This window comes from Quercus lobata, chromosome 4 (genome assembly GCF_001633185.2).
Source record: "Quercus lobata isolate SW786 chromosome 4, ValleyOak3.0 Primary Assembly, whole genome shotgun sequence".
Lineage (NCBI taxonomy): Eukaryota > Viridiplantae > Streptophyta > Magnoliopsida > Fagales > Fagaceae > Quercus > Quercus lobata.
Genome location: NC_044907.1, coordinates 18,463,422 through 18,524,474, shown reverse-complemented (window position 1 = coordinate 18,524,474; position 61,053 = coordinate 18,463,422). Strand labels below are relative to the sequence as shown.

General features: G+C 35.9%; 1 protein-coding gene and 1 pseudogene across 1 annotated transcript; one reads left to right on the top strand and one right to left on the bottom strand.

Annotated features, from left to right (window-relative positions):
* The first annotated feature begins 8,998 nt into the window (after nucleotides 1-8,998).
* LOC115987064 (putative F-box protein At1g49610) lies at nucleotides 8,999-20,154 on the top strand. The gene is made up of 3 exons (XM_031110511.1): nucleotides 8,999-10,094; nucleotides 11,475-11,651; nucleotides 19,642-20,154. Exons 1-3 carry the CDS (start codon nucleotides 9,018-9,020, stop codon nucleotides 19,960-19,962), a joined length of 1,575 nt encoding a protein of 524 aa, XP_030966371.1. The 5' UTR covers nucleotides 8,999-9,017; the 3' UTR covers nucleotides 19,963-20,154.
* Nucleotides 20,155-29,900: 9,746 nt separating this feature from the next.
* LOC115987612 lies at nucleotides 29,901-41,151 on the bottom strand (annotated as a pseudogene).
* Nucleotides 41,152-61,053: the final 19,902 nt, after the last annotated feature.

The following is a 61,053-nucleotide window of genomic DNA, read 5'->3' as shown; positions in this document are numbered from 1 at the left end:
GTGTTGGTTTTTTTCTTTTTTGAAAAGGAAAAGAAAAGAAGAAGGAGGAGGAGGAGGAAGAGGAGGAGGAGGAGGATGATGTTACTTGGTTTAGAATTAATAGATATTGTGGGGCCCAAATAATTTATGGGTCGGGCCTGTTTACCCGTGAAGGGGGCCAGAGGCCCAAGCCAAGGAAAGGCTGTGGCCCAAGTTCGGCGGGATAGCCTTGAGATTCAGCCAAGGACAGTTCTGTCCTCGGCAAACCCAAAACCCCACCAAAGAGAGGGGCAAAAACGGCATAGGACTAAGCTTGAAAGGAAATCTAAAATATCCGGGGAAAGCTGCCCTTACTGCCATTCAATGCTCTGAACCTGACAGGGTCGCATTCTTTGGCTTTTACAACCACCCCCAACGACTTTGAGTATGGGCTGATGGGACAAATATCAGCCTTGGAAATGTTGACCCTATACGTGGACGAAGGACAATGAACACAGGCGAGTATAAAAGGAAAAATCAGTAACCTAAAGGAGGGGCTGGGAAAAATGGCCAAAAACCAGAGCCTCCCAGCCCACCTCCAGGAGAAAGACTCCAGGGGTGAAGGAAAACTTAACCTTGTATGAACACCACGAAAAACCCACCGCCTGTCGATCAAGGCCTAGCCTTCCAAACCCACGCTCTACAAATGATATTGTTAAGGCCTTTTTACGTGCGAACCCGACACTGTTACGGTCCGCCACGAATCGTGTCCTTACAATTGGCGCCGTCTGTGGGGAGGGTTTGTGTGTTGGCATAGGCGGTAGGTCGAAATAGTTTCTTTATTATTTCTAACGATTGGTTATAGAGTTCCAGCGTAAAGTTCCGTTAGGGGCTATGCTTCTTGATTAGGGGCTACGTTTGTCAGCGTTAATCGCGCGGATAATTCTAGGGGCTTGGCCGAGGAGCTAACTCCCTTAAAGCCAAGTTCCAACGCTAAAAGAAAACTAGGTTTTGGACAGAACCAAGGCATTGCATGGTCCACGGACTCAAGCCTATGGGGAAACCAACTACTTGGATGTGGAAAACTAGGTTTTGGACAGAACCAAGGCATTGCATGGTCCACGGACTCAAGCCTATGGGGAAACCAACTACTTGGATGTGGAAAACTAGGTTTTGGACAGAACCAAGGCATTGCATGATCCACGGACTCAAGCCTATGGGGAAACCAACTACTTGGATGAGGAAAACTAGGTTTTGGACAGAACCAAGGCATTGCATAGTCCTCGAACTCAAGCCTATGGGGAAACCAACTACCTGGATGAGGAAAACTAGGTTTTAGACAGAACCAAGGCATTGCATAGTCCTCGGACTCAAGCCTATGGGGAAACCAACTACCTGGATGAAGAAAACTAGGTTTTGGACAGAACCAAGGCATTGCATGGTCCACGGACTCAAGCCTATGGGGAAACCAACTACTTGGATGTGGAAAACTAGGTTTTGGACAGAACCAAGGCATTGCATGGTCCACGGACTCAAAGGCACTATGGCATTCCTCGGACTCAAGCCTATGGGGACCAACTACCAACTAGGTTTTATTGCATAGGACTCAAGCCTATGGGGAAACCAAACTGGATGAGGAAAACTTTTGGACAGAACCAAGGCATTGCATAGTCCTCGGACTCAAGCCTAGGGGAAACCAACTACTTGGATGAGGAAAACTAGGTTTTACAGAACCAAGGCATTGCATAGTCCTCGGACTCAAGCCTATGGGGAAACCAACTACTGGATGAGGAAAACTAGGTTTTGGACAGAACCAAGGCATTGCATGGTCCACGGACTCAAGCCTATGGGGAAACCAACTACTTGGATGAGGAAAACTAGGTTTTGGACAGAACCAGGGCATTGCATGGTCCTCGGACTCAAGCCTATGGGGAAACCAACTACTTGGATGAGGAACCAACTATTTAAAAAGAAGACTATGGCACATAAACCTCAAAATCCATCCGAAGAGAACTCCTCGTTAACAGATGGGTTAATCCCTTGATTGCACGGATTCCTCGGTCTACCCTCGGATCCCCAGTACCAAAGGGGTTGATGCGGTACGGTGCAATATATTACCCAAAAGCACAATCAAAGTCCCTCGCTACTCGGCTACCCTTTCGGACGAATTATTTAGAGTTTATCGTTCTCGGACATTGCTCTAGCATGCATCGCGCAGCACTCAGCGATTATCCCGGTTAGTTCCAAGAGTTTAATTTATTGAGGATTAACCTTGTTATACTTGATAATATTTATGAGTTTAAACCAGTAGGAATCTGTGTTAAGGCATTTTTCTGCCTGGAATATCATTAAGGGCGAGCTTACATTTAATATTCATGCACCAAGTAGTTGTTGCAGAGAAGAAAAGTATGTAAAAAGAAATAAACACATCTTTTATTAAGACAAAGGAACAGTACAGTGTACAATGAAAAGCTGAAACAAGCTTACATTAAAGCTAACTACGCAAGTAAAGAAAAATACAAGAGAATGAAGATAAAGCCGAGGAGGTAGCACAGAGGAGAGGTTGGCTACTGCTTCGAGACCTTATTCCTCCTCAATGCTTTTGCACACCCATAACTCAGGCAGTAAAAGAACCCAACTTGAGCCTCACACCGCTGAAGGAAAGGTGCAGGGAGCCGGAAGTTGAGAAACCTTCACTAAAAATTTGCCTGCAACAAGGCAGAGGCGCTGATGGCGGAGAATCTTTCTTCTGACACACCAAAATTCTGGCATGAACAGAACCTGCTTCGGATTTTGACTAAAAGGGGGAAAAACGCTCTTTTCCCTCTGTCGAAACGGAGCGTTCCCTTGAATTTACGCCTCCTTTGCCCGTACTTCACTACTTTGAGCCTCAGGAGGACATGGCGCCTCCGTGGCGGATAGAGTTCCTTTTCCCCAACCCTCGTCTCAAACATGATATACTAAGGGAGGAAACTGAAGGATTTGCGCGCAGGTAAGGCAACTTTCTCTCCTATTTATTTAAAAAGATACGGAGGTGGCATTTAATTCACGCAGCGTCCCGAGGAACGCTACAGACAAAATGTCTCCGGCTCGATTTCCCACGCCATCTGCAACCATGAGATTAAAGGAGTCTCGTGAAGGCGCACCTCGAACACTGGGACGCCAAAAAGTACCGCGTGACCAAAGACTACGGAAATGCCTCTTAATTTGTGGGCCTAGTAAAATTCGTGGCCCAGGCCCGTTCTGCATGGTGGCCCACGGACTACGGCCCACGCCGAAGGATAACCGTTGCCGAGGACAACCTCCTGCTCGGCAACTTGTGAGATACCTGAGGAAAGGGATAAACTGAACCAAAGTCTTGTATGGTCCTCGGACCCAAGCCAATGAGGGAACCAACTACTTGGATATATAAAAAAAAAAAAAAAAAGTTTGAGTTTCGTAAGATTGGCTACTTGATAAAAATGCCAAGTTACTTCAGCCACGGCTTAAACACCGTAAAAGGCTAAGGTCAACAAAGGTGTAAGGAAGGTGGTGGAACGCCCCAGTATTCAGTAGCCTAAGAGGGCTGTTCATTTGGCGGGTGATATGTCCTCGGATGGTTATTTCTCACACGGCATCAAGCCTTCGGTTCTCTCCTCGGCTAGTTCGGGGTAAGTATTATTTCTTACGAGTCGTCCTTATTGTGCCAAGCACTTCTATTAAAGTTATGGCGACATCTTTTTATTATCAAGTATTTTGGTCTTAGTCGTCATTGATTTAGATGCTATATTATTGTGCCGAGCAGCGCTTGCGAATTTATAAAAACATAGAGACATAACATGCGAAATGAAATAACAACGATTTTTATTAATATGAAAAATTATTACAACGTACAAAAAGGGGCTCAAACAAGCCTATACAAAAGGTGAGCTGCCGAAGCAACACTAACATCCGCAGTACAGATAAGTAAACGGTCAGGCGCCTTTTAAACTCGTCTTCAAAAGTCTCTCCAATCTCTGCCTCAATGTTGCTCATATTAAGAGAAGAACCTTCTTGGGAAAAAGATGAAGGAGAAGGAAATAGTAAGGAAGAAATCAATGAAGAAGATGGAGGACATGAGTAAAGAAGGAGGAGAAGAAGAGAGAAGAGATGAAAAGAAAGAAAAAGGAGCAAAAGAGGGAGAAAGAAAAGCACGAGGATGGGACTGGTGCTGGGAAGACTAAGAAAGGGAGGCAAAAGGAGGCGCCAGTGAACGAAGAGAGGAAGAAGCAGGGGCACTTAGTCCCTGCCTCGATCCTGACTCCCAACACACTGGAGCCATATTAGGTATGCTCATGAGAGCGCGGTTGGTACTGATGATGGGTGTTCTTGACTCAGTCACACCGAATGTTTGACGTGACGAGTCCCTGCTTCGGATTTTGGCTGAAAGGAAGGTAAGACGAATCTTAAGCCTCCACCATCCCTGCCCTGACCGAGCCATTTCGAGCTTTATTAGAACATGACGCTTTGAGGAGGGGTATGGTTTCTTCATCATTTGTTATGGTGAATGTACTGTGATTTAGTGTATAAACTGGTGGGTAAAATAAATTCTAGGGGAGGCCAAGTATTTCAAATCTCAGAAGGATGAAAAGGGACTCTTTTACAAAAACAATAACCTCCTACCTTCCTTCTTATACAGAGGGGAGAGCGGGAGACATTTAATAGGTTCAGATCTCTAAAGGAATCTGCAAACACAAACATGCCGGTTCCGTTTCTCCACCTCATCAAAACAAATCGTCGAATTAAAGTAGTCTCGTAAATAGAGGTCATTAAAAGCACGTTTTGGATACCCAAACGATAAGAACGCATCAAGCGTAAAATCAAAAGACTGTCTCGTAGACCGGTGCATTTCCTGGGCAGATGAAGAGCCACCAGCATTGTTGACAGGCCGAGTTGACTGGGCCATAATAAAGGCTCGGCGTTACCAAAACCCCCCTTTCCAACCAAGAGGTTGGACAGCAGGGTTTTGAGGGGCTATTGTGGGGCTCAAATAATTTATGGGCCGGGCCCGTTTACCCGTGAAGGGGGCCAGAGGCCCAAGCCAAGGAAAGACTGTGGCCCAAGTTCGGCGAGATAGCCTTGAGATTCAGCCAAGGACAGTTCTGTCCTCGGCAAAACCAAAACCCCACAAAAGAGAGGGGCAAAAACGGCATAGGACTAAGTTTGAAAGAAAATCTAAAATATCCGGGGAAAGCTGCCCTTACTGCCATTCAATGCTCTGAACCTGACAGAGCCGCATTCTTTGGCTTTTACAACCACCCCCAACGACTTTGAGTATGGGCTGATGGGACAAATATCAGCCTTGGAAATGTTGACCCTATACGTGGACGAAGGACAGTGAACACAGGCGAGTATAAAAGGAAAAATCAGTAACCTAAAGGAGGGGCTGGGAAAAATGGCCAAAAACCAAAGCCTCCCAGCCCACCTCCAGGAGAAAGACTCCAGGGGTGAAGGAAAACTTAACCTTGTATGAACACCACGAAAAACCCACCGCCTGTCGATCAAGGCCTAGCCTTCCAAACCCACGCTCTACAAATGATATTGTTAGGGCATTTTTACGTGCGAACCCGACACTGTTACGGTCCGCCACGAATCGTGTCCTTACAGATATATATATATATATATATATTTTTTTTTTTACCTACATTAAAGAATAGCTAGAACTTTAGGGGTATATTTTATCCAACCATAAGCTATATATATATATATATATTTTTTTTTTTTTAAACTTTTTGTGAAATATGTTATCTTTAGACTTATTTATATTCTATTTAAAACTAAACACATTTGAATTTTGGTTAACATCATGAAATTTGGAACATAAGCTTTTAATGCCTCACAATTTTATGTGTCCTTATTTTAATATATTATTTTTAGTTAAGTTTAAATTATATTATATATTTCAACATTCTATAAGAATTTTCCCAGATCTTCAAAAGATAGAAAGTAGGGGTGTCAATTCGGGTTAGCGTGTCGAGTTCGTGTCGTGTTGTGTCGAGGTAGGGGTATTCGACTAAATGGCTCAACCCTAACCCGACCCATTTAATAATCGTGTCATGATCCTTCAACCCTAATCCGACCTGTTAATTAAGCGGGTTGACCTGACCCAACCCATTTGACACGCTTAATAAACGAGTCGTGTTGGGTTGACACGATTGTAACACAACCCATTTCAATTTGCATAATATTAAATATAACATCCATCTAGAAATAATTTTTTTTACATCCCAAAAAGCAGTGCATACACTTTAAGTCTTCAACTCATATTAAAAATAATATAATTCAAAAAAAATATAACATTCATCTAGAAATAAGTTCTTTACACTCCAAAAGAAGTGCATACACTTCAACCCAAATTCAAAATAACAAAAATGAAATAACATAGTTCAACAAAAATATAATATCTTTGGAACTCGCCAAATGCTAAGTATCAATATTGAAAGAATTTGAGCAAACAGTAGACTAATCCTAACTATGACCATGATTATCATCCATAGATTCTTTGCTGATGTCCAAATTCATAACATCTTCCACAAGCTCATCCAATTTCATTTGTGCGAGTTATATGCCCCCCCCCCCCAAAAAAAAGTATTAGTAGTTCTAAAGTCTGTAAAGTTTTAATTTCCAATTATATCCCTTGTAAATTTTTGTAATTACTCACTTTTCTTTTAAAATTTAAAATATATGTTGGATATAAAAAGTATTTGACAAATCTAAAATAAAATAAATATTTATTTGTTATACGAGTTAAACGAGTTGTGTTAAATGGGTCATTTCGGGTTGACACAAATAAATTGGCGTGTCAAACGTGTCTATTGCGGGTTACGCGGGTTAACCCGCTTATGACACGTTTCTTATCGTGTCGCTTTCGGGTCGACCCGTTTATGACCCAAACCCATTAAGGCCCAACCCTAACCCGAAAAAACACGTGTCGGGTTCGTGTCGTGTTTGCGGGTTGGGTTGAACATTGACACCCCTAATAGAAAGGATAGTTTTGCACATGTAACAAAACACAATCGTAAAAAATGCATATTAATAATTATCATAATTATTAAATTTCAAATTTAACTAAATTTATTTTTAAAAAATTATATGTTGTTATTGTAGGGTCAAAGATTTTGACAACCCCGGCCCATCTCATATTAAGCCCAAGGCCCATGCCAAGGAGGAAGAAATGGCCGAGGACGAATAAAGAAAGTCCAAGTGGCCCAAAAACTTTGCTGAGGACAATCCTGTCCTCGGCCAACCCATATCCTAGTAGGGAAGAACGGCCCGCCATCAATAGCAGCCTCCCAGAGCGTCCCAAGAAAAAGGACAAGCACTGTAGAACAGCCACGGGAGCATGGTGTAGGAACAATTCAGGGAGAAACTGTCACCTCTGCATTAAATGCCCATAACTAACGTTCTGGCCGCATTAATGAGGAAATGACCCCTGAACAGTGCGGTCTTGGTTGCTGCAACTCATTAGAGGTTTGGGAAGGTGGCTGATGTGGCAAGCATTCGAGTAATGACCTGCATGATCAACAGATGGAGGGCCAAAATCAATTGGAGGGAGATATATAATGTGAGAAATCCCCTAAGAAAGGGGGTGGAAAAAAGAAAGGAGAATATAGTAGCAATGTGCATGATCTTGGAAACCTTTGTGACCTAGCACTGAAGAAATAATAAGAACACTAAGTTCCTCGGATGAAGTGCCCGATGACAGAATTTCATACTTTGGTCCATATCTTTGTTATTCAATCCATTCATAACTGTATCTAGTTGTAGTAATCCTCGCTAAAACCTAGTTCTTAAACCTATTCTCTATAAATCTATTGTATTGGGCTAGTTGGGCTCGAGTCCACTAATCTAGTAGTAGAAGTACTCAAACCCAGTCCTTACAGTTATACTTTCTTGTACATTACATAGATTATTGATTAATTAATTTCTTTTATTATGCACTAAGTTTTTACTTACATCCCTCGCTCAAAAAAAAGGTTACTTGTGTGTGTTGGTTTTTTTTTTTTTTTTTTTTTTTTTTTTTTTTTTTTTTTTTTTTTAAGGAAAGAAATGAAGAAGAAGAAGGAGGGGGGGAGGAGGTTACTTGGTTTAGAATTAATAGCTTTATATATATATATATATATATTTTTTTTTTACCTACATTAAAGAATAGCTAGAACTTTAGGGGTAGATTTTATCCAACCATAAGCTTTTTTTTTTTTTTTTTTTTTTTTTTTTTTTTTTTAACTTTTTGTGAAATATGTTATCTTTAGACTTATCTATATTCTATTTAAAACTAAACACATTTGAATTTTGGTTAACATCATGAAATTTGGAACATAAGCTTTTGATGCCTCACAATTTTACGTGTCCTTATTTTAATATATTATTTTTAGTTAAGTTTAAATTATATTATATATTTCAACATTCCATAAGAATCCTTCTCAAAAAAAAAAAAAAAAAAATTCCATAAGAATCTTCCGAGATCTTTTTTTTTTTTTTTTTTAATATAGTTCTTCCTAGATCTTCAAAAGATAGAAAGGATAGTTTTGCACATGTAACAAAACACAATCATAAAAAATGCATATTAATAATTATCATAATTATTAAATTTCAAATTTAACTAAATTTATTTAAAAAAATTATATTTTGTCATACTTTTCTGTACATTACATAGATTATTGAATAATAAATTTCTTTTATTATGCACTAAGTTTTTACTTACATCTCTCGCTCAAAAAATAGGTTACTTGTGTGTGTTGGTTTTTTTTTTTTTTTCAAGGAACATAAAAGAAGAAGAAGGAGGAGGTTACTTGATTAGTTGGTACTTGGACGGTTGAATATATACCACTGCCAGTTTATTTAAAACTTTTCCCATTCTCTTTATGTGTATTAAATACACTCTCAAAAAAGAAAAAAGAAAAGGAAAAAATGGGCCAATTTTTTACTGGGCCTAATCTGCATTCTGCAGCCCTAATTAATTGCTTGTCTATTATTATAAAGAAGGAATAGAAGGTAAAGTAAAGAAGCTCAAATCACTATTCACTACTGTTGAGTTGAGAATGGAGGAGGAACAAATCTCTGGTTCTATCAACAACAATTTCTCTGACCGATCCAACTATAATTCTAGCCATGATACAAACCCCAATAATTATTATTATGATGATGAAGAAGAATCATCATCATCGAGCCATAATCATCAATCCAAACGAAGCAAACACGCACCAATCTTAGAAGAAGAAGATCGAATCAGCGCCTTCTCTGACTCGATCCTTCTCAGCATCCTCTCCTTCTTGCCCATTAACGACGCTATCAAAACGGGCGTTTTATCCAAAAGATGGGCCTCTCTTTGGACCTCCCTTCCCTCTCTCAGTTTCGACTCCGGTTCCTTCGAATCCTTCGAAGATTTCACCAAAGCCGTGGATGATACCCTGCTCCTACACACGGCTCACAAACTCACAAACTTCGATATTCAATTCGAGGACGATTACGACACAGTACTAAATCCTCGCCTCGATCTTTGGGTTCGGTTCGCCACAAATGCCAAAGTAGAAAAACTTAGTCTACACTTGTGGAGACCTGATCGTTTCGATCTTGACAGATACCAATTGCCTCAGCATCTCTACGCCAACAAGTTTGTTTCTGAATTCAATTTTAGTTGCTGCAAAATTTTACCTAAGGCGTTACCACATTGGAGTTCACTCAAGCGCTTGTGTATTTGGAACTCGGCCTTGTGTGAGGATGTGATAAGGAAAGTGTTAATGGGTAGTCCTAGACTTGAATCCTTGGAATTGCATCAGTTTTGGGGGTTTACTCGGTTGGATATAGTGTCCGAGAGTTTGAGAAAATTGGTGATAGATAGCTACGTGCAACATATGTTTGAAAGTGAGGAGCGTAAGTTGGAACTGGAACTTGTGGCTCCAAAGATTGAGTGTTTAGAGATTTTGGGGTGTTTTTATATGAATAGGTGTCGGATAAAGGATGTGTCGGCATTGGTTGAGGCTAAGCTTGATTTCGACATGCGGATGGAGGAGGAGGAGGAGGATGATGGTTTGGAGGAGTTCCAAGACATTTTGAGAGACATTCTTGAGAGTGTGCATCATGTCAAGAAGCTCACTGTTGGCAGTTCTTGTCTCATGGTTGGTTTTCCTTAATAAATCTCTTTGTTTCGTTTGTTTTTCTTGATTGCTAATGTTGATTTACATTTGCACAGATCAAGGTTGTATCTTTTATTGTTGGTAGTGCCATTGCTTGGCTAGGCCCTACATATAAAATTTTAATTGAGTATCTATCTATTCAATTTTGTTCGAAAATGCCCCTAGGTCCTACTAGCCAAGAATTTTGAACGGAATACAATTTCGGCATTTCGGTGCAGCATCTATTGCATTTTTAGTGACTAGTTATTGTACTATTCAAGGTAGTCGAAAGGTGACCTTAAGGGGCCAAGGCATTGTATTGCCCAAGGTGAAGTGCCAAATTCTTAATATATTCATTATACATATAGAAGGATCATATGCACCTAGTGTATTAAAATATTATAATGAAGTGTTTTTCAATGTGTTTCATGAAGAAATTAGGTCTATCAAATCATTTCAAGTAGGATTAACATGGTTTAGGCTCTATTAGTTATTCTAACAATAGGTTTTACAACGAGCTTCTATATATCAATAAGTTTTACAACACATTTTTGCAAATTAAGTTAAATAACAATAGGTTTTATAACATTCCTTTTTAAATTAATATCTAATAGTAGATTCACAACAAACTTCTATAAAAAAATTTTAAAATTACAATTAAAAAAAAAAAATATTTTGAGGTTCTCACCTTAGCGCCTTTTTCATGGCTTAAGGCAGTAGCCTTGCTCGCCTAGGCTCTAAAGGCGAGTGCCTCACTAAAGCCTTGCCTGTGCCTTTGACTACATTGGTACTATTCGATATTGCTTTAAAGATTTTATATTAATACCAAAATGAAAAATCACCATTCACTGTTGTGAGTTAGGCTTTTTTTTGGGAGCATGTTGATTTTAATCCAAGTTGTAATCAATCAACAATTAAAGGACCTGATATTATTGGTCCAATTACATGAGTTCAACTTTTGAGTTAGAGACACCTTCTTTAGTTTCATGATAAGATGTAGGGCACTTGTTTTAGTGCCAAATAATGATTGATCATGATAAAGTATATGTAACACATGTTTGATAATTTGTTCTGCTGATGTATTAGAGACACCTGCTTTTAGTTTCATGATAAGAGGGCACTTGCTTTAGTGCCAAAGAATGATTCGTCATGATAATCTGTCAACTCTTAATCAAGGTCTTGGCTTTCCAAAAAGGGCTTTTTTTATTTTTTATTTTTATCATTGTCTGCATATGGGATATATTGACATTTATGTAAATTAGTGTTCTGTAAAACATGTAGCTAAATTGTTCACTGGCGATGTATATTATGATTGGTTGTGTTATTTTTTTCTTACATTTACTTTACCTTATTGTGTTTTGCTTCTTGCTTTGATGGACATAGGCTCTATCTATAATGACGGTGAAACATCTGCCTTCTCCATCGTCAAAGTGCAAATGTTTAACGATAGCAAGCATGGGGGAATGGGATTTTCCCAAAATTTTAAGCCTACTTCAAAGTTCACCTTATATGGAGACATTGGTTTTAGACATCACATCCTGGGGCTACATGTGGCCAGCGGTATGTTTTTCTTGGACCAATTTCCCGATTGTCATATCAAAAAACAATGAAGGGTTAATTTTAATCATTACTTCTTTTTTTAATTTTGGTTTAATGTGTCAACAAATGAAGTAACACAGCCTATGACTTTGGATAGAGTAGGATTGTGGAAAAGAATACATGTGGCCGACTCTAACTAATCTTGTTGAGGATCTATAGCTAACCCAAAAAATTTGGGATCATGGCTTTTGTTGTTGTTGTAGTGCAATGTGTCTAAATATGTAGGGGTCAAATGATTCCCTCGAGGAGAGTTTGGCCCCCTTAAGTCCTTGACGTAAAGAGTTAATGTTGATTGTCAACCTCTTTTAAGTGGTTGCTTTGTGGACTATTTACAAAAAACCGTCTCATTGACAATGCATCTTTATTTTACAACAAAGACTTCAGCGATAGATTTTTGAAAATCTGTTTGTTTGAAGAAGAGGCCATTCATTGCTAAATTTACCATCCAGAATTCTTACTTATAAAAAAGAAAAAAAAAAAAAAAAATGCTATCCAGAATTTCTAGCATAGGCAATGAAAAGCCAATTTTACTTTACTTTAATTCATTTTTTAGTGTAAGGGCAATTATGTTAGTTTCTTGTTTCTGAAAATTGGCTATTCTAATAGTCCATTAAGTCTTATTTTGGTTTCTTTTAGTTTAGGGGTTTAGTTTCAGCTTTAGTCATCTGCTTCCATTTTGAGAATGTTTTTTTTTTTTTTTCTTTCCAAAAGTCATGATGCTTTGTTTGAAGCTTGTATGATATATGAGGTGTGATGCTTAGAAGTTTATTTTTTATCTTTAAATTTTTTCCAACCTGAAATTTAGCATACACGCATTGATTTATCACCCTTTAAACCTTAAAATCCAAAACATCAAAATCCTAGAGTGTTAATTATACTTTACTCATTTGTGCTATGTGCCATTTTAATGTTGTCTACCAGTGGTTTGAAAAGTTTCACTTGCCCATTAGAGGTTAGTTTTGTTATATAGCGGTTACCCACCTCATCACTTTCATCATTAAAAACATGCAAAACCTATGAAAAACAAAGTAATTAAGATCTGAATAGGGTATTTGTAAAGATTGTGAAAGTTACTTTAAAAATTTCATCTTTCCCTATCTTTCTTTGACTAAATGATCTTTGAATTGATTTTGCCCCCAAATTGAAACTTGGCCTTAAAGAAACTTGAAGATTATGTCAAAGTTTCTTCCTTCCTCACCGCTTCTGCCTACATTGATGCATTTTCAACTTTGATCTCCATTTGTCTAAAAGCATCAACAAATTCCTTCCACAGGGAAATTCAATCCCATCCCAACATTAAAACCGTAACAAAGTCAATGCCTATCAATAAGGTAGTGGACATAACAATTGAATAGGGTCCCTAACTCCCTATCACAATTGGCAACACTTTGCTCAAGAATTTGAGATTTATGTTTATTCTGATGCCTTCATGAACCAATCCCAGATCCAGTTTGGTCTTATTTTCCTTCCCCACTCAAACCCATTCGATCCTTGACTAGGAAATCACTTCAGCGAACATGTGCTCAAACTTAGCCTTATAAAAAATCCATGATGATATGAATCCTTCAGTAAGCACCCTAGTTTCAAGCCCTTGAACATCCTGTATCACATATCAAACCCCAATCAAATTTTTATTGCTCCTTGGCAAAAATTGATTTAAAAAATTGGATGCTTGTGTAAAAGTCTGATATGAGTAGCAGGATTCGAGGTCAGCTAGGCCTCCTAAAGAATAGAATAGAATTGAGAAAGTAAGGAAAAAATGAAAGGAATACAAGTTTGTTCTTATTGCCTGCAGATTCAAAATAATCAATAGCTATTTATACAAGTTTACAAATGCTCACTGCCACTAACTAACGACTGCCAGCTGTAGTAACTAACTCTACCAGCTGTCCCTTCATCATCAACTAACTAACTAACATCCAACTGCCATAACAGCTACACTAATCTCCCTAATTAACAGTAATCACGATCAACTGAATTAATGCTGAATTTATGCCTAAGCTGAACTAATGCCCGAGCTGGTCTCTTAACAAATTCCCCTCCTTTAGAACACCTTGCCCACAAGGTGAGGGAACTGCAGCTGAAGCTGATATAAATTCACCCAAGTAGCATCCTCTTTAGTTCCTCCCTGCAACTGAATGAGAGAACCTGTGTGAAGTCCCCTATTTCTGAGCTGATGGTACCTTTCCTGCAATACAGCTATTGGCTCTGGACTAAGGGTACCTTCGGAGTTCACTGATGGAAGGGTGGAACATGGTGTCACCTGCTGGCCAAGCTTAGCCTTAAGGCATGAAACATGAAATATTGGATGAATTTGAGAACCAGGAGGTAAGTCTAGCTTGTTGGCAACTGCCCCTATCTTCTGCAGCACCTGGAATGGACCATAAATCCTTGGAGACAACTTACTAAAGGCCTTATGAGAAATGGATTTCTGCTTATAGGGCTGTAACCTCAAGTACACCCAATCCCCCACAGAGAATGATCTTTCTGATATGTGCTTATCAGCATGCAACTTCATTCTTTCCTGAGCACTGATAAGATTGGACCTGAGTAAAGAAAATAGCTCCTGCCTGGATTTCAATTGAGCATCTACTGCCTCAACTAACAACTTTAGTTGTGCCAGGCATATAATCAAGCAATCTTAGAGGTGGGTAGCCATATAGGACTTCAAAGGGAGTGAGATTAGTAGAAGTATGGAAGTTGGTATTAAACCAATACTCTGCTAATGGAAGCCACTCCACCCAGCTGTGAGGCTTGTCAGCAGCAAAAACCATGAGATATTGCTCCAAGCTCTTATTCCCAACTTTAGTTTGGCCATCTGTCTGAGGGTGAGAAGCAGAAGAAATGGCTAATTTCACTCCTTGCAGCTTCATGAATGCAGTCCAAAAATGTGAAGTGAAAATTGGATCTATATCACTCACAATTGAAGAAGGCATTCCATGAAGCTTGAAGACAAACTCCATGTATAAGGCTGCTACCCTTGAGGCTGTATAAGGGTGTGCTAGGGGAATGAATTGTACATATTTAGAGAACCTGTACACCACTACCAAAATGACATCCTTCTGTTGAGATTTAGGTAAACCCTCCACAAAATTTATGCTAATGTCAAGCCATGGTCTTACTGGAATAGGTAAGGGCCGCAGTAAACCAGCTGGTTTACAAGTCTCAGTCTTCACCCTTTGGTAAGTATAACACTCCCTAATGTGTTTCTTCAAATCCTTTTTCATTCCTGGCCAGTAGAAGTCCTGTTGGAGTCTGTGTAAAGACTTAAAGTATCCTGAATGTCCCCCTAAGGGTCCATTATGGATCTGGTGCAACACAGTGGCTTTAAGATCACCTTGAGTTCCCACATAGAGCCTTCCCTTGTACAGCAAAAAACCATTCTACAAGGAGAAGCCTTTGGAAGCTTGTTCCCCACTCTGTAATGACTGAAGTAATCCTTGCACCCTCTGGTCAGTTTCATAACTAGTCTTCAAGTTTGCAAGCCAAGCGGGAGTAGGAAAGGAAATGATGCAACAAGTGCTCACTAGACCAGAATAGGTATCATCAACTTGTAACAAGATAGCATCTCCCTCTGAAGTGGCTGTGTCTCTTCTAGACAAGGCATCTGCCACCTTGTTCTCCTTGCCCTTCTTATATTTTACTATGAAATCATAACCAAGCAACTTGGTGATCCATTTTTGTTGTGTTGGTGTACCAATTCTCTGCTCCAATAAGTACTTCAAACTTTGTTGGTCAGTCTTTACATAGAAAGGTTTGCCCCAAAGATAAGTTCTCCATTTCTTTATTGCAGTCACCAAGGCTAGCAATTCTTTTTCATAAGTAGATAAGGAAAGACTTCTTCCCTTCAAAGCTTGACTGTGTAAGGCAATGGGCCTCTGATCTTGCATTAGGACGGCACCTAAGCCTTGGCCAGAAGCATCACATTCTATAGTAAATGGCTTGTTGAAATCTGGTAAAGCCAGCACTGGGGGGTTAGAGACAGCTAACTTGAGTTGAACAAATGAGTGCTCAGCCTCATCAAACCATGAAAAGTAATCTTTCTTCAGCAAGGCTGTTAATGGAGCTACAATTTGACCATAACCCTGCACAAACTTCCTGTAATACCCAGTGAGACCAAGAAATCCCCTCAAGGCCTTAACATCAGTAGGGGTAGGCCATTGCTGCATAGCAGCAATCTTCTTGGGTCAGCCTTCACACCTTCACCAGAAATAAGAGGTACTCTACCTCCAGACAAGCAAACATGCACTTGGATCTCTTTGCATACAAATGATGTTCAGCTAATATGCTCAAAACAGTTCTGAGATGGTTAACATGATCAGCCAAAAAATGACTGTACACCAAAATGTCATAAAAAAAAAGTACAAACCTCCTAAGATATGGCTTGCAAATATCATTCATCAAGGACTGAAAAGTAGAAGGGGCATTGGTCAAGCCAAAGGGCATGACCAAGAACTCATAATGCCCTTCATGAGTCCTAAAGGCTGTCTTAGGAATGTCATCTTCCCTCATTCTGATTTAGTGGTAACCAGACCTCAAGTCCAATTTAGAAAAAAAAAAAGCACCATGGAGTTCATCTAACAATTCATCTATGACAGGTATTAGGTATTTATCTTTAATTGTTTCATGATTAAGTGCTCTATAGTCTATGCACATTCGCCAAAAACCATCTACTTTCCTGACCAGCAAAACAGGAGAGGCAAAAGGACTTTGGCTATTCTTGATTTGGCCAAACTCCAATAATTCTTTAACAATCTATTCTATTTTAGCCTTTTGATAGTATGGATACCTGTAGGGCCTCTGACAGATGGGTTGTGCTCCATTCTTCAAGTTGATTTGGTGCTCATGCCTTCTTAAGGGAGGTAACCCAACTGGTGTGTCAAAAACTCCACTGAACTCCAGCAATAGAGCTTCAATCTCTGCTGGATAAACACTCTGCTGTGCACTTGCAGTAGGCCCTTGCACTGAAATGTGAACTAACAATCCTTTCTTGGGTGGTTCTTTTAAGAAATTGTCACCATCTTGTAAACTGGAATCTGCAGCCTACATGCCTTGTACCGAACTGGATGACCACAATACATAAAGGACATGGTCAAGAGCTTAAAGTCCCAACTAATACCCCAAGAGTACTGAGCCATTGTGTTCCTAAGACCAAATCACATCCATCCAAGGACAGGGCATGCAATTGAACATAAAATTTTTGGCCTTGTATCACAACTAAAACATCACTACAAAGACCATGAGTTTTGATTATGGTTCCATTAGCTACTTTTACATCAAGAACTGGAGTAGTATCCACTGGAATGTGTAGTTTAGAAAGCAATGAAACATCAATAAATTTGTGTGTACTACCAGAATCTAAAAGAATTACTAACCTTTCTTTTTCAATTCTGCCGCTGACCCTCATGGTTCCTGGAGTAGGATTACCAATGAGAGCATACAAGGTAATTTCTGCTTCCTCTCCACGACTGTCTTGCAGCACTGCTTCTGCTTCTAACTCTCCATTCAATTCTGTAATCACCTTGGTTCAGTTTTGGTCCAAAATCTAACCCTTCCAACAAAAAACAACTTAGCCCCCTTACATTTATGTTCTGGAGACCACTTATCATTACAGTTGTAACACAATCCCTTCCTTCTTCTTTCTTCCACTTGAGCTGGAGAAAGCCTCTTAATTGGCAGCCTGATCTTGGTTTCATTGCCTGCAGTCAGTTTAGGGGCCCCAAGAATAGAGGGTCTGATCTGTTCTTGGACATTCTTGGAATTCTTCTTGTTTGCTAGCAAAAATTCTTCTTGAATCTTAGCCAACCCAAAGGCTGCATTCAAGGTAGGAGGATTCAACATCTTCACTGGTAGCCTGATTTCATCCCTCAATCCACTCAGAAAGCAACTGAGCTTGTGCCTTAGAGACGATTCCTTGATTCTGTTTGATAAAGCCTCAAATTCTGACTTGTATGCAACCACTGTTGTTGATTGCCTCAATCTTGTTAAAGCTTCCATAGGGTCATCATAGGCTGTTGTCCCAAACCTGATCTGTTGAGCTTCAATCAAGGTTCCCCAATCTTCAAACAACCCAGTGTCTTCACCTTCTTGGAACCAACACTAATGCCTCCCCATCCATATGAAATGAAGCCAATAGCAATTGCTCATCGAGAGTTGTGTTGTAGTACCTGAAATACTGATTGGCCTTATAAACCCACCCAGTAGGCTCCTCTCCTGAAAATCGTGGAAATTCTAATCTCAAGGGTTTGGAGATAGCAAGAATTGTTGAAGTGTTTGATTGAATTTCGTGGTTTCTTGGGGTCTGCCGTTGCCTAGTTGCTTCTAAAGAGTTCAGCTTTTGCAGAATTGCATTGAGCTGCTGATTCATTTTATTTAATGTGCGAGTATGGATGTGGGTGATCTTGTGGATTTCCTCAATATCTTTGGCATGGTGATCTGAGGCTGTGCAAGAGAAGCAATGGATTCATTGAGGACAGCTTGAGATCGTGTTTCTGCCATTGATTGCAGGATGGACCTGCTCTGATACCAATTGTAAAAGTCTTATATGAGTAGCTAGATTCGAGGTCAGCTAGGCCTCCTAAAGAATAGAAGAGAATTAAGAAAGTAAGGAAGAAATGAAAGAAATACAAGTCTGTTCTTATTGCCTGCAGATTCAATACAATCAATAGCTATTTATACAAGTGTACAAATGCTCACTGCCACTAACTATCTACTTCCAGCTGTAGTAACTAACTCTACCAGCTGTCCCCTCATCATCAACTAACTAACAAACATCCGACTGCCATAACAGCTACACTAATCTCCCTAATTAACAGTAATCATGATCAACTGAATTAATGCCTAAGCTGAACTAATGCCTGAGCTGGTCTCTTAACAATTTGCATAGACCTACTTGAAGATTCAAAGTTGAGTTAGCATCTGGCATCTTCAAAACAATCTGTGCCTTACCCTGCACATCAAATTATTATTTTTATTTTTATAATCTGCCCTGCACATCAAATTAGATCTATGATATTTGGACACAAACACAACCCAAGCGTTATGTTTCAGCTTGGACAGAGCATGTTAGAGACAGCAACTTGTTGAAATTCAGACCATACATACGTCGCTGGACCAGCATACTTGGTTCAAAGTGAAGGCATTTCTTTTTTTTTGATTGATAAGTGAAAAATAGAAAAAGGCATTTCTTATACATTAGTTAAGAAACTCTTCTAATCTTGGTACAAAGAATGCTCTGTGGTTTTAGATTCATAAGGGGAAGCTCATTTGAATGATTGTAGGGGACGAGCATGTTGAGTGAGGATGAGATTCATGGAGGCAAACCATTTTTTTATATGAATAGTGTTCTTGAGTCAAAACATAAATAACTTCTACAATTTTTACAAATAACCCTTTTAGATCTTATTTCTTTGATTTTTTCTGGGTTTTTTATTTATAATTTTAATGTTTTTGATGGTGGAAGTGATGAAGTGGGTAACGGCTGCATAACGGAGCCAACTTTGGGTGAGTAGATTGGCTCTTTTAAAACCACACGTAGACAACATTACAATGACCCAAACCATAGGTGGGCAAAGTGTAAGTAACCCAATCCTAAATCACCTATCTATCAAATAGCCTCAAATACCCCCATAAGATACTGTGCACGAGTTATTGTTACAGCCTTGGAACAGCAGCCCAATTTTTAGTTTTTCACCTTTGTTGCATTCTCAAATCCTACTACTCCTTTAGTCCTTTTCTCATTGGAAATCCTATAATATTACCATTTTCCAGCCTTTTTTCTACCAAAACCTAACCCTAAATCCTCAAAATCTAAGTTGTCCAAAGTTAACTCATGAATTCCAAATCTGATTTGGTTTGTTCCCTTGTCCTACGTGAACTCCGTTATGATATGTTAAAATATCATAATTTGAAAGTGAACTGCAAAACATGCTAATGTGCTTTTATTTTGCAGCGTGTAAGACAACACTCTGATGTAGACTATGTAGTGAAGAAATTAAAGGAGATCTATTTCTATTTCAAGTCTTTGCTACTACACCTCAAGTCTGTCAAGATTTTATGTTCTGCAAAAACCTTCCACAAAAAGGAATTCATTTTAGTGGTAAAATTTCTACTTGAGAATGCAAAGGTGTTGAAGAAGATGGTTATTACTAAACCATGGGCTATGCAAAATCCAACACGTAATATGCTGCGGGAATCTCTGCGAGTGGCACAAAAGTTGTTAAGCTTTCCTAGAGCCTCTCCTAATGCAGTGGTTATGTTCCCATATCAGTAAAATCATTTTAAATTGTTCAATCATCTTAAATGATCAATTCTCATAAATACATTGTAGTTGTGCATATTAGTATGGTTCAATGAACTAAAATATTGCTATGATTCCGATTTCAAGTAGTAATGTTTCTTTGTGATGTCAAGCCTGCCTTTGGATAAATTCATGGTTGATGTCAATGTTTATGTTGCTTATCAAGTTTTTGATTTCATTTTAATCACTCTGCAGTCAATAATATATTTGGATGCAAAATGAATAAGCTGATGCAAGGTTTTTTTCATTTATTTGTTTATTTATAGCTTTTGGATAAACAATATAATCGATTATGCCTCTTTTAACTTTTAAGGCTTAACTGCTTAAGCATAAGCTATTGGAAATTCTTATGAAAAGACACCGTTGAGGGGTTTTTTTTTTTTTTTTTTTTTTTTTTCAATTACAAAAAACTTCTAATTGAAACTTTACATTTCCCAATATATTGACATTAGATGGGCCAACTGTAGCCCAACCAAACTTACTGCGCCTAATCTGCAGCCCTATGTAGTTGAACAAATCCATGGGGACGTGTCTTTTACTACCTCATCTACAAAGGCACAATTTAAGCTAAAACATTAAAAAAAAAAAAAAAAAAAAAAAAAAAAAAAAAAAAAAAAAAAACAAAAACAAAACACACACCAATCAAACATGCATTATGGTATGATTTGGTCATTTGAATTTGAATTTAGGGATTAAAATCTAAATATCTTATTTGGATAGTTTTAAAATGTTAAGGATTTGAATTTGATAATTCCACAATAAATTTAAAAGTTTGAAATCATTAAATTTTAAATAACACCTAAAATTAATAAATTTTAAATTAAGACATTTTAAATCCATTAATTTAAAATTCAAGTCCAAAATGCTTTCAAAAAAAAAAAAATTTCAAGTCCAAAATCTAAGTTTTAAAACCCAAATCTTAAGCCCACAATACATTAATACATTATAGTAAATTAAATCCAAGTCCACTGTCAAGTTTTAAAACCCAACCTTAAGCCCACAATACATTAATACCACATTATAGTATCTTACATCACCTTTCACAGAATCACAAATACTACTTGAGCTTAGACATGGCAAAACGGGTCAGACCCGTTTTGACCCGACCCGTTTGACCTGCAACCCGTTTGACCCGTAACCCGATTGACCCGTTTAAAAATGATCCGTTTTGACCCGTGACCCGTTTTGACCCGTGACCCGATTGACCCGCGACCCGATTGACCCGACCCGAACCCGAACCCAAACCCGACCCGCACGTTTTGCCACGTTTACCAATGTTGAGTAGATTTAGATTGAGGTGTAATTTTTATAAAATATTTACTTATTCTTTTTTACTTAATATGTTATGTACTCCATTATAGTTTGTTATTTTTTACTTGCCACCTTTATTTTCTCTTCCTACTTTAAATAGATTGAAGATTATACCAAGATTAGTTTCTAGAAAGTTGGAACAGGAGTTGCACCAAATTTGGGTATCAATTCAAGTGTTTAGTGGTAATTGGTAACAATATCACTAGTGAGAATCTAATTACAATTAAGGAACTCATAAACAATTGACAGATTGCATCTATTTCCAAAAAAAAATTGTTTGAAAAATACGGGTCAACTCGACCCGACTCACGACCCGACTCAACCCGCGACCCGTTTGACCCGCAACCCGATTGACCCGTTTTAAAAATGACCCGTTTTGACCCGTGACCCGTTTAACCCGCAAACCCGATTGACCCGACCCGAACCCGACCCGACCCGCCCGTTTTGCCACGTCTACTTGAGCTGAGTGAGAATGGAGGAAGAAAACTCCGATTCTAGCGAAAGAAGCTCAACTTCCAGCGAAGACAGCGCTCCCTATTTCCCTCACTATTCTAGCCATGCTACAAACCCCATTAATTCTCAAGAAGAAGAAGAATCAAGCGATGATCATCGAACCAAGCACCAATCTTTAAAGAAGATCGAATCAGCACCTTATCTAACACCATCCTCCTCAGAATTCTCTCCTCTTTGCCCACCAAAGACGCTATCAAAACAGGCGTTTTATCCAAAAGATGGGCCTATCTTTGGACCTCCGTTCCCTCTCTCAGCTTCACCGCCGTGAATGAGGCTCTGCTCCTACACAGAGCTCCAAAACTCACAAATTTCTCTTTTCTGTTGGTGTACGAGTCAGAACTAAAGACTCGCCTGGATCGTTGGGTACGTTTTGCCACAACTGGCAAGGTTGACCGACTTAGTCTACGTTCATCATCGAGTTATATCAAACCTTATGGATACACATTGCCGCAGCATCTCTACGCTGATGAGTTTGTTTCTGAATTGGATTTTCATTTCTGCGAAATTAAGCCTAATGGGTTAGTGGGTCGGAGTTCACTCAAGCGCTTGTGTATTGGGTACACGGCTTTGTCTGAAGATGTGATAAACAAAGTGTTAATGGGTAGTCCTAGACTTGAATTCTTGAAATTGCATAATTGTTATCAGTTTAATCGTTTGGATATGGTGTAGGATAAAGGATGTTTCGACATTGATTGAGGTTAAGCTCAATTTCGAGCTGTTGGTGAAATATGAAAGCGTAGAGGAGGATGCTTGTAAGGAACACCAAGATATTGTGAAAGAACTTCTTCAGAGTCTGCATCATATCAAGAATCTTACTGTTGGCAAATGGTGTCTCATGGTTGGTTTTAATTTCTTGAATCTCTCTGTTAATTATTTTTCTTTGTTTCGATTGTCATATGAAACACTTCCATGTTTTTCTTGATTGCAAATGTTGATTACTTTTTGAGAATCTGCATCAAGTGAAGAAACTTATTGTTGGCAAATGGTGTCTAAAGGTTGGTTTTTCTTTTTTTGATAAATAAAAGGTTGGTTTTTCTTGATTACTCTTTTCTCTGTATCATTTTTTTTTTCCGCAATACTTCATGTTTTCTTGACTGCTAATGTTAATTGCCATTTGCAGAGACATGACTGTATCAACATTATATGATTTATATCTTTTTATTGTTGGTAGTCTCATTGCTTTGCTAGGCCTGAGTAGAGAATAAAACACAGCATCTGGTGCTCTTTTTAGAGACAAATTACTGCACAATTTGATTTCGTTTAATATTGTTTGGTTGCATTAGTTAATACAACTATATAGGTAGTTAAATTCACCTCACTATACCTAAATTTTGCCATTCTTTTAATATATTTCAAGAAGAGAGCGAGTTGATGAAGAGGACCCTCTTTGCATATTCTACTTTTATAGTTGTTCTCTTTTTCTATGTATTTAGGCATGTTTCTAATTAGTGAGATAAGAATTGTATCTCAGCCTGTAATGTATAAAAGAAAAATGGTCATGGTGACATTGACAGTATGATTCTTGAAATGGGAAAATATATAAAACTACACTTTAAATTCTTCTCTAATAGTGAACTGCCTAGAAGAGCCTGGTATCCATGGCATTTTTGTTTTCCTGTGGTTGTTTGATTTGGAGAATTTTTAGAAACTTTTATTCTTTTTTGAAGTTGAGCCTTGATTTGATGGCAAGTGTTTTCCACAAAAAGGGTATTGGGTTTGATTTCGGGAGTCATCTACTTCTATGAATTGGTATAATGATTGTTACCTTAACCTTTCTTAAACCTGTGCAAAAGTGGAAACTCTGTTTATTGAGTAAGACCTTTTTAGTGACTAAATTTTTTTAAGGTGTGTATCACTTTTTGACAATTCCATCTAGTTGGGTTATTTGATATAAGATCTGATACCCCAAGTTATGTTACAGTGGGAATTTGGTGATGGTTTAGGCTTGTAACCTTCCGAATTTGGTAGCCAGTGAGTATATATAGATCAATGTGCAAGCTAACTATAATGGTTCTCTTCGTTGATAAGTTGAAAATATTTTTTAACGTACTTGTCTTAGTAGTTGAGTCACACCCTGTCATAGAAGAAACTAAACTGTATCAGCCCCATGGTTTAATTAGTAAGTAAAAAACAAAATTTCATACCACGTACACTCTTGTGGCAACTAATAATTAATGGTACAAATCATGCCATCAGGTCTTTTCTATTTTCCTTTTGTGGCAGCCTGGGAGGACGAGTGTCAAGGAAATTCGAAAAATCCATTCTCTCAACTATTAATAAAGAAAAATTATTGAATACTTTGGAAGTACCATAAATGCGTACTCTTCTCTCTCTAACATCAATTGAGTCTCATTATTATCTGAGAGAGAGAGAGAGAGAGAGAGTTGAGTATGCATTTATGGTATTCCGGAAGTATTCTATAATCACTCATTAATGAAGCCCATTTGGCCATTATCCCACCCTTTGCTATGAACTATCAATATCGTCTATACATGATATGAAAACATACTTTCTCAATCATTTGAACTTACCAATGCTAAACTGTCTTACTCTCTTGCTTCTCTCTCTTGATGTTGTAAGGTATTAACAATATCAGAAGTGAGAACTTGGCCATCTCCATTGGCAAAGTTCGTATAAACTTCAGTATTTTTCCACTTCTATTTGATCTATCTCACCTTTAAAATACCCAATTTCAAATGGAAATGATTTTTTTTTTTTTCTTGTCAAGCCTTATTTCCACTTGCTTTAAGATATACCCATTTATATTTTACAAAGGAAATTACGTTGCAAATTCAAATATGTATCCCCTGACTTAATGTTTATCTGTAGCTGGAGTTTACCCTAGACTTTACCATTGACAATAACTTTGATCACGAGAAATACTGGAAATCGCAGAATAGGGCATTTGGGTGTTTGTCTCGGCATCTCAAGACTGTTGAGATTGTTGGCTTTGAAGCAAAGTGTTTTGGGTTGAAATGTTTAACTGGACTTGTACAATTTCCGCTTAAGCATGCAAGGGTGCTTGAGAAGGTAATATATGGAAAAGCTAAGGCTAGTAATCAAACCCCAACTCTTTTGGAGGCATGCAGATTACTTAAGGTCATTTACTGTTTTATCATACCAATTAAAGATCCTCTCCAAATGCTGTGGTTGTGTTCTCCTGGGGCTCTATTATAACTCTCATAAACAACAGTTTCATAATTACTATTGCTTCAATTCATGCTTAGAAATTTTCCTTCTTTTAAGAGGACTTTATGACCAAGCTTTTCAATAGCCTACGCTCAAAATGTTGTAATGTCATCTTCTTGGTATTAAATTATTAATACAGCATCCAATTCATGGATATATGTTACAGTGATGCCATTTTCTCTTGTCTAATCTCTTTGCTTTTGAAGTTGGAGTAGTTTGATTCAAAGTTCTCTGAACTAAATATCAATCGAACTTTTGGTTTGAAACTTTGAATGGCTTGTGCCTTGTTGAACGGATCAAACAATAAAATGACTTCAACAAACTAGAAAACGTTTGTTATAGACTTATAATCAAATGCTATTGTTATTCGTGTAAATGCTTTGATTGGATGATATGAAAAGCTTTAGGAAGAGGGAAATAGGGAATCATTTCTCATCTCAAGGATCCAATTTGGCATTATCACTCAGTTCCATTCTGATTTCCGTCCCTTTTTTCAATATGAACGACTACTTAACTTATGTAAACAGTTCACTAATAGTATTAGAGATCGGTTTTTTTTTTTTTTGGTCAATTGGTAACATGACATGCTGTTCTCCAATATTTTCAAAAAAAAAAAAAAAAAAAAATCTTTTACATGTTATAAAATTGTTTGTTAAAGTATTCTGCCGTAGAATCGTGCTATTTGATTGAAGCATGATTAAGTCTTTAGAACATGAATTTCAGGACCAAAACAAATCACCTAAATGCAATTTTTTTTTCCTCTTTTTGAGATGAACCTGAATGCAAACTTGGTTATTCACTGAGTATTTGATTATTTGGTACTAAACAAATAGAGAATTAAGAAGACGCTTGTCTTGATTGTTTAAAGAAAAATAAATAAAGGAAGAAAAAAATCTTCTTATTTTGGTTCTTGTAAATATACCAAGTCATTTGGTGATTGATATTAGAGAAAGAAATGAATTAGTAATTGATATTTGACACATACAGAGTCTTGTAGTAAATAGGGGTGTCCAGACCCGACTGCGACCCGCTGGACCGACCAACCCGCCCGATCTCCACTCTAGTTCAGCTCGAATCGACGCTCCCGTCGGTCGGTTTTAGGTTTCCTTGCCTCAGGCCCAACGCCAGCGGATTGAGTGGCGGGTTTTCTTCTCCAAAACCCGAACCACCCGACTCGACAGAGGTTATATACAAATCTGACGAAACCAAGCTCAAATCCGAGGAGATCTAGCGAGTTCTCAACCATATTTGGTGAGATTTAGCTAGATCCGGCCATTCCCAGCAGATTTCAGCGATTTAGGTGCAGATTTCAGCGATTTTGACGCAAATCTGGTGAGTTTTTACATTTTTCGGCGATATTTTGCAAATTCTGGCGATGATTTTGCAGATTCGGCAATGATTTTGTAGCCCCGGCAACAACTTGAAATTGACCAAACAGACCTGATCTCCACCCAAACCCTCAACCAACTGACGCCGGCGGTCGGTTTCAGGTCACTCTTCTTTCCACCCGACTCCGACGGGTCGGGTTCGGGCTAGGTCGAAAACCGACTTGACCCAACCCGTGGACACCCTAGTAGTAATCTTGGTATCACATATAAAATTTTATCAATTGCTTTGCATGTATTCTTAATTCAAAGATATTCCCCTATTATTAATTTTTTTCTTACACGATACCATTTGAACTTTTAGTATTTTCTCCGTTATATATGGGTTTTTATTTTTTACCCTTAAACAAAGATTGTTTTTTCTACCATTAAAGTAAAAAAAAAAAAAAAAAAAAAAAAAAATCTTTTCATTAGAACCAAATTGTTTAATAATCTTACTCCTTTGCTTACTATAAATACCATATTTTACTTGTAAATCTTCATTCATTAATGTTAAGCAAAATTCTTAGTCTATTCTTATCTTTTTTCCCTCATTTCTCCACTTCCTTCTCTTGGAGGTTTGGCTACCCCAAATTAGCCATATACTTCCTCTAAAAAAAAAAAAAAAAAAAAATTAGCCATATGCTTCACAATCCCAGGAAAGGATCCCCTCCCATTCTAAATCCTCCAAATTTTTTATTAAATTTTTATTCACTTATAAGACATGTAATATTATAAAAAATAAAAAAAAATAAAAAAATATATGCAAACCATATAAAATCAAACAAATACTACATGTCTTACTTCTATCTAAATAATGGAACTAATCCCCTAAAACCCCAAGCAATCTAGTTTTGAACACTCTCTTTTCTCCTATAGGACAGGTTGACCTCATCTCCCCTCTTCCCCCCCCCCCCCCCCTAAAACCCCATCCACCAAAAAAAAAAAAAGTGTTAAAGACAACTTCAAACTCATGTTGGATAAAGTGAGGCCAACTTGATATTGGAAACCAACTCATGAAATCATCAAAGTGGATGAGGCTTGGTGGAGATATTAGTTAGCTAATCTTGTGAGTAGGCAGCTCATAGCTGTAAATTAAGTACCTTGAAGCAAATGATCATGAAAGAAGTGGTAATCAATCACAATATGTGTAGTATGCATATGAAAGACATCATTGTGGGTATCTTAACAGCATTTCAATGGTCACAGTGGATTGAGGTATTTGTTAGACAATCAACTCCAAGATCTTGTAGGAACCAACGCAACCAAAGAGCTTGGTTGTGGACTTGTGTTGCTAGCAAGTGCATGATATTTTTCCTCAATACTAGAAAGAGTAATGACAACTTTTTTCTTGTTGTGCAAAGAGATGAGGGAATCACCAAGAACTAAGCAATACCCTATAGTGACCAATGGTCAGTGGGATTGCCTATCCAATCTGCATTTTAGTAAGCTGGAGAGTCAATGGAGAATGATAGGAAAAGTGAAATTTATGGAACATGGTGTCTTTCAAATACTGGAGGACTCTGGGAACATCAGCATATTGAGAGGACCGTTTTGCAACCATGAATTGACTAACATTCTAGATTACATAGGAAATATCTAGGCAATGAGATAGACTAGACTCCCAACTAACTATCTATAGAGGGTAGCATGAAGAAGAGGTTCTCCACTAAGTATGCCATGTTAAAAGATTGAATTTCTTATTGTATAAAATAGCATAAAATATTATACAAGGGACTATTTTATAAAGAAAGAGGTTCTCCAATATGAGTGTAATAAAAGTAAATGTAATACAATAATAAAAAAATCTCAAAGCCCGTTGAGCTTGTATTGTAACAAAATGTATCTTATTTATCCATTTGTCACTCTTTTATTCTCCTTTTAAGAGCTTAGAGGTTAGAATAAATAATTCCACTATCATCTCTAGAATCCCTATTAAAGATCAAGGAACCCAATATATATATTACTAAAAGTTGAAGCATAGCGTTTAATGCTGCTGTTCTCACGTTACGCCACATCAGCTGCCACGTCATTTTTTTTTCCTTTTCTTTTTTAAAATATAATTTCTCCTACAATTTTTAATCTAGCACATTTCTTATTTATTTAGTTTCCCTATCAAGCTCATCCCAAAGCCTTTTCAGTTCAGCTTTAGGGTTTTGTGTGAACCTTTTCAGCTTAAAGGAAAAAAAAAAAAAAAAAAAAAAAAAAAAAACCCTAAAGCTTTTCAAATTTTCTTATAATTGTTTTTAACATTTTTTTTTTAATATTTACACTTCTCCAACCTTTCTCTCTCCCTTACCATTTCATCTCCCCACTACTTCTTCAATCTTTCTCTCTCCCTTACCTTTTCATCTCTCCACTACCCTCTACATTAATATCATTCTTCCTCTTTCCCTTCATCTTCCTTTATTTTTGTCTCTTCTTATTCACACCCTCTTACTATAAATTTGTTACTATCTCTTCTATTCTATGCATAATTTTCCCTCACAAAAAAAAGGTTCCCTCTCTCTCTCTCTCTCTAAATTTTTTGGTGGATTTTTTTATTATTTTTCTTGCATTTCTACTTTAGGTTGATAATTTTTTATATTTTTTAAAACTCTATTTTGGGTTAATGCAATTTAGTTTTGTTTTTTTAAATTGTTGTTGTTGTTGTTGTTGGTTTTTTTTTTTTTTTTTTTTTCTTTTCCTCTTTGATTGTTAAATGTTATCCTATTGCGTTCTAAAGAATTAAATATAGCATATAAAAATATAATATTATTCTATTACATAGCATGATTTGGATAATTCAGTATTTATTCTGTTACATAGCATGATTTTTTATAGTGCTCAATTTAGATGTTAAACTATGAGACTTTACTAATTTTTGTTTATTTTCTAATCCTTTGTGGTGGACAAAGTACTCTTAATAGTTGTATTAGAAGTACTCTATAATGCCATTTATTTAAAGAAAAGCAAAGGTTAGCCAAATGAAAATAATTGGATAGGCGACAAATTTTAACTTTTGCAATTTTATTTTTATTATTATTATTTTATAAAAATGCATGTATAGAAATTTAATTCTTAGATTTTTAATAATTGTTTATTTGATAATCTATTAAGGTTATTTTCTTTGTAGAAATTATAATTTTGGCCGCCCAAAAAATATTAAAACAAAATTTTATCCTAATATTGGTTCAGTTAATCATTGTTAAGTTTTATTAATTTTTTTTAGTTTACATTTTTTTAGTGTTTTGGATTGTTCCTATATTACATCTATGATTGTTCCTATAATAAATAAAAATATAATTACGAAATACATTTCTCATTATTAGATTAGTTTAAATTGTAAAAAAAAATTTAATAAAACCACCATAAAAATAATTATCACGCGCAACACGCGGGTTCGCGGCTAGTAATAATAACTTAAAAGTGCAGATACACATACCTATAATTGTATGTATATTGTTATTAATATTTATTCATATCAATAGAGAGTATTTAGCTTCTAAGATAATTTATTACATTAAGGGGAAGATGAGATGATGAAGGTGGTGCCTAGAGATCGAAACTATGGCTATTGAAATGGAAGATTGGATGATGGCGTTGTCTCCTAATATTTTGTGACCTGATTTCTTTAGCAACACTTGTCTGAAGACTTGGAGGACCGCACACAATAACACCAACATCAACGTAGCCCCATTTCTCTGATATATCCCCAAAGATATCTGCAACATGACAAAGGAAAGGAAATCAAGAAAGCCTCTGGTGTAGTACAATTAAAGAGATTAAACTTTGTTATTAAGATTTTTTTTTTTTCATGTTTCTTTTAGTTTTACTCCATCCATTTATGTCAAATATTTTGTCACAGGTTATCCTAAGCTTGGTAAATAGAGGAGGGTTGTGGTAGATTGATGGCTTATGTGAAATTTAGTCACTATAGACATGTACACATTAAGGTGTCCCTTACAAGTAAAAATACATGTGGCCAACCTTGACTAGTCTATTGTTGCTGTTGGGACTAAATTTGGTTGTCGTCATCATCATTGTGTTCTTGTTGTTATATTATTCTTTTAATTTATGTTTTGAACAAAAGTTAAGATGCAATACCTGTGAAGTCTGGTCTTGAACCATAATAAGTATTGATTGAACTTGCATGTTTTTGCTGATATGAATCTGTGTGAACTACAATTTCATTATGTTGCATCTTCTTAACCATTATCCTATTATCCTTGCATGCCTTCTTTGTTGCATTTCGTCTTTCCCAAAGATGCCACAAACCAACCACAACACCCCCAAAGATAAAGACACTTGCAAGCATGCAGATTAAAAGGAGAAGCCCTTTGTACCACCAAGGAGATATGTCATAAGGGTTTATGTAGAAAGTATCCAGTAAATACAGTAAGATAACAAAGCCTAGTGTAGATGAGATAACATATAGTCCAGACCATATATTATTTCCTGTACCAACTAAAACTGACATGATGCAGCTGTTAGACATAGGAGGAGGAGAGTTTGTAGCCTCGTGTACTTGACCCTCTTCCTGCAAATAAATAACAGCTATTAAAAGTCACAACATGAACATGATAACTTTAAATACAAAATGAAATAACAAGGGTTTGAGAGCATTACTAAGCATACCAGTGGAGGTTGTGATTCTTGAGTGACAAAAATGTGAATCTCAAGATTTAGTTTATCCAAAAAAAATGGACAAATTAATTCCATATCATTAGTAGAAAGAAGAGGAAGCTCGTTTGATCTTTTCACAGCCCAAACAATCAAGATGTTTTGAGGCAAACAAGGTTTTCCTTCCCTAGTATGATGGAGAATGTCACTCAAGATAGCCAGAAATGGTGAAATTCCTACGCCACCTGCAACTAAAATAAGGTTTTCATACCTAGAGAATCAAATGGTGAAGTTAGTTCTTAAAATAGAAGATAATATGAAACTTAAAATTAAGCTTGATATCTAGTAAATTCTAGTGAAATTAACCGTTTGGGTGCATACATCAAGTGATATGGGAATTCATGCCCATAAGGCCCCTCAACAGAAGCTGTTATCCTTGTTCGAGGCCGAAGATGCAGGTCAGCTTCAGAACTATTCAAGATATTTTCTCTGAGCTTTTCTGTCCATTCCCCAATAACCTTAATGAGAACGGATAGATGATATTTACCATCTAGAGGACTAGATGAAACACTAAAAGGATGCCACTGCAGCCAAGATAATTCCCGAACTTGAAGGAAAATAAAACTAAGGGCATTGTACTGCAGATCTACATCATTGAGGAAAAGTGTCACAGCTATGGTAACAACATAAAAACAAGCAAACTACAAATTTATGGGAAACTAGTATTACTTGCAGGTTTTGGAAGCACCAATTCCACAGTTCCACAAGGAAGGCACTTGATTGAAATAATATCAATAGTCTTTCGTGATTGGCAGAATCTCAGAAAGCGGTCTAGAATGAAAAGAAATATTCCTCCGGCAGATACACAGAACAAGAAATGCCCAACATGCAAAGCTAAAAAGATAATAAAGATTACATATAGTTGATGAGTGTAGAAGAACAACTCAAACTTCTTCTTTCTCATTGGATGAAGTGATGTCATCCACATCAGTAAACCAGCTGCCAGACTTATAACACCTGGAAAATGAGAAACACCGAGATCTACCCACTGAAACATCTGCATCAAACAATTAGAGATATAAGCAGCGTCATCTTCATATGACCTTATATTTCTTTCCATGAAGGTATTCTTAGATACATTCTATGAAGGAAGAAAAAGCATAAGGTTTAGGACATTGACAAGGGTTACAAAGGAGATGGGTTTCTTGTCTTTCTTTTGTGATGCTACTCAATGACTTAACTTACCTCTCATTTAAGTCTTGAAGAAGATGATGAAATTAGTTACAACCTAGTTCTACACAATTTAGAAATGGCTTGAATGGAAATTGGAACTGATTTTTTGTGATGAGCATCAAATTAATTAGAGATACATATAAACCCATATCAGCTTGGCTTCTTCCAAAATCAAGGAAGCATTCTGATCCATGCATGCATACAGAAATACCAAGCACTACATAAGCTAAAAGATTATGACTACAAGCCAAGACTAAGGGTGCGTTTGGATATCACTTATTTTGCTAAAAACTGAAAACAATAAAAAAATTACTGTTCACTATGAGGTTACTGTTCATATGCCTTGATGCACTATTCATGTCCCAAGAACAGTGCACCAGGCGCTGGCTCAAAAAAAAAAAAAAAGGCTAAAACGCGTCTACATAAAAACACAGACGCAATCCAAACGCTTTCTAAAGGGACTCACTTCTATGCTCATGTTTTTATATATTTATTTTTATCATGAACTAGTTAGAATCATGAATGTTTTATCATGTGAATAAGACAACATGGACAGAATCCAAAGGCCATCAAACAAGTCAGGTCAATGACTTGTAAATTAGCAGTTTGCTTTCATAATTTGTGTGTGCCAAGTAATTATTAGCGACCATATGATTGAATCAAGAAGAAGATATATTAAAAGGAAAAAAATGAAGAAGATATTTGTAGCAACAACCAGTATACAATCACCAGAAGGCCTTAGCAAGAATATCAATATGATCTATCCAATGATTAGGAGTTGTTGAAGTAGAAGAATTTGCATCATAACATAAAAGGTTGTCAATAGGTATTTTAACCACAAAACAATCACAAAATCCCATTCTAGAATTGTTTATAGTGTTGTGCTTGTGTCTTTGAACAATCACTATGTTATCTATATTTATATATATCGAAAAACTAAAGCGTAGTATTTATTATTACTATACTCTAATTAAGCCACATCAGCAGTCATATCATTAACATTTTTTTCCCAATTTTTATATGATTTTTTAACATTTAAATTGAATTTAAAACCCTATCAAATACAATCAAAATATCATATTTATCTTATTTTTAACTATTCTTATTTATTATTAAATTTTCAATTCCATTTTACCTTTTCATATCCCCACTACTCTCTACCTTAACTTTCTTCAACCTTTCTCATTCCATTTTAACTTTTCATATCTCTACTACTCTCTACTTTAATATCACTATTTTTCTATCCCTTTATCTTCCTTAATTTTTGAATCTTCTTATTTTTATTCTTATCCTCATACTATACATTTGTCATTCTTTTTCTCACATATTCCATGCATAATTTTCTATTTTTTCTACACACAAAAGGCTCTCTCTCTCTCTCTCTCTCTCTCTCCTTTAGGTTGATGAACTTTTGTATTCTTTAGAATTCTCCTTTGGGTTGATATGATTTAGTTTTGTGTTTTATGTTGTAATCTTTTTTTAGTCTCATTGATTGTTAAATGTGATCCTATTGAATTATAAAGATAGTATTTAAAAATATAATGTTATTTTATATAGCATAACTAAAATAATTTGGTGTTATTTCTATACATTTCATTTTTACTATTTTTCTTCTCATCTTATTTTATTCAAATATTTAAATTCAGCAACATCCTCTGTATCATTAAATTATTTATATATTTTTTTTCTCATTTTTGTAAAATTAAACATATAATATTTTATTTAAATTCAAAAAATAAAAAATTTTCTTATAAAGTCTTCCCATGAGATGTTACAATGTATCAATGGAAAAATGAAATACAAAACAAATTCCAATTTTGAAACACTAAATTAAAAAAAAAAATTATATATATATATGAAACCAAACATAATATGAAAAAACTAATAGTTATGGATATACTAACTTAATGGAAGCAAAATAGAGTGAAAAAAATAAAAAATAAAAATAAACATTATAGTACATATTTAGTACATTAAAGTTATCATCAAATTTGGAAAAACAATAAGATGCCAATGGAGAGAGAGAGAGAGAGAGAGAGAGAGAGAGAGAGAGAGAGAGAGAGAGAGAGAGAGAGAGAGAGAGAGAGAGAGAGAGAGAGAGAGAAATCGAGTGTCAATTTGTAACCGTTAATTAGAAAACAATGAGACTGACAAGAGGAGTAGAGAATAAAATAGAGATAACCTTATGGAGGACATCAAAAGCTTTACTTTTACTTTTCTTTTGGTCTTTTTTTTCTTTTTTCTTTTTTTTTTTTGCATCTCTTCTTTAGGCTAATGAATTTTTGTATTCTTCATAATTCTACTTTGGGTTGATACAATTTATTGTGTTTTAAGTTGTTATCTTTTTTATTATCTTTGATTGTTAAATGTTATTCTATTACATTATAAATATAGTATATAAGAATATAATGTTATTCTATTACATAGCATAACTAAAATAATTTAGTGTTTATTGCTATACATTTCAGTTTTACTATTTTTCTTTTCATCTTATTTTATTCAAAATTTAAATTCAGCCATATTCTCCATATTATTAAATTTTTTATCATTTTTTAAAAACTAAAAATATATAATAATTTACTTAAATTCAAATATATATATATATATATATATTTCTCATAAATTCTTCCCATAAAACGTTACAATGCATTAATAGAAAAATAGAATCCAAAATGCATGCTATTTTAGAAACACTAAATTTATAATAATAATAATAGTAGTAGTAGTAGTAGGAGTAGTAGTAGAAGAATATCAAACCAAACATATCATACAACAAACTAATAGTTATGGTCCTAAAAAAAAAAAAAAAAAGCCTAATAGTTATGGATATACTAACTTCATGGCAGCAAAATCAAATGAAAAAAAATAAATAAATAAAGGTTACAGTGACTATTTAGTACATAAGTATTATCATCAAATTTGAGAAAACAATAGGATGTTAACGAGAGAGAGAGAGAGGAGGAGAGAGAGAGAGAGAGAGAGAGAGAGAGAGAGAGAGAGAAGAAGAGAGAGAGAGAGAGAGGAGAGAGAGAGAGAGAGAGAGGAGAGAGAGAGAGAGAGAGAGAGAGAGAGAGAGCATCAAATGTTTTTTTTGTTTTTTTTTGAGAAACAAGTGTCAATTAAATAAATTAATTAGTAAACATTAATTAGAAAACAAAGAGGCTGATAGTTGAAGGAGTAAAAAATTAATTAAAGATGACCTTACAAATGTAATTAAAAACTTTACAATGCAAATAAATAAATTGTTAAATTCACTTAATTAAATCATATAGTCAATAATTAAATACAATCATACAAAATTTAAACGTAAAACTAATCAAACTCCAATCTAGAAAACCATATTTATTATCAAACCTAGAAGGAAGATGTTCTTAAGTAATAATAGAAATATATAAGAAATAAAGATGGAAAATTTCAAAATCCCTTTTTTTGACATTTCATTTAACATTATTTATATATAATAAAAATATTTTTAAAAAATCCTTAAATGGTTATATTCTTCACACACCATGACTTTTTTTTTTTTTTTTTTAAATACAAGATAGAAATTCTTCTCTATCTTAATTTAAGTTTATATGTGTGTAAATCTCACTTAGAAACTTAAACCCTGACCTTTGCCCTCCACACACCATGACTTTTAATAACCTAATGAAATGTTCTAAGATTTTACCTCTCATTTAATGCCTCTGTTATGCAAATCATCAGCCAATAAAATACAATAATGGTAAAAAAATATTATAAATGAGATCATGAAAAAATTAATTAATCACTATTATTATGGAATACATGTCTTAGTTTTTTATGCATCTAAGGAAATGAAATGTATAGAGTTTACTTATTAAGGTATATGTAAAGATTCATGTTAAAAAAAATATGTAAAGGTTTTTTTGTAAAAAAAATATATATATATATATATGTAAGGTTTTTATTAACTTAAAAGACAATGAAAAACCAATTGTTAATAAATACAATAGTCGCTACTCTATAAATCACACACAACAATATATTTAATACCCTAAACAACATATAAATTACAACCCCTGAAAGAGAATCACCAAATTTTTTAGACAACATCAAAATAAGGTATAAGAATTTTAATTTTTAACTTCCATAGAAAAAAATATTACCCACATTATTTCAACCTTTATAGAAAAGAAGGTTTACATGTAGAATGCAAAATGTGTTTAATTGACTTAGAGATGTAAAAATTAGTCAACCAACTATGGTAAATTCAAGGTTTCAAAATTTAAATAAAAAAAATTCTACAATAAAAAAAAAATTTATTTTGCAATAAATATGATTATGAAATGCATTACTCTTCATTAAATTAGTTCAAATGACAAAATAATAATAATGAGACTACGACTAGTTTGTATAATAGTAATGAATAAAGGCAGCCACCACATAACCATATTTTATAAGCCTGCTTTAGTTCTACTCAAAAACCCTTTCACCCCCAAATTAAACCAACATGTTGCACCATCTCTGACCTCAAGCAGAACGGCTCAAGAATAAATCTATTTTTAAATTGCAACTCCCACCTAGTCTATCTTCCGTCAGGCTTTTGATCTAGCTACCTGCTCCAACAAGAGCAACATGAAGGCCCAAGGCCGTTCTGTGAAACTACAGCCAATCTTTATGGAAGTCAAATAGCTATCTCTTCATTCCCATTATTTCTGTCCATAACTTAAAATTTTATTTCACTACTCTTGCATTGGAAACTGGCAATTCATGGTAATTTGTGCATATGAATAATAAATAAAATTTTTTACCAAAGAATTATGAATGAAACAGCCAAACGGCATAAAGGATCAATTTCATAGAGGGTCAAATCAACAAAAATAACAGTTATTACTGATGCACAGCACCTCCCCATCTGTAAGTCTTGAAACCCTTTGCTTTATTAAAAGACTTCTCTAGTCTTCTTGTCATTCCCATTTTTCCATTTCTATTGCATTCTTTTTGCGTGTGTATTTGTGTGTGTATATATATTTGTTTGTTTGCCAAAAGAAGAATATATTATATATTTAAGGAAAAGAGAAACGCATATGTATAAATATGGCTTTGCACAAGAAAAAGAATTACACCATTAGCACTCACCTCGTCTAGGATGTGTCCCTCAATTGTCCATGCAATTGCATAGAATAGTCCATGGAGAGTAAATAGTAGCATAGTGAGATGTCCAAGCCACACATGATATCTTGTTGCTTGCTCGAAAGGGATATCTATAAGGCGGAGAAGAACTGATCCTCTTGCAACCGGAAGAAACAAAAAAGCCAAGCAATCTAATCCGATAGTACCAAAGCGAAGTCCCAGTCTTAACATGATGAAACAACTGAAAATTTCAAAAAAACTAGGAATCTCAACCAGTGAAACCAATTTTCATGTACTGAAGAAAAAGAGCTATAAAAAATTTAAAAGGAAAATGCACACTCTGAAGAATTTAAATTTCTCACTTTCCCACTTGAGATAAGTTCCATTTGTCTCTTATAACCCACCTCCATTAAAAAAACAAGGGTAAATATATACTTTTAATTTGCACCTCTATAACTTTTATCTTAGTTTCTTCAATACCTCATACGATCTGGAGACTTTATGAGTAGGCCAGGTTTTGGATTTAATTCCTTTTGTTCTTCTTTCACATTTTTTTAAAAAATTATAAATACCACTTTTTGATTTCTTTTTTTATTTATGTTTTTTATGTTTTTAATTGTGAAAATAGAGAAGTGGGTCAGAGCATTTGCAATAGGCTCTTTAAAGCCTTTTTTGGAGAGCAAACACACCAAAAACACCCTATAATAGCCTCTCTAACTCTAAATTTTTTTTAAAGTTGCTATAGTAGCTTTCTTCAAGAAGAGAGCACTGTAGCAAATATTGTAGCAACTCCAAACATTTTTTTCCCTCACTCTCTCTTTCGCTTCTCATTAGAAAACAAAGTTAGATGAATGCCAACTCTCTCTCTGCCGGCTATGTGTGTGTGAAGTGAGCAAAGAGGAAAGAAAATAAAAACAGAAATGTAGACATAGAGGAGAAGTCAGAGAGTGGCTAGCTGTGTGTGTGTGAAGTGAGACGAAGAGGAAAGAAAATAAAAACAAAAATTTAGACACAAAGGAGAAGTCAGAAGATGTGTGGAGGAGAAACAAAAATGCAGTTACATAGGGGAAGAGTGGGGTACGTGTGTGAATGAGAAAAATGTACTTGAAAAAGTAGGTAGGTATAAGATAATTGTAACTGTTCACTCTCTAAATAGTACAAAATTTTGGAAAAACTGCTAGAGAGGCTCTTATGGATGTTTAATGGAGATTATCTCAGGTGGGCAAAGCAAGGGAGTCAATTTCGTACTCGAGACCGTTTCGGTTTGGCCTAAAAAATGATATATTTCGATATCGGTCAACACCGGTGCACCGTTTCGGAATTACCGCTACATATTATTTATATATTTATTAGTCAAATTTTATATAATTTATTAACAAAACTTAATAGTTTTTTAAAATGTATGAAGATCTAATTACTACTACTAAGAGCATTCTCATCAGGTGTGCCAAATGCGAAATATTTGGCATTTGGCACACCAAACACTAAAAATAGACCATCATGAGGTGTGTTAAATGCCAAAAAATTTTGAGACATGCTACAGTACAATCTCATCTTTGGCATGGTATGAATGAAAATGACATTTGATTTTTATTATTTTTTATTCATCTTTCTCCCTCATCTCAAATAAAATTTCTCTTCATCTACACTTTCGGCCACACATTCATTGTCACACATTCACTGCCACACATTTTGTATTTTTTATATTGTTAGTTTTTTAATGTTATTTTAATATTTGTATATATTATTTTAATGTATAAAATTAAAAAATAGAAGATGTGATGTATAGTGAATTGTAAAATGTTATGTTAAAATAATAAAATAGCCTTTTTGGTATGTTAAAATAACATATTTATAGAACACCTAATGATAATGCTCCTAGTTTGCTACTTATAAGAATAATAAAATAATATTTGTATTAAGAAGGATTGGAATCCAGTGCAATTCACCCAAGTCCCTCACTTTTTTTTTTCTTTACTTATTTACTTTTTATTATTTCTTATATTTAATGGTTGAGATTTAAAGTTACTTTTTGCAACTTTGAATCTCAACCATTCGTACCAATTGAATCAGGTGCATTGTCTCAATCAATACTAGGAATATAGGACAACGTTTAGTTACAAAATTGGTTGTACCTTAAGGCTACAAACTCACTCAATAATATAAATACTACAACATATTTCGAAAATCTAAACGTTGAATTGCATGTTTTTTACGTCCTTAATACACGTTAAATTTTGTGTCAATTGGATATCATTTACTATATGATCTATAAACTTATATTTGCAATTTAAAAAATTTATTGATAACATAACTATTGATCTTTAATTTTCTTGAAATTTTGCAAGTATGAAGGATATAAGAAGAAGATATAATCAAAAGGTGAATTTGTCAAAATTCACATCCAATAAAAAGATATTAAGTAAGTTTGTAGTTTAAATTTTTTTTTTTTTTTTTGGTTTACATCTCATAAATGTTTCTTACATTTTAATATAATGATAAATATAATAATAATAAAAGTACCAAGCCGTGTGATGTCAAAAAGACAAAATTTGAAAAGTTAACTTCAGTGAGCCCATTTAAACGTCGTTCATTCACATTGATTAGACTATCCAAGGCGGACAAAACAAGAAAGTGTACAGAGAAGAGAAAACATTTGAACGGTGAAGAAGCGCTGGCAGCAGCAACTGGGAGTGGGTGATCGGCGCTGGGTTAGTGACTGGATATATATCAGTGAGCTGTGAGGATGACAGTGCAAGTTAACTTTTGAATTAATATTTTTTTTGGTGTTAAACTTTTGAATCATGGATAAACAAGGTAAAAAGGAGGGGAAGTGTCAACTCTTAAATCAAAAGTAGGAAAGATGAAAACAGGCCTAATTTTAAGTGAGTTTAATTTCTCTAAAAGTTTTGTAAAGATGACAACTACAGAAACTACTGAAGTGGAATGATCAACAGAAAACTAAGCAATATAAAAATAGTATATGGTTTCTATTTAAAAGCTATACAATAAAGTCATAAACAAAGTAGCACCCATTCAGCAAAAAAAACCTTAGTAACACCCAACCCAACAAAATATCGTACCACAGATCTTAAGGGGTCCATGTCATCGGTTAATGTTCCTAAGATCACTGCAGTATAGACATAAACATCCCAGATAACAAACACGATAAAGAGGATTATGCCAATCAATTCAGCAGCGGAAACAACCCCAAGTGGTCCATCCACAAGAACGGGAAAAGTCCACAATCGGAATCTTGGAGTCTTCTTCCTGAAATAGACGAAGTTTTTATGTGACTCCAATTTAAGCAAATATATTATGGGCAATATTATTTTATTCCTTTTGCAGCTGACTATCGTATATCGTAAAAACAAAATGAAAACATGTAAAAGGAGTGCATAGATTAAAAAAATACATACTCTTGTAGTTGTAGTTGGTCTTCCCCAGAGATTAGAAGATATTGAACAGCAAGAAAAGCAATAATGATAATTGGGCCGCTGTATAGCACCAAATAACTCCCTGAAAATGCACATTTTTAAGTCGAACTAATTTGAATGCGACAACGAGGTTGAAGTGTCCTTGCATGGGTTGCTCTCCTTTTTGTCATTCCTACAGGCTTTCATTCGTTGCACCAATCCAGTCAGCATAGAGTTCACTCCCGAAGTCTGTAGGAATGACAAAAAAGAGAGCAACCCATGCAAGGAATTAGGAATACAATCCACATGGTAAATTTAAGAACCCATTTAGCCAATGATACAAAGTCGATGTTTTTCTTGTTGTTGTTGTTGTTGTTGGCATGAGCTACATTGGAATGAAGAAGAGGGTGAGAAGTGTGTAAAATGTCATCGACGGCCATGACTATGGGAACGAGGAAAAGGAATCAGCAGCGCGCAAAGCAGGGTGATGTTGTTATTGGAGATGATGATGGCCATTTTCATATGGAATTGTAAATATATATAGGCGAATTCAATTATAATTTTTAGGGTAAATTGTAAAGTAGACTCCTAGTGTTTCGGCTTATTTGGATTTTACATCTTGAAGTTTGAAAAATTAAATTTTACACTCTAAAATTTACTTCTGATAGCAAAATTAGCCAATCCATTAGTGGGTTGTTGACATGTCTGATAAGTGCCACATAAGCTAATGAAATATACTAGTTGATCCAATTAAAATATGACATATGGATAAAAAAAATCCACATCAGATAAATAACTTAAAAACTTTAAATAAATAAAATAAAAACTTTTTAAAAATAATTAAATAAAAACTGTAAGGACACGATTTGTAACGACCCGTAACAGTGTTGGGTTCGCATGTAAAAAGGCCCAAACAATATCATTTATAGAGCGTGGGTTTGAAAGGTTAGATCCCAGTCACCAGACGGTGGGTTTTTCGTGGTGTTCATACATGGTTAAGTCGTTTTCGCCCTAGGAGTCTTTCTCCTAGAGGCGGGCTGGGAGGCTCTGGTCTTTGGCCATTTTTCCCAGCCTCCTCTCTGGATTGCTTACTTTTCCTTTTATACTCGCATGTGTTCCTTATCCTTCGTCCACGTGTAGGATCGACTTTTTCCAGACTGATACTTGTCCCATCAACCCATACCCAGAGTGGTTGGGGGTGGTTATAAAAGCTGAAGAGTATGGCTCTGGCAGGTGCAGAGTATTGAATGGCAGTAAGGGCAGCTTTCCCTGGTCGTTATACTTTCCAGCGTATCCTTCTCTATTGACCCAGATATTTTAGATTTTTTCCAAGTTGCTCCTATACCGTTTTTGCCCTTCCTTCCGGTGAGACCTCGGACATACCGAGGACTGAATCGTCCTCGGCTGTGTCCCAAGGCTATTTTGTACTTGTATTACCGAGCCTGGGCTATAACCTCCCTCGGCTCGGGCCTTTGGGCCCCAACGAATAAATGGGTCTGGCCCACAAATTATTGGGCCCCACAATAGTCCCTCAAAACCCTGCTATCCGACCTCTTGGTTGGAGAGGAGGGTTTTGGTAATACTAAGCCTTTATTACTGCTCGTTTAACTCGGTCTTTTATTAATGTTGGAGTTTCTTCATCTACCCAGGAAATGTACCGGGCTACGAGACATTCCTCTGAATTCATTCATAATGCGTTCCTACCGTTTGGTTATCCAAAACGTGCCTTTAATGATTTCCCTTTACGAGACCATTTAAATTCGACGGTTATTGACGGTGTGGGGAAGTGGAACGGGTATATTCTTGTTTACATACTTTCTTGGAAATCTGAACAAATTAAATACCTTCCGTTTTGCCCTTCATATAAGAAGAAAAAGTAAGAGGTTATTTCTCTTGTACAGAGACCCTTTTATTCCTTCGGAAATCTGAAACCCTTAGCCTCTTCCAGAGTTTACTTTATCCGCTAGTTATATTTTAAATTGCAATACATTCGAGATAGGAGTAAGTAATGAAGGAACCATACCCTTCCCAGGAATACCATGTTCTTGTGAAGCTAAAAATGGCTCGGTCAGGACAGGGATGACAGAGACTCAAGATACCTCTCCTCCTCCTTTCAGCCAAAATCCGAAGCAGGGGTTCGTCGCGTCAAACTTTTGGCACGATTGAGCTAGGGTCACCCATTATCAGTATCAGCCGCTCTCTTATGAGCATATCTAACTTGGCACCAGCGTGTTAGGAGTCAGGATTGACGCAGGGACAAAGTATCCCGGCTTCTTCCTCTCTTCCTTCACTGGTGCCTCCTTTTGCCTCTCTTTCTTCTTCTTTCCACCACCAGATCCATCCTGGTGCTTTTCCTTCTTCCTCTTCTTCTCCTCTCCCACCAAGGAAGGTCCTCCTCTCAATATGGACGTCGATGGGACAGAGTTTGGAAAGACTTGGGAGCAGAGCTTGAAAAGACTTTTGGCTGTTCGTTTTTTTTTTTTTTTTTTTTTATTATTGTTTTTGTAACTCGTTTTCTATATAGGCTTGTTTAAGTCCTTCATTGTACGCTGTAATACCTCTTTATGTTAATAAAAGTCACCATTGCTTTATTTCGTATATTCTATCTCTTCTTTTTGAAATGGTTATGTCGTAAGCAGACGTACTACTTTGTGACTTCTCTTTTATTTCTATACTCTGAACGATTCTTAGGGCCAAAATCCCGTTTAATAAAAAGATCTTGCCCTGTGCTTATTGAAACTATTCGACATAATAATGCCGATTTGAACAAATGATATAAATCCTTACTAAGAAGAAAAGAAAAAGATGTTATGATAAGCTTATTAGGGTTGTCTGGCATAATAACGCCAACCTAAGAAAACAATACTTAGAGCCGAAATCCCTTACTAAGAAAAAAGATGTTATTATGAACTTATTAGAGGTATCATGTATAATAAGACCGACCTGAAAAAGAGGGTTGTATACCCCAAATTTGGACGAGGTGATGGCTGAATGCTTGATGCCACGCATGAAGTAATCATCCAAGGATAAATAACCCAAAAATGTACAGCCCCTGTAGGTTGCTGAGTAATAAGGCGTTTCGCCATCTTCCCAATAACTTTCATTACCTTAACCTTTTCTGGTATTTGGTCCGAGAGCTGAGCGACTTAGAATTTTTCTTAAGTAGCTGACTTCTCTAAGTAGTTGGTTTCCCCATAGGGTTGAGTCCGAGGACCATGCAATACTTTGGTTCTGTCCAAAACTCAGTTTTCTTCCAAGTAATTGGTTTCCCCATAGGTTTGAGTCCGAGGACCATGCAATACCTTGGTTCTGTCCAAAACTCAGTTTTTCTTCCAAGTATTTGGTTTTCCCATAGGTTTGAGTTCGAGGACCATGCAATACCTTGGTTCTGTCCAAAACTCAGCTTTTCTTCCAAGTAGTTGGTTTCCCCATTGGTTTGAGTCTGAGGACCATGCAATACCTTGGTTCTGTCCAAAACTCAGTTTTTCTTCCAAGTAGTTGGTTTCCCCATAGGTTTGAGTCCGAGGACCATGCAATACATTGGTTCTATCCAAAACTCAGTTTTTCTTCTAAGTAGTTGGTTTCCCCATAGGTTTGAGTCCGAGGACCATGCAATACCTTGGTTCTGTCCAAAACTCAGTTTTTCTTCCAAGTATTTGGTTTCCCCATAGGTTTGAGTCCGAGGACCATACAATACCTTGATTCTGTCCAAAACTCAGTTTTTCTTCCAATTAGTTGGTTTCCCCATAGGTTTGAGTCCGAGGACCATGCAATACCTTCGTTCTGTCCAAAACTCAGTTTTTCTTCCAAGTAGTTGGTTTCCCCATAGGTTTGAGTCCGAGGACCATGCAATACCTTGGTTCTGTCCAAAACTCAGTTTTTCTTCCAAGTAGTTGGTTACCTTACTTCTGTCCAAAACTCAGTTTTTCTTCCAAGTAGTTGGTTTCCCCATAGGTTTGAGTCCGAGGACCATGCAATACCTTGGTTCTGTCCAAAACTCAGTTTTTCTTCCAAGTAGTTGGTTTCCCCATAGGTTTGAGTCCGAGGACCATGCAATACCTTGGTTCTGTCCAAAACTCAGTTTTTCTTCCAAGTAGTTGGTTTCCCCATAGGTTTGAGTCCGAGGACCATACAATACCTTGGTTCTGTCCAAAACTCAGTTTTTCTTCCAAGTAGTTGGTTTCCCCATAGGTTTGAGTCCGAGGACCATACAATACCTTGGTTCTGTCCAAAACTCAGTTTTTCTTCCAAGTAGTTGGTTTCCCCATTGGTTTGAGTCCGAGGACCATGCAATACCTTGGTTCTGTCCAAAACTCAGTTTTTCTTCCAAGTAGTTGGTTTCCCCATAGGTTTGAGTCCTAGGACCATGCAATACCTTGGTTCTGTCCAAAACTCAGTTTTTCTTCCAAGTAGTTGGTTTCCCCATAAGTTTGAGTCCGAGGACCATGCAATACCTTGGTTCTGTCCAAAACTCAGTTTTTCTTCCAAGTAGTTGGTTTCCCCATAGGTTTGAGTCCGAGGACCATACAATACCTTGGTTCTCTCCAAAACTCAGTTTTTCTTCTAAGTAGTTGGTTTCCCCATAGGTTTGAGTCCGAGGACCATGCAATACCTTGGTTCTGTCCAAAACTCAGTTTTTCTTCCAAGTAGTTGGTTTCCCTATAGGTTTGAGTCCGAGGACCATGCAATACCTTGGTTCTGTCCAAAACTCAGTTTTGGCATGGGGCCTTGGCTTTAGGGGAATTAGCTCCTCGGCCAAGCCCCTAGAACCATCCATGCGGTTGACGCTACGAAGCGTAGCCCCTAATCAAGAATCATAGCCCCTAGTGGAACTTTACGCTAGAACACTACAACCGGCTGTTAGAAATGACAAGGGAACTGTCTCGACCTACCGCCTATGCCAACACATAAGCCTTCCCCATAGACGGCGCCAATTGTAAGGACACGATTTGTAACGACCCGTAACAGTGTTGGGTTCGCACGTAAAAAGGCCCAAACAATATCATTTATAGAGCGTGGGTTTAAAAGGCTAGGCCCCAGTCACCAAACGGTGGGTTTTTCGTGGTGTTCATACATGGTTAAGTCGTTTTCACCCTAGGAGTCTTTCTCCTAGAGGCAGGCTGGGAGGCTCTGGTTTTAGGCCATTTTTCCCAGCCTCCTCTCTGGATTGCTTACTTTTCCTTTTATACTCGCATGTGTTCCCAGACTGATACTTGTCCCATCAACCCATACCCAGAGTGGTTGGGGGTGGTTGTAAAAGCTGAAGAGTATGGCTCTGTCAGGTGCAGAGTATTGAATGGCAGTAAGGGCAGCTTTCCTTGGTCGTTATACTTTCCAGCGTATCCTTCTCTATTGACCCAGATATTTTAGATTTTTTCCAAGCTGCTCCTATACTGTTTTTGCCCTTCCTTCCGGTGAAACCTCGGACATGCCGAGGACTGAATCGTCCTCGGCTGTGTCCCAAGGCTATTTTGTACTTGTATTACCGAGCCTGGGCTATAACCTTCCTCGGCTCGGGCCTTTGGGCCCCAACGAATAAATGGGCCTGGCCCACAAATTATTGGGCCCCACATTTATATTTTCTTATACAACATAAAATTATTTATCCAAATATGTAAACCTCAAATAATACAAATCATTTAGTTATTACATAACAATTATTGTTTTAGAATATTAGAACATAAATATGTAATTAAATAATGAAAAACAACTAAATAGTACAATAACAGTGTATATATATATACATGGGATTGAGATCCACGTGACACCCCCCATCTTCTGCCTTTTCTTTGTTCTTTTCTCTTTGCCTTTCAGCTACCCAAAAAAACAAAACTCTCTCACACCATTGTAGTGTGGTGTTGTCTTTGACATTAGTCCATAAATTATTTGCTTGGTCATGAACTCATGATGTATGCTAAAAAATCATTATGAAATTTCTCCTTTTTTTTTCCTAATTTTTTTGTAGGTATCTACTCATTTTCTAAATTTGAATTGACTATGCAAATGGGTATTTTGCCAGTGTATAGTATATTTTGTTTCTTGAAATTCATTTTAAAGATATAAACTGTGGCTCTTTTTGGTTTCTTGTGGACAATATTTGCAGTTTTGGTTGCTTGAATTGTTACCAATCACGCCTAACAAGTTTAGCCCAAATTTTTAAGTTTATATGTTAAGGCCTTCCAAAATATTTTGGTGATGCTATTTTGGTTCTAAAGAATGTTTGAAATTTTGGTGATGCTATTTTTCATTTAATAAAAAAAATTTGAATTAAAAAAGAAGTTAACGTGTGTAAGGAAGAATAGTCTCCTCATTGAGTGGTTTTGTCTAGTAAGGGTCCGTTTGGATACAGTTTATTTTGTTGAAAACTGAAAACACTGTAGCAAAATAATTTTTAAATGTGTGAATAGTATCGTGGGACCTATTTTTAATATTTTTTTTCCTGAATAAAGTGGCAGTGGGTCCCATGAGCAGTATGTAAACCTTGCATGGGACCCATTTCTCATCACAATTATAACACAAGCCTTGTTTTCTTTTCTCCTCCATTTGAGCATTAGTTAGCTTTTTGCAATGGAATCTTAACCTTTAAATCATTTTATGTTATTATTCAATGAATCCATCTGTAACCACCCATACTCATCTTATACATCAAGTCCCTAACTAACTAACCAACTATATCCAACTGACACTAACTAACTAATTACCTTCAGATGTAGTGCACACTCATACGTAGACACTTGCACACTTACATGCACAGCCTTGCAGTAATAAACACACCCCCCATCGTCAGTACACGCACACCCCTGCATTACTAAGTGCATACCCCTGCATTACTAAGTGCATACCCCTGCACTAACACACACACACACACACACACACTCTTGTACCCAAATACACTTATACAATAGAGATGCCTAACAAAGGGTTTCATAAAACTTGACAGACAAGAAAATATATTCTAAATAACTCCTTATTAATACCTAACCATAACAGGAACCAAATTTGACCTAAAAAACATTAAAAACACCTAAAAACAAGGAAATAATAACCCCAAACCTAATATAACGTTTTTTACATAAAAATACCAAAATTAAATAATTACAAAAATTAATTGTAGATTCTGTCCTATATCAGGCCCCTCCACTTGAAACAAACTCGTTCTCAATTTCGTTTTTGAAATCTGAAATCTTCCATGCCAAGAGAACAAATACTTTAAATACTTCATCTTCTTTGTACTCTTACCAAACTTGAAAGTCATCAACTGGGGTAACTTGAACTTCTTGTCCCTTGATCTTCATGCAATTGAAAATATTCACCAAATAAGAGTCAACGATCAAATCAAATCTTTCCATCCCAATAAAATCAATAAAATTTGTTTCGATGTCTCCCACCAAAATTATAGTAGCTTGAATTTTACAATCATCTAATTTGACTTCATCGAGATCGTTGACAACTTCCTCTATATTTTCTTCTTTAATGGTCTCTACTATCTCGACCTCAAGATTATTCTCTATAATAGGGTCTTCATTAATCTCCTCCACAATCTTGATTTTAGTTTCTTCTTCCATAATAAGATCTTCATGAACTTCCTCATAAAATTCTATATTTTCTTCAAGAAAAATGTGTTGTTCAACAAACAATTCTTCTCTTAATGGTAGAATATATGGTTCTCCATTATAATTCAAGTGTGAATTTCTTGGCCAAAAAAAAATCTTGTATTGTATACAACAGAAGTTTATCACAATCCAAAGGATAAAATTTGATAGCAAGCATCTTTTTCATCCTTGACCATGAACGAATTTTGTCTTTACCTTGTCAGATTCTATCAGTTTGTATTCATTCCCACCAATGTAATGCATACTCTCTAAGTTTATAAAAAGCAATTTTAACTTTTTTCTCATCACAAATATTCTCATAGTCAAATAGATCCTCTAAATCAAGTAACCAATCAAGAAAATCTTCTTTATAAAAATAACCATGAAAACTTTCAATTCTTTTATAACGCCTATATGAAATTTGCTTACCAATAAGTTGCCCGTGAGTATTGTCTCTGCAACAGTTATCCCTATTATTTCCATGCTCCAACGACGGCATCCTAGCAAAGATATTTGTGAGTGCTAACTGTACGTCATGTAATTCTTGCTAAGTTTTCTGTCACCGGAATTGCTACCATCTTATACTTAGCCACTAGACCAAGATAAATCAAGGCTCTGATACCAACTGATGCAGGAACGTGGAAGTATCAAGAAACAGAACATGTCTACTTCTAGAAAAGAAGAAACAAAACACATTTGCTTCATAAAATAACCTCAAATCCACAAGGGTTCCTTGATAGAAGCAAACACAAGATAACACCACGATGTATTATCAAAGAGGAAAACTGAAGTGATTGGTGTAAAAACTTCTTTACAGCCCTCCAAGTTGAATCAATCCACTAGTAAATAAGTTAGAGTACAAGGATTACAATATAGACTCTTCAAGTCTAGACTACCCTCTATACTTAAACCCTCCGAGTCTCTGTTACCAAAGGGCTTCACTAAGCCTTGTCTTTATTAGTTTTCCAGATCCCACAAGTATCACCAATTGCATCCACCATAGTATGGCACAACCCAATGTTTCCCAAAAGCTTTAAAGCAATTCACAACACTTAGAATAGGTGTGATTTTTCTTTGGGCTAAGAACCTCTCAAATGATATGAAACTAGAGAGGGAAGAGAGTGAAGAAAACTAAGAGAAATGCATAGAGAATTGTAGGTATGCAATCTCTAAATCTCCAATGTATTTCTAGGGTTTTCTCTATGATACTCTTCTTAAAATTTCATGGATAATGTGGGCTTTTATAATGTGGGTAAAGAAATGAGGAAAACACACAAAATAGCCTGTCAATGCATCTTGCGAGTCATCTGGTGGGTTTGCCAAGTTGCGAGACACTCGCGAAATACACCTGACATTTGAGTCGTTTAAATTTCCATATGTGCTCCTCATGTGACCTTTCAAGGGTTGCATGAGTCACTAGTCAGTCGCAAAATGCTCTGTTCTTCACAGTTCTTCGCCAATTTCCACACTAAACCAATTACATTTATCCCACAAAGATATAGGGAAATGATTGAAGAATTACAATTAAATTTAACACAAAATTAAAGTCAACAAAACAGAATTGAAAATTACAACTTTATAGAGTTTTTTTTTTTTTAAATCCTCTATATTATTTTTGTATATGCATTTGCCTCAAATATGAAATATCATAATAGTAATGTATGTCCACATCTTCAAAAAACTTTCACAACAAATCTTGTGTTGCAAACTGTTATTGGTTCTAATATGAACTTACCATTGATATCAATTTTATTACCAACCAATAACAACTTGCTACCTATGATTTGTTGTGAAAATATCTCTCTCTCTCTCTCTCTCTCTCTCTCTCTCTCTCTCTCTCTCTCTCTCTCTCTCTCTCTCTCTCTCTCTCTCTCTCTCTCTCTCTCTCTCTCTCTCTCTCTCGTCACAAATGCAACTTAAACAAATTGAAGGTTCAAAACCTGAACAAACCTAGTGTTCAAAACCATAAAAACATAGACCAGCATGTGGCCAACCCAATCTACACTTCTAAAAACTGTCACTAACAAATTGGCAAGATTAATATAAGAACTCAACTAGAAGAACCAACACCATATTTTATGATTAAGGTTATATGTGCATACTTTATGATTAAGGTTGTGGTACTTATATTGTTCAATTTCAAGGACAAGATATGATGCTAGTTTGACGAAGCAAATTAAGAAGATGGAAGTCAACCAGTATAGTAGATTAATCTGACGAGAGAGAAAGTTAGGGATTTGATTTTTCCTCCAAACTTTAACTCACGTGAAAATTTCATTTTTTTTTCTTTCTCTTTTTTCATAAAAAAATATGATGTGGCTATACAGTTGGTAGTTGATGGACAAGTAAATCATTTTTTTAATTTTTCCATTTGACACGTCAGATTTGTCTATCCAAGGGATAATGGCAGGAACTAAATTGATACATCACTGAAAGTTAGGGATCAAATTGACACAATTGAAAGGTTAGGAACAAAATTGAAATATGGTGTAAAGGATGGGGATCATTTATGTAGTTTACCTATGAATTTTTGTTATTATGGGTTGTAATTAATATTTTTTTTGTTGCATTAATCACAGTTAGTGGGATTACAAGTCAACAATTAAGTAAATTGGAAAAATTAAATGGAACTAATTAAATTTGAAAAATTAAACAGAGTAAGTTATTGAGTTTGGCATTCCAGCTCAATAACTAGAGCTCATTGGCCTTCAGAAATGCTACATACAGCTGCTAACGACTTTATATTTTCTCCGTTTTTGACTAAAGTGATTATAAGTTCTACATATAGCTCCCCAGTATATGTTCAAACTTCAAAGACCCCGTTAAGTCCTTAAACTTATTAAGGGTCTGTTTGGATAGAACTTATTTTACTGAAACTGAAAACTGAAAACTTAAAATACTGTAGCAAAATAATTTTTAAATGTGTGAATAGTACCGTGGGACCCATTTTTAATGAAAAAAGTTGATAAAAAGTATAATTTGTGGGTCCGTGAACAGTGCATATGTGCACTGTTCACTGCAGAAAGTCAACAATTGCGGTTACTGTTCATTAAACAGTAACCGCAATACTCCAAATGAAAACGCGTGAAAAAAAAAAAAAAAAAAAAAAAAAAGAAACGCAAAACGCAAACGCAAAAGCAAACTCAGGAACCAAACACACACTAAGAGTGCGTTTGGATTGGGCATTTTCTGCCCAATCCTGCGTTTGCGTTTTTCCAAAACTTTTTTTTTTTTTCACGCGTTTTGGAGCGTTTTGAGTGTTGCGGCTACTGTTCATGCACTGTTCAATGAACAGTAGCCGCAAACTTTGACTTTTCAAATTTTTTTGGACCAATCACAGCACATCGTGTACTGTTTACGGACCCACAAATTTCACTTTTCAGCAACTTTTTCATTAAAAATGGGTCCCACGATACTATTCACACATTTAAAAATTATTTCGCTACAGTGTTTTTCAGTTTTCAGTTTCAGTTTTCAGTTTTCAGCCGTATCCAAACGCACCCTAAGTTTTGTTGAACTCAGGATGCATCACTCTTTCAAAATTTCAATTGGGGCTCGGAGATTAGGAGTGGTTAGTGGATTAGTTTTTTTTTTTTTTTTGAAACCAGAGGAGGGGTAGTTAAACACTTTAAACTAATATAATTGAGAGCAAAAGACTATAAGATCCTCACAATTTGTTTTTTAGCCCATCGATATCTCTAGACTAGAGGTAACATAATATTTCCATCCCATTTTTCAAAGGAAGTACCAAAACAAAAGGACCAAAAAATCATAAGTTTATGTAACTTATAAATGCTTTTACGCGTAAAAAAGTGACTTCATAACATATAGCACCACACACTTTTGTTGGTCTTGACCAAGCAACAAAACCAGAAGAGACTACAAAACCGCCATCCAAATTAATGCAAAACAAAACCACTCAAACTTTTTTTTTTTTTTTTTAATATATGGTACACATAAAATAAGAAATAGTACAAACTCTTGGTGAAAATAGCTAAATATCACGTTTTAGCAAAATTTGTGACAAACTAACACTGTTTTGGAAATATCTAGCAATCTGTCACTTTTTTAGTACTCAAGTTCAGTAAACTCGAGTTCCTAAGTAAGTCACCAACATGGCACTGCTAACCTAGAATTTGAGGGATTAAAAAAACAATATATTTTTTTTCTACTTTTTGTTTCATACAAAACTTTTATTTATTTCATCTTCAACCTTGTGATCATTGTGTCCACCTTGTTGAGTGCATCATAGCAACGTGGGTCCAGCCCACAGTTGATAAAACACCTCATTAAAGAGGTGGTTGGACAAGCCACAAAAGACAGCCTATTTTGTTGGACACGCTGAGGAGAAAAAGAAGAAAAGAAAGGGGCTGATGCATTAAGGCTATTTGGCCTAAGGGAGAGCTGAAGGAAAAAGGAAGTGGCTAAAGCAAAGTCAAGGCAAGTGAGTTGCATTTATTGTGATTTGTTGTCAAGAGTGTGAAAGGAAGAAAAGAAGGAAAAGATGAAGAAATAAAAGGAGAGGCCATTCGGCCAGTGAGTAAGAAGTGAAGTCCCAAAGAAAGTAAGGACTAAGTGCAGTCTTGAAGAACTTGTGGACACAATGAAGATGAAATAAGTAAAAGTTTTGTACGAAACAAAAAAAAAAAAAAAAAAGTACTCAGCTTTGTTAAGCTCAAATACTATAAAGAAGAACTCGATTTCTGTAATATCGAGTACCATATTACTTTTTTAATTACTTATATTTTAGGTTAGCAGTGTCACGCTAGCAACTCACTTAGGAACTTGAGTTCACTGAACTCGAGTACTATTTAGAACTCAATTTTGTGAAAATCGAGTACTAAAAAAGTGATAAATTGCTCAATATTTTTAAAACAATACTAATTTGTCACAAATTTTACCAAAATATGATATTCGACTATTTTCGCGTCAAACTCTTTCAAGTCCCTTTAGTACAGGAACAAATTGGTTCAACTGCCTTCTTGTGTTGTAGTGTTTTTCAGGCCCACTAGGCCACTAGTGTTTTTGGATTCTTTTTTGCGTCAAATCGTGCCCGTTCTGGTAGTTGAAAACAGTCGCACATCATTACTGTTATTACAGTATTAGTATTGGGGTTGTAAAACTCCCTCATATGGTAAATGCAAAATATTTTATAATTTTGCCACCTATTCTATATTTATATTTAAGAATATTGTAGATTATCGTTATCGCATGTATATACTTAAATTAGGGTGAAGGTTAGAGAAGAATTTTTATTTTGTATAAAAAAAATATTGAATATTTATTTTCTGATTCTTCTTCCTTCTCTCTCTCTCTCAGATCGGCATGGAGATGATGCTATGGAGATTGGCCTGTGGTGGCGTGGATGGTTGATTGACAATGGTGGGTCTATGGGTTTGGGTGTTGTGTGTGTGGGGGGGTTTATTGGTTTGGGCATTGTGTGTGGGTATGGGTGTTGTGTGCGTGTGGTGGCTGATGTGGGTTGTGGTGTTGAGATCGGTGTGTGGTTGTGGAGGAGATCGGTGTGTGGTGTTGAGATCCTGTGATATTTTAACTCCTAGAGGCTAGAGATGTGTACGTATCCGGGTTTTTCAAGAAATCAACAACTCCTTGTAACATCTAGGAACCTTGATTTGGATCTTTCAAAATCCATTAGGCCATCGATCCCACCAAGTCCACGGGGTCCCACCTTGACTCTTGAGGTTGGCGGAAGAAAAAGAAAAGTCCAGTAAAAGCAAGAAATAAGAACAGAAGATTACCAATCAACACCGTTTAGTGCAAAAGCAAGGATATTGAATGGGTTTTAACAGGGGAAAAAAAGAGTTACAGATGGCTGTTAAAGCAGTTTGCAAACTTAAAAAATCAACACCGTTCTGGGTTTCTGTATTTTTTATTTTTTCAGTTGTCAGTGACTGGTGCGTAGAAGAAGAGGAAGGGAGAGATATAATAAAAAAATAATATTTAAATAAAGTGACAAACGAAATAGTGTTTGAGAAGTGGGATGTGTTGTAAGAGCATCCACAGTAGATGTTGTAAAAAAAATGTCATTTTGTCATACTAAACACTTACTTTATTATTTTACCATATCATTTTACAACACCTTATTTATCAGATGTTTTATCATTGAATTCTATACATTAAAATAATATTTACTACACATTAAAATAATATATTATCCTATCCCATTATCATCAACGACACCAACAGCCACCACCAGCAATCAACCCGACAGCCCACCACCACTGCCACACCACCACTGCCACTGTCACCGGCCATAGCCCACAGCCCACCACCACCATCAGATCAACCCAAATTGCAGTAAAAAAAAAAAAAACCCACAACCCATTATCATCAACGACACCGACAGCCACCACCGGCAATCACCCCCACTGCCCAAAACCACTGCCCACCACCACTGCCACTGTCACCGCCCGTAGCCCACAACCCACCACCACCATCAAATCAACCCAAATTGCAGCAAAAAAAAAAAAAAAATTGACAGCCACCACCGGCCATCACCCCCACAGTCCACCACCATTGCCACTGTCACCGCCCATAGCCCACAGCCCACCACTACCATCAGATCAACCCAAATTGCAGTAAAAAAAAAAAAAAAAAAAAAAAAAAACACCACAACCAGAGAGAGGCAGCGTGAAAGGCGGACAGAGAGGAGAGGGAAGAGGGTGAGATTGACGGCATGCGGCAGATCCAAACACTGCTATTCCATCACACGTGGCGGATTAGGTCTTCGAACTCCTTCCGCTTGCGAAGCCGGTACTCGGAGAGTTTAGTCGCGTCGGTGATCTTCTGCTTCGGAGGCCGAATCCAGCCTCTTATCGTTCCCGTGCTTCGCGAAGGATATGCTTGGCGATAATCTGAATCGGCGCCGGAGTTTTGTTCTTAAAACGTGCCGGTTTCGGAAGCTTCACCTCCGAAGAAAGAAGGAACCAATACAGGGAGAAGAGAGAGGGAACCGGAGAGTGAGAGAGAAGAGGAAAGAAAAAATGAAGAGAGAGGAGAGAGAAAAGAGAATATAAAATAATAAATTTTTTACAACATTTGTCCGTACCGTTGCAAATTTGCAACAGTACTGTAGACATGTTGTATAATTTTTGAGATTTAGCACATTTCATAAAGCATCATTTTTGTATTTTGTGTGGTAAATGTGCCAAATATTTGGCATTTGGCACATTTACCACACCTGCTGTGGGTGCTCTAAAGTGGTATATTATAATAAATATAGCTTTTGAAATGGTAAAATTATTTTGTAAAAATCATATAGGTAACATTAATTTTGCATTACATGACATTAATTATTTTGAAAGAAGTGCTAAGTTCACAATATTCATAACATTTTTACAATAAATCTTAGATAATAAATTGTAATTAGTTTTAATTTAAACTTATTTTACTCACTAATTATAGCTAACAATAATTTATCACTTGAAATTTGTTGTGAAAATATGGTAAAAATATATAATTTTTCTAGCAGATCTAGACTCTCCTCTCAAATCTAGAAATTTCCGGTAGATGGAGTTCCAGTTCTGAGATGAAATGGCTTTCTTCAAATAGTGTTGCATACAATCTCATTATAATAACATTCCAGAGAAGGGTTTCTTTTGTTTTGCACAAAAAGATAAATACAACTGGTTTTTTTCTAACTACCTCAGCGGCATGACAAATAGAGGTCTTCTCTGAAGAAATCATAAACAATAACTGAGGTATGCATTCATAACATTAATTTCCTCTTTAGGTTCCTTAATTTTTCTATCTTTTTATATAATTTTCTCCTTATTTATCTTACCGATATCATCTCTTTTTATTACCCTAGCAGACTTACTGAGTTAGGTGTAGCTAGTTCACCTCTATCTAGATCCTGCAACAAGAACATCATAGGCGTGTACTGACAAATTTTGTTTAACTTACCTGTAATGGTGTCCTTTTGCCTTGAAACAATGTCCTCTTGTATTGAGGATACGATTTAAAATTAGCATATTGGAAACAGTGGTTTAATTAACGTCATTTTCATACGTACCTATTTTAGGTAAGTTAAATTAAATTGCTTTCGAAAGTTAGTACCCCTTTTTGTTTTGAAATAAGGATTTTATTAATGTGTGCTCTAAGTACACACAATAGTAAATTAATTTAGGAAAAAGTTTATTGGAAATTGAAAAAATTTTGACAACTTTTTCAATTCTCAATAAAACTTTTCCAAAACTAAATTTATTAAGGCACACATTAACCAGACTCTTGAAATAAAGTCCTGTTACATTGTTTCCCAGAAAAGAAAAAAAGCCCTCTTGCAAGCTGTGATTTAATTAACGTCTACCTATTTTAGCTGTGATTTAATTAACGTCATTTTATTAACGTCATTTTCATATCTACCTATTTTAGCTGTGATTTAATTAACGTCATTTTCATATCTACCTATTTTAGTTAAGTCAAATTAAATTTAACTGTAGTAGTAGGCCAACATGCAAGCTGTGGTCTGGTGATGGGACTTACATTGCAAACTGAAATAATGACCCTGTAACAATTAGTGCAAACTGAAATAATGGCCCTGACATAAAAATAAGACCACTGTTTTGCTATCAAAAATAAAATAATAATAATAAATGAGACCACTGTTCTAGATCCTGCCAATGGTACGATGATGCACGTTTCCGTTGTTTACGGCTGATTGGCAGAGATTATCATTTTGATTTTAGAAAAGTAGTCTAATTGCATTGATGATATGATTCAAGAGACTGAAAAATAGCTGCTTTAAAAATTAAATTAAATTGCAAACCCTCAAACTTAAAATTAGATTCCAAATCTAGGCAAGTGAATTTTATCTGCCAATCCAAGCATTTCTTTTGACCATTTCCTGGAAGTTATTGGATCATATGCATCTTTAATTGTATTAGAACTTTTTTTTTTTTTTTTTTTAGAAACGAATTGTATTAGAACTTCATTCACTCACTTTTGTGTGTATTTGTTTTTCAAAAGGAAATAATTAATTTTTAATAAGTAAAATATGATTTTTTTTTTTTTTTAGAGTTTCAATATGTGACATCCATTTTTATGATTGTGATCTTTATCAACAAACCAAGACATCAAGTCAAAATCTGTTATTCAATTATTAGAGATTTTACTAGTTGAGCTAATTAGAACATACTGTAATTTGCCTACCCACCACTATTTTTTATAAAATACACACATACATATAATTTAATTAATGGCCTCTCAAATGTTGGAAAAAAATTGTATGACCATACATTTTTATTTTCCTCTTATTACTTGTATATCATACATAGTTTTTTTTTTTTCTTTTTAATTATTATGGGAGTATATCATACATAGTTCAAATAATCCATATGTATTGATTACATATATTCCTAAAATAGATAAAATTATATAAAAATTTATTTATTTATTTATTTATTTATTTATTATTACACTTATAATATTAGTATATATCTCATTACCGTAATATTCGAGAAATATATTTCTAGAAATAGATAAATAAACTTCTTTAATAGAAATCTTCTTTATTTTACAAAAAGAAAAATTAAAAAAAAAAAAATTGCTTTCGGAGAATTAGAGATGCAAAAACTCTGTTTTTATTATTATTATTTTTTTTTAGAAGAAAGGACAAAATAATAGATTTTGTGGTTAGAAGTTAGCTAGAGATCCTTATTGTGTTTGTTATCTTTGAAAAATAGGGGTCTTCATTAGTTTATGATATTGTTATTTTTTCTTATATTGATTTGTTTATGTTTAGGCAAATAAAATGAAGTTTATTATTTGAATTAGTTAAAACTGACTAAATTTTCATATGTTTCATGGTTTTTAAAACTATCAATATACTCTAACTGTTTAATTTTTAATGCTTTTAATAAAAGACTTGATCTGAAATGTATAAAGAATATTAGTCCTAAGCAATAATATTTAAAAGATAATTCATAGTTTATGAATGACTGGATAAATATAAATTGTTTTAACTAATACAAATTCAATTTGATGTTAATATTTTGCTTATATATAAGAAAATAGTGTTTGTTAAGAACTTATAAGCATATTATATGTATATATGTGTGTGTGTGTGATGTGTGCGCAGTGCGCACGTGTTATATTCTTTGGATTTAAAATTTTCTAGATATACTTAACTTGGCCTTCCTAAACAAAAGATTATGGGTTTATTGGTATTGACAGTTAGACGTGCACCTTTTGCTAACCAAGATGCAATGGTCAAAATTTTTGTTTAGAACCTTAAATCCTTGGAGTAACACGGTTATTCCTTGACTTGTTGGGTTATTTTTTGGGGGTTTGCGAAATAGTTTGAGGGAGTGTGAGGATGGATGACTTGGCTTAATCGTGGAATCGGCTTACTCTTTCAGATAGAGAGGGGCTAGGTTGTTGTTTGCTTGATGATGATAGAGCTGTTGATTTCTCCATTGCTGCGAAGTTTTTAACTAAGCAAGCCATCAATATGGAGGTTATAGCCAAGACTTTTACCCTGCTATGGAGAGCTAGAAATGGCTTCAAGATTTAGAATTTTGGAGACCAAAAAATTCTTTTCACCTTTGACAATAAGGAGGATGTGGATCGAATCTTGGGAGGCGAACCATGGAGTTTTGACAAACACCTGGTGGTAATGAGTCGATATGAGAATGAGTTTCCGTTGCAAGATATAAAATTTGATAGGACCACGCTATGGGTTTAGGTTCATGGAATTCCGATTAAATACATGACAATTGAGGCGGCGAAGAAAATTTGTAGTGTCATGGGGGAGGTCTTCAGGCCAACTAATCCAAAACTCTATGATAGTGGTTACTTCATACGTGTTCAGGTATCTATTGATTTGTCCTTGCCTCTGTGCCGTGGAAGATTAACCTTTGTAGGGGAAGGAAAGCAGGTGTGGATCTCTTTTAAGTACGAAGGTTGCCAAATCTATGTTACTGGTGTGGTCGGCTTACTCACGATGATAGAGACTGTGAGCTTTGGATTGACAGTGAAGGCATACTTACACTAGAATAGCGTGAGTTTGGACCCAACTTGAGAGCACTCCCATTCATTGCTACAAGGAAGAGTGTGATCAAGGTCCCTGGGTTCTATGCTACAAAGAAGAAGTTGAGCTCAGGTACCTCGGTAGACCGCAATCCATGCCGAAAATCTGATTCTGGGAAAGGAAAAGCATCGGAGCAATCACAAAATGTAACGGCTAGCAGTGTAGACAGCAGTGACGCTGAAAATATTTCCCCATTAATGCGTAATGATTTTGGTGGAGTAATTAAGGAGGAAACGGTATTCCAAAATCAGTCAAATGCGGTCATTATTGAGGAAATAAAGTCTTCTTCTAAAGTCGAAGTTGAATTGAAAGCCAATAATGAAGAGATAAGTTTGGGTAAGGAGTTTGGTGCAGCTAAGTTTGTTGGAAATAGGAAGGAGGATTCGGGTTTAAAAGCCAAAGTTAATGAGGAAATAATGGTGGAATTAAACGAAATTAATGAGACCGTATTTGATTTGGAAATAACAATGGAATTAATGAGACCGTATATGATTTGGAAGCAAATAATAAGGAAGTTTGTTTGGCTAAGGAGTTTGGGGCGGCTACACTTTTGGGGGCGGCCAAGAGAGCAACAAAAAACCCTACCTCACGTGACAATCTTAGTGGTTTATCTCAACCTAAAAAATCACGTGACTTCCTAGAAGCTAAATCTCTCCATTCAGAACCTAATCGTGTAGCTTCTACTTGGACACGCAGAGAAAGAAAAACAAAGGGCAACATGGTAGGGACTTATCAACCTCCTGGAAAAAAGAGAGTTACAAGAACATAGGCAGACCTACCTGCAGTGTCGGCAAAAAGATTTCAGGTTGACCCCAGGAATGAAAAATCACCTTCAGTAGTGGCGAGAGCTGTTGTTCAGCCTCACCAACAGCAATGAGTTGTTTAGTGTGGAACTGTCGCGAGCTTGGGAACTTACGTACAGGGAGGGAGCTTGTTGAAATCATATGGGCAAAAGATCCTGCTGTGGTGATTTTAGTCGAGACACTTAGAGATGGTGCAAGGCTAGAGTTTGTTTAGAGTAGGTGGGCTGATCGTGGAATATGGAATTTCAGGTATGAGGTAGAATTTATGGATGTCAAGGAGTTGTTGTCTTGAATGATTGTAGAAGGGAAGTCACTAGAACTGTTTACATACACGGCTTGGATGGTGTGGAATCAAAGAAATAAAACCTGACTGCACTCACAAGCTATTTTGTTTCATCAAGTGGTAGAACGTGCAAAGGAAGTGTTGGCACAGTATCGAGAGAATTTGCAGGTCCCAAATGTCCTAAGTAATAACCAATGGCAGTGGAGGGACGAGGTGGAGATGCCCGCTAGCTGGGTTGGTGAAAATAAATTTTGATGGTGCGATTTTTGGTGCATCTAATATGTCCAGTATTGGAGTGGTGATACGGGATAGTAATGGGGCTGTTTTAGCTTCTTGCTCACAAAAAATCCCTCAAGCATACAAGGCTGAAGAGATTAAGGTGCTGGTAGCCCTCAAGGCATTGTCTTTTGCGTTTGAGTTGGGATTTCAAAGTGCTATCCTTAAAGGTGATTCTCTTGGACTGATTTAAGCTTTGAAGTCAGAGGAGCATAGCTTATCACCAACGGGTTTACTGATTGAAGATGTGAAAGTGTTTGCTAACAATTTTGTAAGATTGTTGTATTCTCACATTAAGAGAAACAACAATACAGTTGCTCATAATCTGGCTAAAAATG

Bases quoted from the DNA above. Each gene is read 5' to 3' on its own strand.
- LOC115987064 (XM_031110511.1), top strand. From the start codon at position 9,018: ATGGAGGAGGAACAAATCTCTGGTTCTATCAACAACAATTTCTCTGAC. The intron at 10,095-11,474 runs GTTGGTTTTCCT...TGATGGACATAG, and splicing joins TTGGCAGTTCTTGTCTCATG to GCTCTATCTATAATGACGGT. The intron at 11,652-19,641 runs GTATGTTTTTCT...TTTATTTTGCAG, and splicing joins GGGGCTACATGTGGCCAGCG to CGTGTAAGACAACACTCTGA.